General features: G+C 38.8%; 3 protein-coding genes across 6 annotated transcripts; 1 reads left to right on the forward strand and 2 right to left on the reverse strand.

Annotated features, from left to right (window-relative positions):
• Positions 1–5512: 5512 nt before the first annotated feature.
• On the reverse strand, positions 5513–22279 carry LOC140763293 (uncharacterized). 4 transcript variants are annotated; one of them, XM_073101419.1, is made up of 11 exons: positions 21770–22279; positions 15354–15733; positions 15170–15259; positions 14768–15007; positions 14114–14335; positions 13694–14036; positions 13435–13610; positions 13283–13350; positions 13150–13199; positions 6744–6799; positions 5513–6037 (listed from the first exon to the last, which is right to left on the reverse strand). In XM_073101419.1, the coding sequence occupies exons 1-11, from the start codon at positions 22158–22160 to the stop codon at positions 5978–5980; spliced, it is 2076 nt and encodes a 691-aa protein (XP_072957520.1). In that variant the 5' UTR covers positions 22161–22279; the 3' UTR covers positions 5513–5977. The 4 variants fall into 4 exon arrangements, with proteins under 4 accessions (XP_072957520.1, XP_072957521.1, XP_072957517.1 ...); XM_073101416.1 differs by having other exon boundaries at positions 5514–6037; positions 15354–15745; XM_073101417.1 differs by having other exon boundaries at positions 5516–6037; positions 13700–14036; positions 15354–15745.
• Positions 22280–58215: 35936 nt separating this feature from the next.
• Positions 58216–59174, reverse strand: LOC140762190 (uncharacterized mitochondrial protein AtMg00860-like). Its single transcript, XM_073099823.1, has 2 exons — positions 58679–59174; positions 58216–58376 (listed from the first exon to the last, which is right to left on the reverse strand). The coding sequence occupies exons 1-2, from the start codon at positions 59172–59174 to the stop codon at positions 58216–58218; spliced, it is 657 nt and encodes a 218-aa protein (XP_072955924.1).
• A 5830-nt stretch (positions 59175–65004) lies between these two features.
• On the forward strand, positions 65005–71230 carry LOC140763000 (uncharacterized). Its single transcript, XM_073101014.1, has 4 exons — positions 65005–65559; positions 65868–65985; positions 66795–66826; positions 71040–71230. The coding sequence occupies exons 1-4, from the start codon at positions 65471–65473 to the stop codon at positions 71107–71109; spliced, it is 309 nt and encodes a 102-aa protein (XP_072957115.1). The 5' UTR covers positions 65005–65470; the 3' UTR covers positions 71110–71230.
• The last annotated feature ends 859 nt before the right edge of the window (positions 71231–72089 follow it).

Consider the following 72089-nt stretch of genomic DNA (forward strand, 5'->3'; position numbering starts at 1 on the left):
GTACCGAAGTATGTGTGCATCGAGATCTTGGCCTGCATATCCTCCTCTATTATCTCTTCAAGCTCCTCTCCAACTATCTCCTCTAGGATGTCCCCCTCCGCCTCTTCGTCATAGCCATCGATCAACATGACGTTGCCCATAGCCTTGGCGTATCGATATCCTAGAGTGTAGCGCTCATCACACAAAAAATACAAGCCCTTGGCTCATTTTTCATCCACCGTCGCTTGGGACAAGGACCAACCCTTGGGTTGCAAGCCTCCTCTAAATCCAGTTGTCGGTCTTGGGGTACCCCACTATCTAAAAGATGGCACCGGTGGTTTCATCATGGAACTGGAACCGCCAGTTGTGGACGCCGTCCGTGGCATATGCCAGCTATTCTTCGATGTCCAATTCATCCTCATAACTCTTTTCAAGGAAATGTACTTCTGTTCCATCCTTATAGCAATCTCAAAAGCCTCCATCGAAGTTCACAGTTGCATTGAATAGACATCGGCTTTTATCTCCTTATGTAGCCCTGTCAAAAATGTGCCCTTCAATGCTTCATGTGGCCACCTTGGAAAACAACGGCTGTTGAGACGCTCAAAGTCTTCTTGGTATGCTGCCACAGTAGTCTTTTGTGTTAATTTGGAGAGTGTAGCCTCATAATCTTTATATCCCACAGTTCCAAATCGTCAAGCTAATGCAAATGTGAATGCCGTCCAATTATCGAGCAGTTGGTGCGCATACATAGATTGGTACCAATGTAAAGCCGTAATTTCTAATTGAAAGCTTGCAATAGGTACCTTAGCCACTTCTGGCGTGCCATGACATGAAAAGTACTGTTTGGCATGAAAAATCCAATCAATAGGATTACCTCCGTTAAACTTTGGGAATTCCAACCGAGTAGATCGTTCGCGAAGGCCATAATCTTGCTCATTGTCCAATAGAGAATCCATCCTCATTGCTAGTAGATGAAGGATGTGGATCTCCAGTCCACGATGTCTCCTTTCCTCTTCCTTGCGAGCAATCACATGTTCATCCTCATATGGCCACGTTGCTCCCGGTTTGCCCTTGCCTTGATGAGGTTCATTCCTTCCTCCATCTACGCCATGGTTCACTCTTGGTGGGGCCGAATAAGGTATCCTCGGTCTAGGTGGGTTGGACAGTAATGCATCTATCTGCCCTAGAAAAACTCTCATCGTCGGCAGAGTTTGATTGGCCGCCGGTGTAGTTACGATGGGTTCTTTCCGTGTCAGCCCTCCATGCGATATCATACGAATCTCCTCACGTAGGGACTGCACAAGGGCTTCTTGCATTTGTTGTTAGTGGTTCGTCATTCTTTGTTGTTGCTCCATCATTTGCTGAATTACCGTTGCCACATTAGGATCGAGCGGCATGAAAAGAAGCGCACTGATACACTTAGTTAGGATTTTATCTAATTAGATAAATCCAGCTCTGCGCAGTTTCGGAAAAATATTTGTAGAATATTCGGCACATATCCAAATAATATCAAACCAGTTAGATAAGATCGACAACCTCTAGATCTACAACTTTTATATTCATGTCTTCTCCATATTCGAAATATATCTATGACAAAACGAAAGCTTAATCCAAAAGGTATTCGGAGAAGATAAGGAATACTGGTTTAGTTGGTTTGTTAGGGTTTCATATTGTTTTAGGACTTATTGGCTAGCCTCTATAAATATGTGGATGGCACCCAACTTTACATTGCTATTGAATTCTTGATTTCTTGCCTCCTATCTTCTCTCTAGACTCCTCCCTCCTCCCTCCTCCCTCCTCCCTCTTCACCATCCTTCCACCTCTACCGTTGGCAAGGTTTCTCCTCGCTTCTAATCTCCCTCGACTGTTGAGCCACCCCTCTTCTTTAGGATTTCGACCACTTCGTTTCCTTCGTCTACTTTTCTTAATCACTTCCACAATCCACTCTCATCTCCATACCCATCTATAACCCTAACATCCACTCCACCCGTCACCACTACCATCACCCACATTATTCCGTATTTTGTCTCTGCTACAGTTCGAATCTGCGAAGGGTATAAATACGAAAGTTATAGATTAGGAAGATACAGATCCATTGGTTATTTGGATTGAAGGGAGATTTTGATGGTGATGGAAGGGGAGGAGAAGATGATATATGGATGGGGATATTTGTGATGAGAGATGGGAATAGGATGAAATAGAAAAAGAAGTTGCTCCTAGAAGAAGTAGGGCCACGATAGGGGAGGAGGAAGATCTAACCAATAAAGGTTAGGGGACGATGAGAAGTTAGGGCAAGAAGAAGAAGGAGAGAAAGAGAGAGATAGGAGAAAAAAAATATATGATTTCATAACATAAATCAACTAGAGTGTACTCCACAATACTTAGAGGCTATCCCTTGGACTCAAATAATAGAAATAAAACCCTAAAAATAAAGTGTTCTCATCGCGATGCATTCGTACATGCACGAGGCCGTTCAAATGTGAATTTTCCATTCTCTGTATTTGCGAATGCGTGCAGGCATTCGAACGGGCTCGAGGCCATTCGTTTAAATGCTCTAGACAAAAAACTTTATTTTCTTTCAAAATAAATTTATTTCTTTCGATACAACTTGATTCAGCTCTAGTTGAATGATAAGCTTTCGGAATCAATGCCAACTACATGTTGACTGCACCCAATTCCATCGCAGCCTCCGCTTCAAGATCCATTCTCCAATATTACTGATCTAATCAGTAATATATATATATATATATATGAAAGTAGTCGACTCGTATTTAACTTTAAAAATAAATTAGACTTGTAAAAGAAATTAAAGCCAGATTTAAATTAATCAAAAACTCAATAAACTTTGCAATCTCCAAATCTGGGAGTAGATCCTCTGACAAATGACAGATCATGCATATTATGCATACGGAAAGAGAGAGAGAGACAGAGTACGTAAGGACTTCTGAACAGTTAGAATAACTGCAAGACAGCAAGATTAGATTATTTTTAGCAATTAAAATAATACAAACAATTAATTCAATACGGCATGATTAGACTTCTATCATCTCTCTCCTCTTTCTCTGTGCTCCATTTCCATCTCTCCCAATGCTCCTAAGGAAAATCATTTTTTCTAAGCATATTTCTCTAAATATTATATCTAGATAAATAAATAAGCTATTTAGTTGATTATATGTCATAACGCTATATTTGTTAAATATATACTTAGTTAGTTATATTTCATAATGATGTATTTACTAAACAAGTAGCTGTATTTGGTTAGATGTATTTAGTGATTCTTGAGTAGTTCATCTGGTAATGCTCCAGAATTTTAGCTAAATCCATGTCTGACTATGAAGCAAATATAGGAACAAGTGAATGAAGTGACAGTAGTACTGTGAATAAATTTGTAAATGTTCCTCAATAAAATAGAATTTTCTCAAGTTTCATGCCTCAATGTTATGATTGTTGACATATACTGACCTGTTACAATTATATGGCAGAATTGTAACGTTCAACTAAGCCATCTCAAAAATGAATTTATCTCCATATGGATATGAGAATACAATTCTATGAACTAAGCCATCTCAATAGTGAATTTTATATTCTTCTTTGCATTTGTTCAGCAATCGTTAGGTTGATTCAGTTGATATCTTTCAAAATCCTCATTTTGCAATGAACATTCAACTGAATAGGAGGGGGCCACAGTCTAATCAAGGTGAACAAGAAGAAGAGGTTGAACAAGGAAAAAGATGGGTTTCCAATTGATCAAAGATTCTTAGATAGGTGTGAACTACAAGTAGGTGGCTGGCTACCTGTGGCCTAGCTTTACTAGCTTGGGAGAAAGAAGAGGAGATTAGAAGAAGAGGGCAGATGAGAAAAGAGGAGGAGGGAGATGGGTTTGTGTTGGGCTTGGGATGGAAATGGCTAAGTTTTGGTGTTAGAAGATACAACTAAAGATTTAGCTAGATGCAATGTTTTGACATTCATTTTGATTGAGTGGGTGTCAAAATATTACATCTAAGTTTAATTAGATATTTTAAGAAGTTTTTTGGGTTTGGTGCACCAAACCATATGATCGATCTCATGTGAAGCTTTGCTGCCACGATGCGCCTATGGTTTTGACTCGAGGGAGGGCAAAGGAATTTTCCATATAAAATTCTAGAATTTAGGCATAGCTCTTGAAGATGAAGTATCTGTCCACTGGCCATTGGTTAGAACTTCACAGGCCAACTTAACCGAGAACTAGCCAGATCTCAAAGGCGTCCATACAAGATTGTCCTTCCCACCGAAAGACTCTGAGGTGAAAAAAGTAGAGTTCATCTAGACACCACTACTAAGTCCTTCACCACTTTAAATTAGGAGGCAGTTGCACCTCTTCTTCTAATAATAGCTTGTGTGTTCGTGTCATTGGGGCCGTGAGCAGCTTCTTTTAAAACTACTTTGCTTTGATCAAGGCACCCCAAGGCGTAGCTGGGTTGTTAATTAGTCTCCTAGCCAGAGCTTTATGATGAGTCTTGTTCACCAGAGCTAGATCACGGACTCTCAAACCTCCTCCTGTCTGATGACTTACACATGCTGCTTTCCCATCCTATGAGATGAAAGGTGTCTGTGATCTACATCCACGCCCCACCAGAAATTCCTTAAAGCCGCATTGAGCTTTATAATGAGAGAGAGAGAGAGAGAGAGAGAGAGAGAGAGAGAGAGAGAGAGAGAGAGAGAGTTCGGAATGAGTGAAGTGCCCATGAAATAGGTGGATATGGAAGACGACCAATTTGATCAGCACAAGACTAAGCTTGACATATATGAGTGGGCCCATTTTTCTAGCCTGCTAGCTTCAGACTAAGCTTGTCCCAAATGAACATGAAAGCTTCCGTTTTAGACCTTGAGGTGAGGATAGGTGATAAGATGATCCAAGGTACTTTTCTCTGGTCTCCAGCCCTCGGACATGCAACACATCCATTATCCCCTGCTTTCGAGCCTCACTAGCTCTCTTGCTAAACAAAGATGGCCAATTTCTCCGGGTGATAAACCTATCTGGATATTATATAGTTTGGATTAATGAATGCTAGAGATGTCGAAAGCCTCAGTCTCCGTCCCCCTTCCCAGCCAATTTTGTAAAAATTTATTTGGGTTAAATATGTTTTTACCAATTTTAACTTAGGCTTAAAATCACTCTGCCTCGTTATACTGAAAAAAAAATCTCAAACTAATCTTCGTACTTATGACTAAAATAAAACTATTAATTTTTCTATCAAATTTAACTGTACACCATGATTAGTCGGTTAGTAACATTATTTCAAAATCTTACATATCTTTCTAACAAACATGATAAATATATTTTCATCATTTTGACATCGTTTGGTTAAATTTCACAAAAAAAACTATCCGTCCGATGTTAATCATAAGTATAAAAAAGTGTAACCCAATTTATTTATATAAGTAATCCAACCTCCAAACTTAATAAAATCAATGTTTAGCGCCGTGTTTTAAAGCTCAAAGCACTAATAAAATCAGTAATTTAGTTTTAAACTAAACTGTCAAGCAGTAACATAAGGATTTAAATGTGACATTTATTTGTAGTATAAAATGTTAACTATTTCAGTCCAACAAAGTAATATCTAACATGTCCATAAAAAAAAAAAAAAACACGTTTGCATATTAAATTCGGGGATGTACCTTTTTGGTAAATGTCTCAGAGAAGACCTACTTGGGTCAAAAACTCGTTATCTCTCACAGTTCCAACTCGAGGAATGACTTTTAATTTCGTCACCTTGTAAATAAGGAAGCTTTGTACGGTTTAAGTAGATGGATCCTCTTCACTCTCATAAAAATGAATCAGTTTTCAGTAACCAAAGCAAAGGGACCTAGTACCATATGCGAACTAATTTTCTTTTTCATCCCCAACTAGCCCACCTACACAAGCATGATACAATAACAACACCTTACAGAGATAAGAAAATAGTCCAAGAAGAGAGAATCGTCAGGAAGTTCAAGATGCAGGTCAGTAAAATGATATTTAAGGTGCATATCTGCCATTGCCAGAATATGATCCACCCCTTTGATAGGCATAACCAGCCTGCAAGAACATCAAATATATCATTGATTATGCATATGAAAAAAAAATATTCCTCGAAGAGGGAAATAAATAAGACTCAATTTACCCAGTTAAGAAATCAATAAGGGGTTCGCGCAGAAAATAAAATTGGAAAAGAAAGGCCAACATGAACTTGCAGAAGTACCCCTAAGGAGGGGATTCTCATCTGTTTTATGGAGAGATGAGTGGTTCCGAGATTCAGTCTGTCAATGCCCTTAAAACCAGGATTCTAACTAGTGTTCCAAGACTGAAAGAAGGGAGACCGTCCATATCAACAGCTATAAATTAACATATATTAACTAAAATGTCAATTACTCACTAAAATCAAGCTTTTTTCTCACCAAGTGCATGTTACGAAGTTTTGCCTAGCTTGTAATCCATCTGAGCATCTTCCTCTTTCCAGATAGTTTACTTTAGAATCTTTACATTAGAAGTGGATTTATTATGAGCAGACTATGGAGCTTGCACAACCAAAATATACTTCAATAATGGAAAAGATGTTTGTTCTATTATATTAATCAGATATTCTAATTGTTCTCATATGTCTCAATAGCAGTGCAACTAAACCTTATATACCTAGGGTTGATAAAAGTATCCAATGCAATATGATCATCCAACTCGCACTATTTCAAAAATGGTAAAAAGATAGATAACCAAAAGATATCATATGAATTAGGTCAGTACAAACCTCATAGCTGGCATGGCTTCTGTACCCAGGATAAGAATTTCGAACCTGTGATGAAGCTGTCACAACACAAAATTTAATTAAGGGAAAAACTTTGAATGATCATAATTTACTCAAAGAGAAGCTATTACAAAAGAACACACAATTTGTCTTTGAAATATGTTTACTAACTAAAATCAGGTAGAGAACTAGAGAATTTACATAAAAAGATCTTTACAACCAAATAGTTGGCAATCTGACCAAGTTAATTTTGAGGATGCTGCTTTACAAGTATATCAATGCACAGATACATGTTAACTTTCCAAAGATACCTTTTAGCATAGATTGATATAGTAATCACTGCTTGCCATGCCCTTAGCACAACACGAGTTATGACGAGTGCATGTGATGCCTTCTAGAGGTGACACTCCTTTCTCTCCCTGCCTATCTGCTAAGGAAGACAATCGCTGAGGCCCGTTGCCCCCCAGAGGCAATAACCTGCAGTAGGTGATCATCACAGGCAATAAAATGTTCTGCCCCAGTTGGTTGGAGCGCCATTATTGTTTATAATGGTCCCTGAGTTCAAATCCTATTTTAATACTACCTACTTTTTTCTGTAGTCTCACATTTACCCCACATCAGAAAGATATTTATTAAAGTAGGTCTGTATTTACACCATTGCTAAGCACTTCTCTTGTCTTACAGTGGTTGGATATAGGCAGATACCACATTTAGACATATGTACTAGCACAAACGCAGGAGGGTAGCTCACCCGGTGACACCTTGGCTAGGCGATAAGTAATAAGAGAGCAATTTTTAATGTTGATGGCATTTTAGTCTTCTTATATTGGGTATTTTAGTCTATTTCTCTTATGTTCTTTTCACCTATCTAAAGGCTTGAGATGTTCTTATTGCAAGGGAATGAATAATTTGATATTTTAAGGTTGTTTATTCTTTCTCATTGGTAAACTCCAATACGCTATGCGTGCATTCCACATATTTTTGTTACCTCATTCTTCACTTGATTCTCTCGTTCTACATCATTTCTGGTATCAAAGCCGAAGTTCTTTCACTTGACCACTCATGCCACAAATGCTAGATTGTCTCAAACTCAGACCAATATTTGTCCAATGATTTTGCTGAACCATCATTGCATGTCAAGCACAACTAGTTCTGAGTTGCACGAAGAGATCATCATAGTCGAACAAGGAGAAGAACCAGTCGTCATCACAGAGCCACAAAGCGAGACTCGACGATCACCAAAATTGAGTTGTTCATGCATCGTTCAATAGCTAACCACAGACAAATCGATCATCTTCCTCGCCATTCACTATAAATTGTTAAAAAAAATTTTTTGTCATTTCTTTGAAATATCCACACCTTTCTTTCTTTGCCCAGTTCTTTCCTTTTTTTCCTTGCATTTATTCCACTACCTAATGAAAGTGGAATTAAATTCTTTTACTAAAATATTCAGTTTCCTTAGTCCCCCACTTCTTTTCTATATGCCCAAATCCACCAAAATCTATCAACTTTTGAATTTGGCATTTCCCCCCAAATCCACAAAAATCCCCACTAAAACTCATGTCCACCATCCACCTAAACCAAACATGGATTTTTTTTCCTTTCTATTGTCTACAACAGCCATTCCATTTTCTTCCACGCATCCCACCAATCTTTGCATGGAATTTCCATTTCCTTTCTTTCATTTTCTCCACATGTCCCACCATAAACCAAATTTGGATTTTTCTTTTTCCATTTTCTGCTGCAGCACCAAAATCCACTCAAGCAACCCCACCTCACCTAACCACCAACTCATGCCATATCACCTACAGAACTGTAGCTATAGTATCTATCCGCTCCACCTTGACGGCACATCTCACCCATCTCAATGCCGCCATCTATCTAACGCCATCCAGTTCAAAGCATTCATGTGCTCCAATATCCATTGTCGCTGATTCATCTCCACAGGTTGACCCACATCATCGCTGTTCACCACCGACTGCCACTACGCACCGTTACTTACAGTCCTTGCCTAGTAAATCTGCCACCATAGCATCCCATCATCCCACTGGCTACTACCTTCATCACACCGCATTGGTTACACTCTCCACAACGTACTCTTTTATGGATTCGTCAGACCGGCTAACATCATTTTTTGTGTTATCTAATTGTCTTTAATAGTATCTGTCTTGTTTCTCATGTGGAATTGTTCACCTCGTGCCTAATAGCTAGAACCTTGAATGCTACTACTGTTGCCAAATTTGATTCACTGCTTTTATATTCCTGTTAAGGACTAACTTACTATTAACGGTGTATCTTGCTAAGTTAGAGAGAAATCTCAACAAATCTGGGTCATCATTTTGACCATGGGGGCATGTACTACGTGGTTGCAATTTAGCATCTGAATTTTGGAATTTTTTTCCAGAATAGTAATTCTTTGAAATTGTGATTCGTTGTCTATATTTTGACAAATCACCGTATCTCCTGCATTAATTATTTGCGTTTCGCTGCACTGTAACTAGTGAAGTCACATTTGCATGAATCTACATAGTGATCAGTTAGTCTCCAACATTAGATCACATCAACAGCATGCTCGATATGATGGATGGAGCCACAATTTTCTCCAAAATCAAATTGAAGAGTGGCTACCACGAGCAAATAAATAAATGCTTTCAAAACTAAATATGGCTTGTATGAATTGTTGTTTGATGCCTTTGAAATTTCCAATGCATCAAGCATATTTATATAAGTCATGACAAAAATGGCAAAAATGGCTCTGACCATTCATGGGCAAATTCCAAGTCTACTTTGATAACAAAAAAAAATTGTAGCCAGTCGAAGGAGTAACATTTGGATAATTTGAGATAGGTTAGTCTCACCCTTCGCAATGCCAACCTCTATGCTAATCTAAAAAATGTTCATTTCATTTTGATCAAGTCATTTTTGTAGGGTTCATCATTTCATTAGAAGAAATCTGTGTCTATCCCTAAAAGATCAAAAGGATTGTCGATTGGACCGAGTTGCAAAATATCCATAATGTTTGCAGTTTTCATAGGCTCTCAAGATTAATCTATGGATTCAGTGCAATTAACTTTCCGATTGCTGGCCTCAAGAAAATTGATTTCAATGGACATTGCAAATAAAACTTTCAAGAAAGTCAATTGAAGAATAATGGAAGCTCCTGTAATGTGTCTTCTTGACTTCTCTAAAACCTTTGAGATGGAATGTGATGCCTCTAAAATTGAAATAATTGGCGTCTTTAGCCAAGAACACTAACTCGTTGCCTATTTTAGAGATAAACTAAATGAGTCAACAAAAGTATTCCACATATGACAAAGAACTCTATGCAGTTATTTATCTAGACTTATCATGCATCATTATTTATTTCCACATGAGTTCGTGCTATATGCATGAGTTCATGCAATACTCTAACCATAAAGCCCTCTAATGCCTCAATTCTTAGCAAAAAGCTCAAAGTCAAGCATGGTCGCTTGATTGAATACTGACAAGAATATAATTTTTTACTCAAAATATATTGCCAAAGTCGCAAACAAAGCAGTCGATGCACTTGGTTGTCGAATAGTTAACCTTCTTTCCATTATAATTTTAAAAGTCACTAGATTTGACAAACTAAAGGAAGATAATGCCCTGACTTTGAAGAATCCTACTTCACTTTATCAAATGACCAAAATATATCTTTGGGTTATTCCCTCATGAAGGGTATTTAGTTAAAGCCAACAAACTCTATACCTCGTACATCTATATGTGACTTTTTAGTTTGGAAATTCACACCGGTGGTCTTTCAGGTCATTTCAGATGAGATAAGATTATCGAGTAGGTTGAATGCAAATTTTAGCGGTCAAGCCTCAAATGTGATGTAGCCAAGTTTATTGGTATGTGTTGAACGTGCTAATTAGTCAAGCATCGCAAGAACAAAACTAATCTATACACTCTGTTATCTGTACTAGATCATCCGTAGTAAGACATGAATATGGATTTTATACTTGGCTTACCACCTACCTTTGAAAAGTACAACTCTATATTTGTGATTGAGATCGTTTTTCTAAAAATAGGCTTATTTATTTCTTGTACTAAAACTTTTGATTGCTAAACTATATTTTGACCATCTAGTCAAGTTGTATGGCTTGCCTAAGACTATCATGTTGGATCAGGATGTTGGATTTATGAGTTACTTTTGAAAATTATTATAGCACATGATAGATACAAAACTAAAATTTTCAATAGTATATCACCCTCAAACTGATGGCCACTCAAAGGTTGTCAATCGAAAATCTTGGGAATTTTTTACGGTGTGTCGTTGTGATCATAATAGGAATTGGGATTCCATTCTTCCTATAGCTTAATTTCTATATAACTCGATCAACAGGTCTATAGACATGAGGCCATCTGAGGTTGTCCTCAGTTTAAAGGTCATAAACCTTTAGATATTTTCCCTATTTCGCCTTATTCTAGAGTCTCTAAGGCCACAGAGAATTTGTATATCATGTTTATTCACTACATCAAGAGATCCACAAGTAAATCAAAACTAGTAATCTTTCAATATAAACTATAAACTACAAGCCGATTTACATAGGCAGCTAAGAAATTTTATATTGAAGATTATGTCATGGTTCGTGTTAGACCCATATGAATCTAAAATTGCAAGGAAGTTGCAAGCTCATAGTGTTGGATTTTTTTCAAATATTGAAACATGCAGGACCTAATGCTTATGTCATCAATATTTTCTCTGATTAAGGCATTAGTTCTACTTTTAATATTGAGGAATTAGTTGCTTATAAATCTCCCTTGACTATCCTAATTCTACCTATTTTTATCCCTCTAGATATGTCTACTTTTGATTTTACCACTTCCCATTTTCCATCCAAATAAAAGGAAAAGATAGGCTATTTTGGATAAACAATTAACATCTAATACCGAAAGAGGAGTTCACCATTTCCTAGTTCAATAGAGAGATAGTCCGAATTCTAACAGAACGTAGATTACACGAGATAAGCTACAACAAATCAATTCGGACATTTTGAAGTTCTATCAAAGCCCCTTTTGTCCCACTTGACTGAGTCAAATTTCTCCCACCCTGGGAAAGCTAGTGTATACACCACCTTTAGACATGTGTACTCGTGCTAGATGCAGGAAAATAGACCACCCAATGACACTCTAGCTAGATGACTGGACATGAGATAGGAATATTTGTATATTAGTTTATTTCTCTTTTATTCTTTTTGCCCATATAAAGGCTTGAGATGTTCTTATTGTATATTAATAAATAATATGATATTTTGAGGTTGTTTATTCTTTCTCAATGTGGATTTTGTGGGTTTTTGTTACTTCATCCTTTACTCAATACTCTCATTCTACAGCAGGATGTTTCCTGTTTGGTATCTTACTGGAAACATATGACACCTTCTTTTGGATTTCGAAAGGTTAGCTAACCGAGCTAGGATTTGACAAGGTGAGTTGATTGAGGCATTGAGCTGACTGAATCTAAGCTTGAGCACCCCTAAGTCAGCTCAAATTTGAGCTTGAGTCAAGTTTGAGCTTGGCTTTTAGAAGTTCTGAGCCAAACGAGCTGACCTCAGCTCCCTCAAGCTTGGCTCATTTAACCCCCAATTCAGAGTCCCTAGTTTCAGGTGTTTTCAACATATTGTATCTTAATCAACAGAAAAAAAGGGAGAGTTCCAAAATTACTTAGAAGTGAATCAACGGGACATCCTTCAAATGTCAGAAAAAACCAGATAATATCAAGTAATTTAACACTAGAAGAAGCATAATACTCAAACGAAAGGTAAAATGCCTGCCCTAATAATAGTTCCACTAGAATAACGGTGACACAAACTATGGGGTAAGAAAAATAAAGGCAAAATAATTAATAACCAAAACCAGAATTTACAGTAGAGAAACAGTTTGAAATGTAATAGAATGAAAAAAAAAAAAAAAAATATATATATATATATAGAGAGAGAGAGAGAGAGAGAGAGAGTTGGACTACATCCTCCAGAAAAAAAGTTTTAACACTTCCAAAATATTGCTTGCAAGCTGAGATTGTACAAAGCTAATCACAAGATGGAATAAAGTGCTCTCATTTTTTCTCATGTAGGGATAAGCTTACACAAATCGCTAGATGAACTCAATGTTTACTAAAGTGTTAAATACTTTTTCAGAGGTTTAAAGTGAAATTTGAAATCTAAATCATGTATTTATGTATGTATGCATTCAAAATTTATGCATTGTTTGATTGTGCCAATGCAACATGTTAATATTCACCATAAGAATTTATGAGAAAAAGTTAAACTATTGGTTTCAAGATCAAAAGGATGTTTATGAGAGGATCAAAATTCTTGTCACAAACTTAAAGAAAATCTAATATTATCATAAAAGAACAGCCTAATAAATTTTATGGTTAGGATGCTACCTCCAGCATATGTAGAAACCCTCCTTTGGTGGTTATCATAAAGATCAGCTCTAATAATACAAGATAAGGGGACCAAATTAACAATTGTCATAGTGCAAAAGATAAATCCATATGTAGTTAACAGAAGGCATACCTTCTTTGATCATACCCATAGGTATTTTGGATATGTTTACCCACAGGAAGGTATCCTGCATGAGGTTCCTGGACGTATTACCAAACAATTTGTATGTTATTAACAGAAATATGAAGAAAAGTCAGAAAACAGGGTGGGGTTTAGAAAATTACCAGATCAGACTGACGAATATTAGATCCAGAAGGCCCAGAATATGCATAAGCTTGATAAGTACATGCATAACTAGGTGTATATGCAGTTTGCTGTACTGAATGCCTGGCAGCTGGCTGTCCTGTGTAAATAATCCTTTGGCTGCCCAAGCCATTAGAAGGTCTTGAACGAATGTCACCTGCATGTTTACCAAACATCAACATATATTTTGATACCAAATCTTTCATCACAGCAATGCAGCAACTGATTTTTTTATCTCACACTTACGATTCCTTCGTGCCTTCTTTGGTGGCCTTTCATTGATGACAGTGTCCGCACCTCTCAGACCATGTTTTTTACCTTTAACAGATTCTGCCTTTTGGGGAGCACCTTTTCCCTTAGTTCTTTTACTTTCTAATACAGATGGCTTACTTTCATTAGTTTTTAGCAATTTAGGTTCACTGCTCTCTTTAACAACAACCTCCTTTGACTTGGGATTTTTCCTCCTCGATGAACTAGCTTGTCCAGTGGCTTCTTCAACACTGTTAACTTTAAAGCCACCTCTAGTACCCTGCTTAGCAAGCCGCCTCTTCTTGCTTATGGGCCTAGCAAGACTAGCGCTAACCTTAAACCAGAAATGACCCTCAATTATTTCAGTATAAAGATATCAATAAAGAAATAAACAGAATAAAGGTGCATTACCTTTATCTCCCCTTCCCCTATCTGATCAGAATTTATTCCTTCAATACAAGCCAATGCATTTTCGCGAGAAGAAAATTCAATAAAAGCGAAATCTTTCCTTTTAGTCTTATTCAATTTCCGTATTATCTCTACTCTATCAATGTTCCCATATTCTTTGCAGAGTTCTTTCAGTTTCTCCTCATCCCATGAAGAAGGAATGCATTCAACATACACGGTTTTGACCTGAAAACAAACCAAAGTTTCTTTACTTGTCAAGGATAAATTCCCGGCTTTCCAATTTACTTAAAAGGTTTGATCTCTTATGCTCAAAGTGAATCTGCAGTTTAGAATGCAGTGTAGCACTTGGAGTTTTGCAAATTTGCATGTCATAATATTTAAGAGAATAAGGAATCTCCTAATAGGCATGGCTTATTGTGCATTTAGTGAAAAGATAACAGGTTACAAATTACATACATTTGGCAACATAACTTTTGGATACAGGCACACAGCCCATCATTATTAGTAAGATCCAATTCCATCAATCTACTGTATAGTAGAGTACGTAGCATTGATAGGCACCCACATTTGTCAAAGATGCAGGGCAACAGATAAAAAAAAATCAACATGGTCCACTGATTAGAAACAGAACTAATTAGAAGAAAAGGGCATATCTACCTGCAACAGAAGCTCCTCGCTTGGATTAATTGGAGTTTGTGCAAAAGCAACTTTAGCACTTCTATCACAGCCAAATAAAGCATCTGGTTTTCTTAAGCGCTGAAATGCCAACATGGCATCAGAATGTGAAGCGAACTCAAGAAAAGCAAAGCCTTTGGTTTTCATTTCTTTATTTGGATCAAGAGGCAAGACTATGTGCAAAACTTCTTCAACTCCAAAGCTTTTTAGAGTCTCAACCACCTGGAGGCACCACATTTTGGACAATGAGACCATATCGGTCCTCTAGATGAATTTCAACAACCAATAGGCAGTCATAAAAGTACAGGGATACTTTTTAAGTTTTGCTACTATGCATAACAAGCTGAAAACAAGTTTGAAGCACATATGAATATGATATCATACCTGATCTTTTGTCCAAGTCTTACAGATATTCCCAAGGTAAAGGGTGGCATTAACTTGACTAGCTGATACCCCAACCCGCTTGCCTTTCACCTGACCAAAATAATGCACATACAAGGAGTTGGTCATTATGTAAGATGAAATAAAAAAAACCTTTTTCTGAAGGATGTAAGGGTTTAATTTCAACCTCGATGCCATCCCTTAGCTCAGTGAGAGCCTTCTTTGCAGAGTCAATAGTAGCATAACGAATAAATGCAAAACCCTTGTTCTTTTTTGTTGATAGATTTTTAACTATTCGAACAGATTGAATCTCACCAAAGTTACCAAAAGTTTTACTTAAATCTTCCTCATTAGCATCTTTAGCCAACCCACCAACAAATATCTCAAATTCCTTCCTTTCACTCTCACTCGTAGGGAGATGCATATCTAGAGAGGGGTCAATTTCCTTCTTACTTGCATCATCGGTGTCATTTCTACTGTCACTACCATCATTTAATCCATCAATATCTTGATCTTCATTAGCAACAGTTCCAATGGTATCTTCCGCATCACTTTCTGGTGTCCTCTCTTCAGTCACTCCTATGCCATATGAATGTCAATACATATGTACATTTGACTTTTATTTTCAGTATATAAACAACTTGCTAAAAGAATGAGAAAATAAGAAGACTGCACAGGGCAGTAAATAAATTTTCTATCATGGAATATGGGAAAAGATATTTATCTTCCAAAGCTAGTCAGCCTCCAGTTCAAGAATCAAAGGGAAAGTTCAACCCAAGGAGATCATGTCAGGTCACCTAGTTGGACACAGCATAGACTCTGAATACTAAGCAATCTTTATACTTTTAGATCTATCCAATGAGAAAACAGAAAACATACCATAGAAATAGAAGAAGTAGCTTGCCCTTTCAATGGGAATTTAGATGTTTCATTTTTTATTTTCGGGTCTATATTTTGGGTAAAAATTAGATTTATTTGATCAAAACTCCTAAAATCTAAGAGATTTGGTTGTTATTTTGTATTAGGACAAATTTCGTTAGGATATGGTTGATTTTCAAGTCAAAAGAGTCCTAGTTTGATAAACAATAATAGATTAGATTGAGAAAGATCTAATTAGTTTATATAATGATTTAATGATGTCTCTACACCTTCTTTATAGGGTTGAGGGAAATTCTGAAAAAAAAAAGAGAAATTGTCATGGACATTTGAATCAAATATTATTCTTTGATTCCACTTGTATCTCATCCTCCTCGTTCTCTCCTTCTCTTTCTCTCTTCTCTTTTGTGGTGGATTCCCCATTCTCTTATTTTTCTTGCCCACAAGTTAGGTGGTTTGCCTTTCTTCCCCACAGCCAGGTGGATTATCTTTCCTTCCCCTATCTATTTAACAATCCAGTAATGCAAGGGTACTTGGAGATAGAAAAAAGGGCTTCATGGATACCCAATGCTTTCGCTCTTTGGACAATAAACAACATACCTTCTTATCTTTCCCTATATTGGCATGTTTCTCATCCTGCATCACATCAATTTGGTAGTAGAGGAAGTTCAAAATCCATCAAATACAATGATTAAGGAAATCCAATTATCAAATATGAAGATGGAGTTACCTGAAGGAAGGTCACTTCTGAAACATTACTCATGAAGAATAGATCATGAGATGAGATTTGCACAGTGGATAATGAGAACTTTTTTTGGTTTATTTCTAGAGTACCTTATTTGACCAAAACTTCTAAAATGTAGCATATTTGGTTGTTGGTTTATTTTACGACAAGTCTTGTTAGGATTTGGCCGATTTTCAAGTTAAAAAAAGTCCTGGTATGACTACAAATTAGACTAGGAAAATTCTGATTAGTTTAGATAATATTAAATGTTATAATCTTCACCTCTTTATATAGAGCCAAGGGTGAAATTCCGTGAAATTCCAAAAATAAGAGAAATTATCATGGAAATATGAATATTATTCTTGTGAAGAATTTCACATGTATCTCTTCTCCCACTCCCATCATTTCCATCCACCCCCCACCCCCTAACAAGTCAGGTGTTTGTCTTCCTTTCCCCATAGCCAAATGCGTTATCTTCCCCTCTCTTATCTATCTAATCATGCTAGCATAGAGAAAGTACTTCAACGAAGAAAGGATTCATGGATACCATATTTTTCTCTCGTTGTGCATCAATCTACATATCTCCTTGTCTTTCCCTATATTGCAACAGTTCTCATCCCGTGTCACATCACCTTTTCCTTACATATGATTTTGGATCAACGACTCAATTGGTACATAGAGCTATCAAATAGGAGATTGGATGTCTACAACATGTATAATAGGCTCCTTTGGATAGTATTCTTTTCTGTTTAATTGATGTCATTTCTTAGTTCCCAAAGAGTCTTAGATGTAAATCTGTAAATCCCATAGTTGGAAGCTGAAATAAAATAGAAAATAAAATAGAACATAAGATATAGATTGATATCTTGGATGATGAAAGCTCATAAATTACAATAGAACAGAGTCTAACTTGATCATGCAGCTAGATTGCAAATCAAACAAAATTTTAAACTTTACTTCTCAAATTTCATATAAAAAGATATTTAAAACAACAATTTATCTTATAAGAGCAACATCAATTCACAACAAAAGAAGATAAAAATCATACTTAATTGTAAGATCATGGTCATATTCATATTTAATAAAAATTCATAAAATATTGATTCCCGTTTACCTACAATTTCTTTATCTTATTGTTCTAGCATAAAAATATACTTGTTAACCATATTCAGAGTTATCACTTCTTCTAAAGGATGAGAAAAACTTCGGTTAACCTAAATATGGTAAAAAGAAATAATAGGAATGCAGTAACCCTAAATATCACCAATTTTAGTTCATATGGGAATGTTGAGATCAACCTAATGACCGCAAGAAAATATCAACAATAACCTAATGAAGTATGATATAATTAGATTTGATCTCTACGATCTAGTGGTCGAACAATTTGCAGAGATTAATCGTTATTGGACAAAAAGAACTGATTAAAGAAAAATTTTGTCAAGGTGGAAACTTTGAATAGAGGAGAAAATCAATGGTACTTAAATCAAGAACTTTGGACCATGAAAGACATCAAAATTTCTATGTTGCAAGTTGCAACCAAAATGATAAATCAAAGTCTAAAAATCAATACCATGATCAGTTTGTTTAACTATCTTCTAAAATGTTTATATACCTTATCCACTTTGGCCTAAGATGTTGAACTTGTTACCAGTCTCTACAGGTGAAACAATCTCATCAAATGAGTAAGCTTAATTGCAGTTGTAACTCAATCTCAAAGGAGAGGTATATAATGTCATCACCTAGCAACTCACCAAATATAAATAAATTAAAAAATATATATATATATATATATTTGAATTCCCTTGGAATGCTTGTTGATACATAACTTGTGATTTTGGAATGAATTAATAAAGTTGCATATATGTGTGGCAATTTGTAGTTGATAATGATTGTCTGATGTTTAGTTTGTTTGTTTTTTTAGCTATTTCCCTTGCTTTTGTTTCTAGTACCATTAGCAATATTTTTTATCTTAATAGTCAAATTTCACTGAATGGTAGATCAAATCTTGATTACATGAGCTGGATGGATATGGATCTTGTATTAAGGGACACAAACCAGCTACTCCTATAGATCAACTACTAAGGAGGGGAGGGCTTATTATGAAAAATAGGACTGATCTAACTAATAGATTCTTCTGTTGATGAAACATGTGTTGGAAAGAACATTTGAGGATCTATCCCTGAGTGTTAAACAACCAAATTACTTGTAAAAAATTGAAGAGCAGTTTATATGTTCCTATAAAGCATTTGCCAGCTATCTAATGAGTAAATTGCCAACCATGAAGTATAAAGGTCTTGCTTTTATCTATGAAACACATCATAAAAATACGAGATATAGTTGCTCAGTTACACACACTCGAAGTAACCATGTCTAACCCATATCAGTGCACTTTATCCCTAATTCATTACCGTCTCAATATGAACCTTTCACAATCTCTTATAACACGCATAAGGAAAATTAGTCAGTTAACAAACTGTGGCCATGTGTGTATAAGAGAAAGGGAGGTTGAGAATTGAGATAGAAAAAGACAGAGACTGCTAATTTAACTTCACATCAAGAAAAGCACTATAAGTGGGATAAGCTTACAACCTTCAAGAAGAACTAAAATTCAGCTGCTTGCTAACTAAACCATTTTCTAATTTCATTATTGATTAGGCTTATCAGTTTGTTTTGAGTCAATACAGGTTTTATTACTGTTCTACTTAAATTTGTTTAGTCAATTGGTTAGTATATATGCAATAAGAGAACTAATGATGTGCAGATCATACTATCCGAAATTAGAGGATAGATCAGCCCTTAGATTTGGACATTGGATTAGATTTGGGTTAGGAAGGATTTCTAGGCCTATTAGACTATCTAAATATCTAATCATCTACTTTCTCTTTATAGTATCCACTACTTGTTGGAACATTTTTTGGATACCTAAAGATTGGTGTACTACATAATAGGGTTCTCATTCACTAGGGATTCAAACCTAAACATAATAGGACTCTAACCAAACTAAATATGTCCTTTTTGAAGAAATTACTAGTGCCAAAAATTAAGCAGAAAATCAGATCCAAAAAAAAAAGAAATTCAATGTCCTATTTCAAATCTAATAAAATCCTTACCTAAATTAGTATTGTAGACAACCGAAGCTAAAGCAAACCGGTTAAGGCCCACTTGAGTTCTGTTAGCCCCAATATCTACACCTTAAGCTCAGGTCAAATACAAAAGTGATGTTTTACTTTAGGAAGCTATGCAAAACTTCTTAGGAAAGTTAGAGAAGAGTATTTAAAGGTTATTGCTCCCTAACAAGCTTCCAATGTGTGACTAACTATATAGCGCAGAAATTTAAAAGTTAGGCATCAATATTGCAGTGTGGTGGTTCAAACCAACATCACCCCTATAGAAAGAGCAGGCCCTGACCCCCGTGTTGGCATGCAGGTTATCATGTATAGCTACATATTTCACATATTTATCTAACTTACAAGACAAGCCCAACTCAAATTCAGCTTGTTTGTTAAAGAAGCTCAGATGCGGATCTATAGCTCAACTCATTAAGCAAGTGAAGGTACTTGATCCAAGCCAAAAATGAGTCAAGCTTGTGCTACTTGGAGGGTGATAAGCTTATTTGATAGCATTACCTAAGCACGAGTCATACTCATCTAGCTTGTCCCTCATCAAGAAAATAAGAATGGGTGCCCTTCTCTACCTCTCTCTGGTAAATGTCCTATCACCCATCTCTTCTTTTTCTTCCTCCTTTGAGCTTAGGGGCTTGTTCTTCCTTTTCCTTATATGTCACTCATGTTCCTCACTCATATAGCTTGGTATGTCTATCGTCATTCTCCCGCTTTGAGCCTTCAAACTGTTGCCTCCTCTTCTTTCTGTTTCATATTTTTCACTTCGTATTTTTTTAACACAAATATCCATATATCTATTGTTATCCTGCTGAATATTAGAGGCATATTCTCCACAAAGACTCATTGGAAGCCTAAAACTAATTTTAGGCTTAGGTTTCTTTCTTCATCAAAGTTGAAAACTAGTCTAATCTCAAGGCCGATGAATTTTTGGTTTAATAAAAATTAAACAATAAATAAGTATTTCATTATATTTCAGATTACATTAGTTTGGCTGATGAATAAAGTGAGCAGCTTAAATTTCTTCGAAAAAACTTTCTTTTGAAGTAATGATGCCATGTTTAGAAAATAATTAGAGGAAACTAGTTCACCAAAAGAAAAAATTCAATTGCTAAAACCTAGAACTCAGTTGCAGCTTGAAAGCGAGATTTGTGTATAGAAATTAAATTGATATGCTTCAATTTGTTCGACCATCAAGCAGAAAAACTTGACGGTTTGAGTTAATGATCATCTCGAAGGTCTCAAAATCTTGGAAAGTTTGCTTTTATTTGCTTACTGAACAACTCCAACATGAAAATTTTATGTATCTTCAAAACTTGTTCTTAAATAATCTTCTTTTCTACGAACAGTTTCACATTTAGAGACAAATTTTGTCCAACAAAGATCTATAATTTCAGGTTTTGAAAGTTAATAAAGACCTGCATAGAAAGTGTTGGGGTTGTTTATTCATCTACAACTAAGTTCCCAAGGGGTTGATGGAGTTAATATGATCTACACATATTTAGTAAATGTATGGTTTATTTTACAAATCTTTCAATTTTTCTTGTTCTGCCCTTGTTATAATTTTCAGCCTCTAGCCTTTCTTTTTCTTTCTGTGATGAAAAAACTTCCAGCAAGTATGATTGTAGTTTTCTTAGCTCCACTTACCAAATCTATTTCATTTTTCCAATAGGAAATAAACGCAGCTGTAATTTATCATCTTAGTTACAAAAGTTCAATCTTTGGAAAGATGCTATCTTAGACACCGCATATTCACTACCTCTTACAAATGGAGATTAAATAATTCTAATAATTATACACTGTTCTAACACCATCTATTCATCACAGCATTTCCACTAGAATTTCAAAATACAAATATAAAACATTTCTCAGTAAATCGCTTACCTTCCTGAGCATTCATCTTGTCCTCCCCACCCTCGTCTTCGACAATTGCCTCGGCCAAGACCTGCGGGACGTCCAGAGCTTCTCCTTCTTCTCCACCCGCAGCTGGCCTTACCTCGACGTCCACCTCAGCTTCTTCTTTCCCTTCCGTGTCCTCTGATAATTCTTGCTTGGCCGCCAAATTTGGGACTTTCACCTCTTCTACGGCAACAGGCGGTGCAGTGACGTCTCCCTCCGCCATAGCTTCCTCTTTCGCCGCCTCCGCTGCCTGGGTTTCGGTCTTATTCTCTGGAAACCCCCGCGGGGAAGACAAATCCGGCGGTTCCGCTGCTGCCGACGACGATGCCGCCGCTCGCTTATTGACCGTTGCCTTCCTTCTGGTACGAGGAGGCATCGCCGATGCTAGGTATTCGAAATGGAACGAGAAGAGAGTGGAACCGCGGCAGCGGAGAATTAAGGAGAAACGGATCGAGATAGTTCTTGCTGGCCAATGGATTCGGACTGATCTAGTGATTTGCAAATGTGTTCGACGCAATTTGGAACTTTTGAAATTTAATTATATTTTAATTTTTTAATTTCTAATAATGAATTCTAACGTGCACCGTGTATATAATTCATGTGGACTTCATTATTACAAAATATATATATATCAACCTTAAGAAATATATGCACATAATTTTATATACTAAATTAAAAGACAAAATATAATTAAATTTCAGATGTTTTGATGTAATCATATATTATATAACTATGCATAGTTCACAAATTAGAAAGTCCACTCACAACTAGAGACATTATAACTTTTTTTTTCTTAGTTTTTTATTAAGGATTTCATCTAATTTCTAGGTCTATTTTTGTGGATTTCTTTTCTTTTTCTCTTGATCTGTTTTTTCTGGTTTTTCATTTTTTTTTCCTCAGGTCTGTTCTTGCGGCAATACATGAAGCTTTGCTAGTGATGAATACTTTCATCGACAAACATTCTTCTCTCCAACCATATCTCAACTTACATATATTATCCCATTGAATTTAAATCCACTTTCGATATTTACTTATATTGTAACTCTATGATTATGTCTCACAGTGATGTGATTCGGGTGGTCTAATGATGGGTTCTCGTACCAAAAATAGGCTACGCAACGATTTTTTCAAGATCTGGATATATTATAAGAATCAGTCCGTAAAACCGTGGAAAAATATTCTCCAGTAGTCAGAAAATTACTAAACCAAGTGAATTAGATTCGTAACTTCTTGATCTATAATTTTTGTATTTATACCCTTCATAGATTCGAACTGAAACTAGGACGAAAACATGAAATAATGTGGGTGATGGTGGTAGTGACGGGTGGACTGGATGTTAGGGTTATGGATAAGTATGGAGATAAAGGTGGATAGTGGATGTGGTTAAGGGATATAGACAAAGTGAACGAAGTGGTCGAGATCCCAAAGAAGAGAGGTGACACGACAGACGAGGGAGATTAGAAGTTAGGAGGGAGAAAGTTTAGAGAGAAGATAAGAGGCAAGAAATCAATAATCCAATAGCATAATGAATTTGGCTACCATCCACATATTTATAGGCTAGCCAACAAGTCCTAAAACAATAAATAACCCTAATTCTAGTGGATTTTCGTCGATCGCGTTCGAACGTGCCCGATCGCATTCGAACACACAAAAGACGTTCTTTGTATGTGCGAACACAATGCAGACGTTCGAGCGCGGGCGTTCGAACTTACTCAACCGTGTTCGAACACACAATATGCGTTCTCTATATTTGCAAACCTGAAGCAGGCGTTCGAACACGACCACTCTTGCATTCGAACGTAACCTACAGGAATTTTATTTTAATGAAAATAAACAACTAATGCAATAAGAAAATATCATAACTAAGTGTATCAGCCTACCATGCTTCCCCCACCTTACCCTTAAAGTGTAAACTCGAGGAAACGCTCCAAAATGTCAGTCTCCAACTCCTAAGTCGCATTATCGGATGGCTTGCCAAGCCACTCAACTAGAATCTCTATCTCCAATCTGGTACCATGTCATTGTCCGTGCTTAGCAAGTACACGAACTGGCTCTACAATCTCTATCTCCTCCAATGGCTCTAGTAAAACTGATCCAACGATCTCATGATCTCCAATACGCTCCCTCAACAATAAAACATGGAAGACAGGATGCACTCTCGATCCCTCCAGTAGTTCTAAACGATATGCAACCGAATCAATACGCTCCAACACCCAAAAAGGACCAAAGTAGCGATGTTCTAACTTTTGGTTATAAATTAGACGCTCAAAATTGCACCCTCACAAACACCTAACTACTGATGTCGAACTCATGCTCCCTATGGCTATGATCATAAACTTGCTTCATACAATTTTGAGCAAGTTTAAAATGAGCACGCAACCTTTTTAATGTGGCGTCTTTATCCATCAACGCTAAGTCCACCTTCGTCCGGTCTACAGATGTCACTAGATCATAAGCACGTAACGTCGGAGCTGTGCGTCCATATACCATCTCAAATGGAGTCATGCCAATACTGCTATGGTAGGCGGTGTTATAAGACCACTCCGCCCACTATAAAAACTCCAACCATCGTCTCAGCATCTCTCCAATAAATCATCTCAAATGCTGCTCAATACCTCGATTAACCACCTCGGTTTAGCCGTCCATCTTTAGATGGTAGGCCGAACTGAAGTTCAATCGAGTCCCCTACAATCTAAAAAACTTAGTCTAAAAGTCGTTCATTAATACACAATCACGATCCGAGACAATCGTACATAGCATGTCATGTAACCGAGCAACATCTCTAATAAAAATTCCAACCACCCACTTGGCTAAAAACGGATGTGACAATGCCGAAAAATGTGCATACTTGCTCAATTTGTCAACCACCACAAAGATAACAGAATAACCACGTACTAGCGGAAGACCCTCTATAAAGTCCATAGAAATGTCTTCCCAAACATAATCCGGTATAGGTAAAGGCTATTGTAATCCGGCCGATTTGAATGTGGTTGCCTTAGCCTTTTAACAGACTTCACAAGTACGGACAAAACTCCTCACATCCCGCCTTAATCCTGACCACGTGCAACTCTGAGATATTCTCCTATAAGTTCTCAAGACATCCTCATGACTAGCCTCTAGAGTTTGGTGGAAGTGCTCCAATAATTTCTACCGCATAATTATTTGCAAGCACCCGAATACATTCGTGGTCCAACAGCGAATTGCCTTAATTCTCCAACTCCACATGATGCTCTAGATCATCCATCATCTCCTGCAATAATCTCAAAATATCTAGGTCAGATGTACATGCATACCCCAGCTCGTTAAGGAAGGGAAAGGTAGGAAAAAAAATAAACTGCAAGCTCGATGGTATCATGTTGGCGTGATAGTGCATCCGCCGTCTATTTTCTGTTCTCTCCTTATATTATATTTCATAATCATATCCCAACAATTTTGTGACCCATCTCTGTTGTGCCAGATTGTGTATACGTTGTCCCATAAAGTATGGAAAGCTCCTTTAATCGGTTCGGATAATAAATCGCCTACCGATCAAATAAGGCCTTATCACCGCATGTAGAATTGCCAACATCTCTCTCTCATAAATCGATAACTGCTAAGATTTTTGTGATAAAGCCTTGCTAAGATAGGCAATGAGACGTCCTCCTTGCATTAGTATGGCTTCTATGTATTACAGACCATATTTGGAATGATCCGTCAGTAGGATGATTATGAAAATTTAGGTGAAGGTAGCCTTATGAGATAGGGTTCTAATGGCTCTAGCTTTACCTAAATCAAAGGTCAGGATGAAAACATAAAAATACAATAGTGAAGATAGGTCAGGGAAGGTGATACGGTAGTTTCCGACGTTGTGGCGACCGTCAGACGGTGGTGGACAGCCAAGGGTGGTGGTGGATGGCCGTGTAGTAGGGTAGCTACTAGAGGTAGGATGTGGCTAAGGTTTGGATGCTTGAAAGGGATCTACGATTAAGATCTACTCATATGAAGATAACGACAATTCAACGATTAATGTAAAAAGATAAGGATAAGAATAATAAATGGCTAAACTCAGATTTCTCTCAATGATTTAATTCCATTCCATAATTATCAATACATGTCCACTCCTATTTATAGGAGTAAAAATCCACAGTCGGTCGGATCCACATGCGGATTATCCGATTTATTTGAAATTCAAACAACAAGATAAAGCTAGTTAACTAACTAAATCAGCCTTCTTTATCTTTCTCGGATTAATCCTTTATTTCGCCATAGATAGATTCCAAATCTGGAGAAGTTATAAATACCAAAGTTGTAGATTTGGAGGTTGACGATCTTATCCAGCTAGTTTGATATTATTCGGAAGTCTATAGAATATTTTTAGAATATTTTTCTAAAACTGTACAGAGTTAGATTTAGCTAATTAAATAAAATCCTAACATTCTAACTAAACCAAATAAGTAAATAAGATAACTAGACTCAATCCATTGAGTCTAATCTCCCCTTGATGTGATCTGATCTGACTCAGTTCGTATCACCCGACCCTCAAGTCAAGCTTACTAAATATAGTCGCCCATACAAGCTCGTCCAGTAATTTCTCGATAATCGGAATGGGATACCAATCCTTGACGGTAATAGCGTTTAGTACCCAATAGTCGACACAAAAATGTCATGTCCTATCCTGTTTTCACACCAATAGCATGGGGAATGAGTATGAGCTATAACTTAGTTGAATGAGGCTTTATTCCAACATCTCGGCTACCATATTTGAGATAACTTCTTTTTGTACATGTGGATATCGATATGGCCTCACGTTCACCGATGCATCCCTAGGTATAATCTCTATGCGATGGTCCACCGCTCTCCTCGGTGGCAACTCCTGTGGCTCCTCAAACAATTCAAAAAAGTTATTTAATAAATTAGACAATTCAATGGTAGTACTTGAACTCATTTGAGGCTCATCTCCTATTAGTCCTAACTGAAGAAGATAGGCCAAATCATACGCATAAGGCAGCCCCACCATAGGCTGCATCACAAGAATTAGCGAAGATCAAACACCATTAAGCTACACATCTTTGTTTCCTTGTTTAAATATCATCCACATGTTTCAGAAATCAAATGTGACGGGTCCCAAACACTGTAACCACTGAGTACCAAGGATAATATCCACTTCTCGCAGCACCAATGGGTACAAGTCCACAATGATGTTGTGTCTTTGCACCTGTATACCGACCCGACGACATAAGCTCTCCGCCTTAAGCATTGTGCCATCTCCAATAGCAACGTCAAATTCTGTGGTCGATTCGGCATCCAAACCCAATCTCCTTACTAACTTCTCGTCTAGAAAGTTATGTGTGCTCCCCGAATCGATAAGGATGTGCACACAATGCTTTCTAACGAGTCTGTCTACTTGTAACGTCCTCAGCGCGGAAGTATCCGAATATGCATGCATCGATATTTCAGCCTCCTCATAGACCTCCTTTGGACACTCTTCATCATCAACAACCTCATCATCCTCCTCAAGACCGTCGATAAGCATCACACTCTCGATCGGTTTAGAACACCGATGACCGGGGGTGAAACGCTCATTATATCTAAAGCAAATGCCCATTTGCTCTTTGCTCCTCCACCTAGAGAGGTGTGAGAGTTCGAACGGGGGGTCTTGTACCTCCTCTAACATCGGAAGAAGGCCTCAAAGATGGTCGTGGTCGGTCTAGTACTCATAGCCACTATTTTTGAACCCGCAAAATTTTCAGCCGGCGTTCTAGATGCAAACCGCCCATTTCGGTTACCCCAATTGGTTTTCGCTGCCATCTTTAGAACCTTATGCTTTTGTTCCATCCTCACGGCCTTCTCAAAGGCCTCCTCAAGAGTGGTAGGATATACAGCACGAATATCCGCTTGTATCTCCTCTCGCAGCACTAAAATGAATGTGCTCATCAATGTCGATTTGGGCTAAGGTAGCTCACAATGACTACTAACTTTTTCAAACTCAGCTTGGTACTCCAATACAGTCATCCTCTGAACCATCTTGCTTAATGTGGTAGCAAAATCTTTATATATCATTGTCCCAAATTTGCGTGTAATCTTTCTACAAAAGTTAGCCCATCCGGTAAATCCTCTACCACGAATAATCGATCGATACTAATGCAATACCGTTCCTTAGAGGTGAAAGCTTGCCATCTGGACTTTGCCTCTTCCGCTGTCCCTTGACAATCAAAGTATTGTTCAACTTAAAAAACTCAATCCGTTGGATCACTGTCTTAGAATTTTGGAAAGTCTAAGCGTGCGGTTTTCCCCCGAATAGCATTGTCGGGTTTGCAAAAGATTCTTGGTTCAGGTCTAAACATTTGTGCATGTTGATTACCTTCTCTAAATCCTCGAGCATGTCCATCATCATCTCCAAAGGAATTAATCTCATCCTCAAAGTGCCAATCCTCCTAATCGATGAAGCGCACTAGTGCCGCACGCCTTTCGATTTTCATCATCGCCGGTCTTAGGTTTTGTAATGAAGGTGGGGGATGATGTGTAGGCATAGATAAGAGGGGATCATTGACACTCACATGACGCACCTGGACCTGTGGGGATATTGGTTCGATGAGGTCCCAGCACTGGTCCTTCTTGAAGCTTCGATTATCGTCGAGGAGATGACGAACCCAATCGGTTCATGACATATTCCTTGAAATCATTGTGATCCTTTTGAACTGCGTCAACTCTATGCAGCAATATTTGGAACATGCCCCTAAGTTCATCTGCCAAGCCATATTCACACCCATGGATGTTGGTTGACTCGGTCCTACCGTGGTCGCTCCAAAGGAATCGGCCTCACGGTTAGGGTTATTGCGGATTGAGTCCTTCCTTGTCGGTGTGCTCTCCATTGGTCTCCCTATTGATGCCATCTTTCTTGTTTCAACCATTAATGAAGGTCTGAGGTTAACCTGGCTCTGATACCAAATTGATGAGTTCTTGTACCAAAGATAGACTATGCAACGATTCCTTCAAGATCCATATGTATTACAAATCAGTCCATACAATAGTGAAAAAATATTTGTCAAATATTGTTCGGTAGTCAAAAAATTATGAAACTAAGTAGATTAGATTCATAACTTTCTAATCTACAATTTTTGTATTTACACCCTTCGCAGATTCAAACTGAAACTAGGACGAAAATACAAAATAATATGGGTGATGGTGGTGGTGACGGGTGGTGTGGATGTTAGGGTTATGGATGGGTATGGAGATGAAGATGGATGGTGGATGTGGTTAAGGGATATAAATGAAGAGAACAAAGTGGTCAAGATCCCAAAGAAGAGGAGTGAGTTGATAGACAAGGGAGATTAGAAGTTAAGAAAAATCTTGCCAACGGTAGAGGTGGAAGGATGGTGAAGAGGGAGGAGTGAGAGAGTCTAGAAAGAAGATAGGAGGCAAGAAATCAATAATCCAATAGCATAATAAATTTGGCTGCCATCCACATATTTATAGAGGCTAGCTAACAAGTCCTAGAACAATAAGTAACCTTAATTGTTAAGGATTCCCGCCGATCGTGTTCGAAGGCACAAAAGATGTTCTCTGTATGTGCGAACGTGATGTAGGCGTTCGAACTCGCCCGATTGTGTTCGAACATACAATATGCGTTCTCTGTATTTATGAACTTGATACAAGTGTTCGCAAGGGTGTTTGAACGCGACCCCTCCTGCATTCGAACGCGACCTAAAGAAATTTTATTTTAGTGAAAATAAATAATTAATGCAATAAGAAAAGATCCTAAGTAAGTATATCATCTAATCAAATTTTCTCACATGAGACATTGGGTTTGCTAGGTCAAATTCAATTATCTAAATTTAGTTATTATTCTTTAAAGACTTCTGGTTTTGGGCTTAAGCGATTGAATCCCTGGCCAAACCTAAGAGCAACCCTCGTTAAGGCGTTTGGACACCTAGCTAACGACATTCGAATGCCCGAGCTTCACGATGTCGTCGAGGTGTTCGAATGCTCGACCAATGACATTCAAAAGCCCAAACCTTCGTCAAGACATTCTATCATCGTCTGATTAGGGTTATTTCAATTGTTTGTTTGGGGTTCGGGCTTAATTAATTTTAAATTATTATGGCTAGCCTCTAAATATATATGTGAAGAGCAGCCTAGTCTAGGGATTAGTGATAAATATTATATATATATATCTCTTCTTCTACCTCTCATCTCTCTCAATCTTGATCTCCTTCGGTTCTCCCCTTATTTTTTCAAGCCAAGGTCATCACCCTTCTCCCTCCTTCAACTATCCTATCACCCTAGTCCCTTTGAGCCGGCCCTCTCCTCCTTCGTCTTCCCCTCTAATATCCAACCTACTCATATCATCATCACTATCGCCAACACCTTTACCAAATTGCCCACCACCATTACCACATACACCTCCTAGGATTAGTTCATATATATCCCACAAATGATTAAATAAACAACTTTTGAAAAAGAATACGAAAAATTTGAGAAACAAATTGATTCAGATAAGGAAGCAAAATCTAAGATCAAGTAACTTTTTAATCTCGCATGTATGAGAAATCATACATTGAAGAATTTATTAAAGAATTTTTACATAATTACCATTTAAAACTTTTAAATATCATAATTGCCATTATATTCTTTAAAATATTATAATTACAACTAAAATATTTTGGCTTCAGAATTGCCATTATGGTTAGTTTTTAATAGAATTGTTTTAGTCGATTATCATTAAAGTTAATTAAAGTTAAGAAACATAGATAAATAACTAAAATACCCTTTTTTTTATTTTAGAATGTAAAATATTTATCAGTAAATTTTATCTAATATAAAATAAGATAAACTTCATTGTATTATGGTATTTGGTAAAATATTGGATTAGTTTTTAAACTATTTAATTATTTATCCAAAGACAAAATAGTCTTTATTTTTAGATCTAAGTTTTGTTTCAATCATGTTTAGATTTAATTACGGGAATAACATTTTTTAAAAGAGCATAATAATTTCACTAGCAATTATGATATTTCAAGGAATGTAGTAGAAATTATAATATTTAAAAGTTTTCAATGACAATTAAGTAAAAATCTCTTTATTAAAATAGCTCTGACCTATGCTCAAGTTAATCCTGAAAGGAAATCATCAATAAAATATGTTTTGGACAAATTGAATATTTTGACTATCAATAAGGCATGCTATGGGCCAATTGAACATTTTGGTCTTATTATTATATATTTTTAGGGCATTTTAGTCTTTACATCTTAAAATGACCTTATTTGACTATTTTTATTCATAGTCTAGTAATAAAAAAAATTCTTACATAAATTTATTCAAGGTAATTAGTATAATTTTATCCACGTTTTACAACTAAATAATAAAATATGAATAAAATTATATAGGTATTTTATTTGTATTTAGAGTAAAGTTATCTCGAAACAAACTATATACACGAAACAAATGAGCCCATTAGATATAAAAAAAGAAAAGAAAAGTGTTTGCTTGCTAAATCTAAGATAAATTTGATATAGTAATCTTTTTTTTCTCATTTCATGTTCGCATTGAAAATCACCCAATTTCACTATTTTTTAACCGATTTGTTATTCTCTTACTTTTAAAATAGTTCTGACAACTAGAGATATGAGAAATGAAATGGCTATATTATCTTGATTCATGAGGCATTAATCAATAAAATTATATAGAATAGGAGAATAAGTGCCTATCTAAAAGTACATGCCTTTTTAATCCCATTTGACATGTAACAATAAATGATTTGTTTGTCAATCAAGTTGGTTCAGTCAATTCAAAGTCAAATTAAGTGAATTAGTTAGCTTTATATTGTTATTTTGAATTTCAAATAAATTAGATAATCTGCATGTGGATCCGATGCACTAGTATTTTTATTCTATAAATAGGAGTGAACATGTATTGATAATAATTATTGAATGAATCTAAGTTTAACTAAATATTTTTTTTTTCATATTTATCTTTTCATATAGCCATTTGATCATTCTTATCTGTCTAGGAGTGGATCGTTATCGTCGAAACCTTACAATCTTTCAAACTTTAGCCAGCATCTTCCTCCACGAGCCACCCTACTTAACTGCCATCTACCACCATCCTTGGCTGTCTGCCATACTTTGACGACCACCGCAACGTCAGATATTACCAATCTATCTTTTTCTGACATATGTCTACTATTTTATTTTTATCTTTTCATCTTGACCTCTAATTTATGTGAAACTAAAACCATTAGATCCATAACTCTAGAGGCTACTACATAAATTTTTATAATTTGATTACAGATTTGGTTAGTAACATTGGTATCAAAGCTGACGTTCCTTGACAGGTGGTTACCATGAGATCAAGAAGATGAAAGAGGAAAGAGCAACCTTGGAGGACCAGGAACTCATCTCTATTACTACATGTGTTTCCCCGATGCTGCTACCACCGCCAACGATGAGCCACTCACGTGGGTGAAGACATTAATAGAGTCAACTAAGGAGCCAGTGTCGTTGGAACTAGCCCTTTGTGGTGAGACAAATCCAAGTCATGAGGGAGGGAACCAACCATGCAAAATCGTGGCCTCGAACTGTCCTACATCCGTGATGGAGGTCCCTCCACCATCGCAGACAGTCTTAGTCACCTCATTTGCACTGGAGAAGCCCCTAATGATCGTCTTAACATCATTTTCCCCACCCATGATGGAAGCTAGGTTCGAAAACCCTAGCTTTCCACTGGCAACAATCTAGGTGCTCTCAGTCCAAGTTGTCACATCCACTCCCTTCCTCAAACCATCTACACCCAAGCCATGGCCTAAACTGTATGCACTAAGACCTAGGCTTGAACAACCCATGGCTAGGATTTGGCTTGAGCCACTTGCAGTTAGGGTAGATTATGACTCAAACAAATGGGTTATAGAGCAGAACCCATCGTGAGGTGATACACTTAGTTAGAATCTTTTCTTATTGTATTAAGTGTTTATTTTCATTAAAATAAAATCATGTAGGTCGCATTCGAATGCAGGAGGGGTCGCGTTTGAACGCCTACATCAGGTTTGCAAATATAGAGAACACGTATTGTGCGTTCAAACGCAGTCGGGCAAGTTTGAATGCCCGCATTCGAACGCCTGTATCACAATCTCACATCCAGAGATGGAGCTTTTTGAGTGCGTTAGAACGCAATCGGGTACGTTCAAATACGATCGATGGGAATCTTTTAGAATTAGGGTTTTATATTATTTTATGACTTGTTGGCTAGCCTCTATAAATATGTGGATGGCAGCCAACTTCATTATGTAATTGTATTATTAATTTCTTGCCTCCTATTTTCTCTCTAGACTTCTCCCTCCTCCCTTTTCACCATTCTTCCACATCTACAGTTGGCAAGGTTTCTTTATAAGTTCTAATCCCCCTCGACTATCGAGCCACCCCTCTTTTTTGGTATCTCGACCACTTCGTTCCCTTTGTCTACTTCTCTTAATTACATCCACTATCCACCCTCATCTCCATACCCATCCATAACCCTAACATCTACTCCACTCGTCACTATCACCTTCACCATCACCCATGTTATTCCATATTTTCGTCCTAGTTGTAGTTTGAATCTGTGAAGGGAATAAATACAAAAGTTGTAAATTGGAAAGTTACAGATCTAACCTAATTACTTTCGTAATTTTACGAGTACTAGAGAATATTTGGCAAATATTTTCTTACAGTTGCGCGGACTACTTCCTACAATAAGTTTAGATCATAAGGAATTGCTCCATAGCCAATCTTTTGGTACAAGAAACCATCAATTGGTATCAGAGTGCATCAAATTAGTATCAGAGCTTATCGATTCATCAATTTGGTATTAGAGCCAAACGAAACTCAAACCTTCATTAATGATTGAAACAGGAAGATAACATCAACAAGGAGACCTATGGAGAGCACACCGATAAGGAAAGACTCAATCCATGATGACCTTAACCGTGAGGCCGAATCCTTTGGAGCGACCATGGCAGGACTGAGTTAACTAACGTCCATGGGTTTGAATATGGATGAACTTAGGGGCATATTCCAAATATTGTTGCATAGAGTTGACAACATGCAAAAGGATCACAACGAGTTCAAGGAATATGTCGTGAATCGATTAGATTCGTCATCTCCTCGACTACGATCGGAATTTCAAAAAGGACTAGCGGTGAGACCTTATCGAACCGATACCCCACAAGTCCAAGTGCATCATATGAGTGTCAATGATCCCCTCTTACCTATGCCTAAACATTATCCCCCACCTCCGTTATAAAATCCAAAACCGGCGGTGGTGGAACCCGAGAAGCGTGCGGCACTGGTGTGCTTCGTCAATGAGGAGGATTGGCACTATGAGGATGAGGTTGATCCCTATAGAGATGGTGATGGACGTGCTCAAGAATTTAGAGAAGGTGATCAACATGCACAAAGGTTTAGACCTGAACCAAGGATCTTTCGCAAACCTGACAACACTATTCGGGGGAGAACCGCACGCTTGGACTTTCCAAAATTCTAAGGCGGTGATCCAACAGATTGAGTATTTCAAGTTGAATAATATTTTGATTGTCAAGGTACAGCGAAAGATGCAAAAGTCCAGATGGCAAGCTTTCACCTCCAAGGAACAACATTGCATTGGTATAGATCGATTATTCGTGGTGGTGGATTTACTAGATGGGTGAATTTTTGTAGGAGGATTACACATAGATTTGGGACAGCGGCATATGAAGATTTTGCTGCCACATTAAGCAAAATAGTTTAAAGGACGACCGTATCAGAGTACCAAGCTGAGTTTGAAAGAGTTAGTAGTCGTTGTGAGCCACCTTAGCCCAAACAAACATTGATAAGCACATTTATTTCGGGGCTGCAAGAGGAGATACAAGCGGATGTTCGTGCTCTAAGTCCTACTACTCTTGAGGAGGCCTTTGAGAAGGCTGTGAGGATAGAACAAAAGCATAGGGCTCTAAGGATAGCATCGAAAACCAATTGGGGCAACCGAGATGGGCGGTTTGCACCTAGACTGCCAACTGAAAATTCTGCGGTTTTAAAAACAGCGGCTACGAGTACGAGACCACGATCACCTTTGAGACCTTCTTCCGATGTTAAAGGAGGCACAAGACCCCCGTTCGAACTCTCACACCTGCCCAGGTAAAGGAGAGAAGAGCGAAGGGCCTTTGCTTTCGATGTGATGAGCATTTCACCCTCGGTCATCTATGTTCTAAATCGATTGGGAGTATGATGCTTATCGACGGTCTTGAGGAGGATGATGAGGTTATTGATGATGGAGAGTGTCTAGAGGAGGTCGTTGAGGAGGGCGTGGAGGAAGATATCCAAGCTGAAATATCAATGCATGCATATTCGGGTACTTCCACATTGAGGATGTTACGAGTAGATGAACTCGTTAGAAAGCATTGTGTGCACATCCTCATTGATTCGGAGAGTACACATAACTTTCTAGACGAGAGGTTAGTGAAGAGATTAGGTTGGATACCGAATCGACCACGGGATTTGACGTTGCTATTAGAGACGGCACAAAGCTCAGAGTAGAGAGCTTATGTCACCGGGTCGATGTATGGGTGCAAGGACATGACATCATTGTGGACTTGTATCCGTTGACGCTGCGAGGAGTGGACATTGTCCTTAGTGCTTAGCGGTTACAGAGTTTAGGACCCGTCACATTTGATTTTTGGAGCATGTGGATGAAAAATAAACAAAGAAACAAAGATGTGCGGCCTGATGATATTCGGTCTTCGTCGATTTCTGCGATGCAGCCTATGGTGGGGCTACCTTGTGCGTATGATTTGGCCTATCTTCTTTAGTTAGAACCAATAGGAGATGAGCCTCAAATGAGTTCAAGTACTACTATTGAATTGTGATAGGTTACGGTACCAAATTAATGAGCTCTGATACTAAATTGATAAGCTCTGATACCAATTGATGAGATATGGAACCAAAAATAGGCTACGCTAAGATTCCTTCAAGATTTGAATGTATTACAGGAATCAATCCGCGCAATCATGGAAAAATATTTTTCAGATATTCTCTGGTAGTCAGAAAATTACGAAACTAATTGAGTTGGATTCATAACTTCAACTTTTGTGGTGGTGACGGGTGAAGTGGATATTAGGGTTATGGATGGGTATGGAGATGAGGGTGGATTGTGGAAGTGATTAAGGGAAGTAGATGAAGGGAACAAAGTGGTCGAGATCTCAAAGAAGAGGGGTGGCTCGACAGACGAGGGAGATTAGAAGCGAGGAGAAACCTTGCCAACGGTAGAGGTGGAAGGATGGTGAAGAGGGAGGAGGGAGAAGTCTAGAGACAAGATAGGAGGTAAGAAATTAATAATCCAATAGCATTATAAAGTTAGCTGCCTTCCACATATTTATAGAGGCTAACCAACAAGTTCTAAAACAATATGAAACCCTAATTCTAGAGGATTCCTGTCAATCGAGCACTCGATCGCGTTCGAACGCACTCAAAAAGCTCCATCTCTGGATGTGCGAACGCGATACAGGCGTTCAAATGCAGGCGTTCGAACTTGTCCGACCGCATTCGAATGCACAATATGAGTTCTTTGTATTTGCGAACTTGATGCAGGCGTTCATAAGGGCGTTCGAATGTGACACCTCTTACGTTCGAACGCGACTTATAGGAATTTCATTTTAATAAAAATAAACACCTAATGTAATAAGAAACGATCCTAATTAAGTATATCAAATTGTCTAATTTATTAGATAACTTTTTTGGACTGTTTGAGGAGCCATAGGAGTTGCCACCGAGGAGAACGGTGGACCATCGCATAGAGATTGTACCTGGAGCTACACCGACGAACGTGAGGCCATATCGATATCCACATGTGCAAGAAGAAGTTATCTCAAAGATGGTAGTTGAGATGTTGCAGCAAGACCTCATACAACCAAGTCATAGCTCATATTCATCCCCTGTGCTATTGGTGCGAAAAAATGACGCGACATGACGTTTTTGTGTTGACTATCGAGCACTAAACACTATTACCATCAAGGACTAGTATCCCATTCTGATTATCAAGGAGTTGCTAGACGAGCTTGCAAGAGCGACTATATTTAGTAAGCTTGACTTGAAGGCTAGGTATCATCAAATTATAGTTCACCCGACGGATATGCACAAAACTGCATTTTAGACTCCGAACGGGCATTACGAGTTCCGGGTGATGCCTTTTGGTCTCACCAATGTTCCAGCTACCTTTCAAGGCCTCATAAATGATATATTTTGGCCACTATTGCGAATGTATGTCTTGATAATTTTTGACGATATTTTAGTGTATAGTAGGACTAAATTGGAGTATTGGCAGCATTTGGAGGACATGCTGAATTTGTTGAAGCAAAACCAATTGAAGATCAAGAAGTCCAAGTGTCTATTGGAAGTACCAAAAGTGGAGTATTTAGGCCACATCATTTCAACGGATGGTGTAGCGGCAGATCCACAAAAGGTTGCATGCATGACCGCTGACTATGCGATTCCCGTAGATCGCATTCGAACGTGTCCGATCACGTTCGAACGCTCTGAAAAGCTCCTTCTCTGTCTGTGCGAACGTGATGTAGGTGTTGGAACACGGGCGTTCGAATACGCCCGATTGCGTTCGAACGTACAATATGCGTTCTCTGTATTTGTGAACCTAATGCAGGCGTTCGCAAGGGCATTCGAACGTGACCCCTCCTGTGTTCGAACGCGACCAACAAGAATTTTATTTTAATGAAAATAAATAACTAATAAAATAAGAAAAGATCCTAACTAAGTGTATCAGCCCACTATGCTTCCCTTACCTTGCCCTCAAGGTGTAAAGTCAGAGAAATGCTCCAAAATGTCAGTCTCCAACTCCCAAGTCGCCTCATCGGATGGCTTGCTAAGCCACTCAACTAGAATCTTCATCTCTAATCTGGTACCATGTCGTCGTCAGCGCCTAGCAAGTACACGAATTGGCTCTACAATCTCTATCTCCTCTAATAGCTCCGGTAGAACTGATCCAACGATCTCATGATCTCCAATGCGCTCTCTCAGCAATGAAACATGAAAGATATGATGCACTATCGACCCCTCCGGCAGCTCCAAATGATATGCAACCGGATCAATTCGCTCCAACACTCGAAACAGACTAAAGTAGCGATGTTGTAACTTTTGGTTACACATCGGACGTAAGGTCACCTGTCGATACGGTTACACCCTCATAAACACTTAACTATCGATGTCGAACTCTTGCTCCCTATGGCTACGATCATAAACTTGCTTCATATAGTTTTGAGCAAGTTTAACATGAGCACGCAACCTTCTCAATGTGGCGTCTCTATCCATCAACGCTAAGTCCACCTCCGTTCGGTCTGCAGATGCATCTGGATCATAAGCATGTAATGTCGGAGCCGTGCGTTCATACACCACCTCAAATGGAGTCATGCCAATGCTGCTATGGTAGGCGGTGTTATAAGACCACTCTGCCCACTATAAGAACTCCAACCATCGACTCTGCATCTCTCTAACAAAGCATCTCAAATACTGCTTAATGCCTCGATTAACCACCTCGGTTTGGTCGTCCGTTTGTGGATGGTAGGCTGAACTGAAGTTCAATCGAGTCCCCTACAATTTGAAAAACTCATTCCAAAAATCGCTCATTAATACACGATCACGATCCAAGACAATCGTGTGTGGCATGTCATGTAACTAAGCAGTATCTCTAACAAAAATTTCAGCCACCAACTTGGCTGAAAACGAATGTGACAATGTCGAAAAATGCACATACTTGCTCAATCCGTCAACCACCACAAAGATAACTGATTAACCACGTACCAGCGGAAGACTCTCTATGAAGTCCATAGAAATGTCTTTCCAAACATGGTCCGATATAGGTAAAGGCTGTAATAATCCGGCCGGTTTGAATGTGGTTGCCTTAGCCCTTTGACAGACTTCACAAGCACGGACAAAACTCCTCACATCCCGCCTCAATCCTAGCCACGTGCAACTCTGAGATATCCTCCTATAAGTCCTCAAGACACACTCATGACCAGCCTCTAGAGTTTGGTGGAAGTGCTCCAATAATTTCTGTCACAATCCATCATTTGCGGGCACTCGAATGTATCCGCAGTCCAGCGGCTCGATTCTCCAACTCTAGATGGCGCTCCGGATCATCCATTAGCTCCTACAATAATATCAAAATATCTGGGTCAAATGTACATGCATACCTTAGCTCGTCAAGGAAGAGAAAGGTAGGAGAAGAATAGGCTGCAAGTTCGGCGATATCGGGTTGGTGCGATAGTGCATCCGCCGCTTTATTTTCCATTCTCTTCTTGTATTAGATTTCATAATCATATCCCAGCAATTTTGTGACCCATCTTTGCTATGCTAGAGTGTGTATACGTTGTCCCATAAAGTATGGAAGGCTACTTTGATCGGTTTGGATAATAAATCATCTACCAATCAAATAAGGTATCCACTTTGTCATCGCATGTAGAATTGCCAATATCTTTCTCTCATAAGTCGATAATTGCTAAAATTTTTGTGATAAAACCTTACTAAGAAAGGCTATAAGACATCCTCATTGCATTAGTACTGCTCCTATGCCAACACCCGATGCATCACATTCCACAATGAACTCTTTGTTAAAGTCCGGTAGCGCTAGATCGGGCTCCGTCATCATTGCTATTTTTAGTTTTTCAAAGGCTATATTGGCTTCATCCATCCATCTAAAAGAGTCTTTCTTCAACAAAGAAGTGAGAGGAACAACAATCTTGCCATATTCGACGATGAAGGGTAGATAATATCTGGTCAGCCCCAAAAATTCTCTCAATCCGGTTATAGTAGTAAGAATAGGCCAAGGGGTCATTCATGCAACCTTTTGAGGATCCGCCGCTACACCATCCGCTAAAATGATGTGGCCTAAATACTCCACTTGTGGTACTCCCCATAGGCACTTGGACTTCTTGATCTTCCATTGGTTTTGCCTCAACAAATTCAGCACATCCTCCAAATGCCGCCAATGCTCTAATTCAGTCTTGCTATACACCAAAATATCATCAAAAAATACCAAGACATACCTTCATAAGAGAGGCTAAAATATATCATTTATGAGGCCTTGAAAGGTAGCTGGAGCATTGGTGAGACGAAAAGGCATCACCCAAAAGTCGTAATGCACGTCTAGAGTTCGAAATGCAATTTTGTGCACATCCGTCGGGTGAACTCTAATTTGATAATACCCAGCCCTCAAGTCAAGCTTAATATAGTTGCCCCTGCAAGCTCATCCAGCAACTCCTCGATAACCAGAATAGGGTACCGGTCCTTGACGGTAATAGCGTTTAATGCTTAATAATCGAAACAAAAACATCATGTCCCATCCTTTTTTCGTACCAATAGCACGGGGGATGAGTATGAGCTATGACTTGGTTGTATGAGGCCTTGCTCCAACATCTTCGCTACCATCTTTGAGATAACTTCTTTTTGCACATGTGGATACCAATATAGCTTCACGTTCGCTGATGCAGCCCCGGGTACAATCTCTATGTGATGGTCCGCTGCTCTCCTCGGTGGCAACTCTTGTAGCTCCTCAAATAGTTCAGAAAAGTTATCTAATAAATTAGACAATTCAATGGTAGTACCTGAACTCGTTTGAGGCTCATCTTCTACTGGTCCTAATTGAAGAAGATAGGCCAAATCATACGCACAAGGCAGCCCCATCATAGGCTGCATCGCAGGAATCAACAAAGACCGAACACTATCAAGTCGCACATCTTTCTTTTCTTGTTTAAATTTCATCCACATGCTCCGGAAATCAAATGTGATGAGTCCCAAACTCTGTAACCACTGAGTACCAAGGACAATGTCCACTCCTCGCAGCGCCAACGGATAAAAGTCCACAATGATATTGTGTCTTTGCACTTGTACACCGACCCGGCGACACAAGCTTTCTGCCTTAAGCTTCATGCCGTCTCCAATAGCAACGTCAAATCCCGTGGTCGGTTCGGCATCCAAACCCAATCTTCTCACTAACCTCTCGTATAGAAAGTTGTGTGTACTCCCCGAATCGATGAGGATGTGCATACAATGCTTTCTAACGAGTCCGTCTACTCATAATGTCCTCGATGCGGAAGTACCCGAATATGCATGCATCGATATTTCAGCTTGGATATCTTCCTCCATGCCCTCCTCAATGACCTCCTCAACGACCTCCTCATGGACCTCCTCTAGACACTCTCCATCATCAATAACCTCATCATCCTCCTCAAGACCGTCGATAAGCATCACACTCCCAATCGGTTTAGAACACAGATGACCGGGGGTGAAACGCTCATCACATTGAAAGAAAAGGCCATTCGCTCTTCTCTCCTCTACCTGGGCAGGTATGAGAGTTCGAAAAGGGGTCTTGTGCCTCCTTTAATATCGGAAGAAGGTCTCAGAGGTGGTCATGGTCTAGTACTCGCAACCGCCATTTTTAAAATCGCAGAATTTTCAGCCGGCGTTCTAGGTGCAAACTGCCTATCTCGGTTGCCCCAGTTGGTTTTTGATGCCATCCTTAGAGCCCTATGCTTTTGTTCCATCCTCACGGCCTTCTCAAAGGCCTTCTCAAGAATAGTAGGACTTAGAGCACGAACATCCGTTTGTATCTCCTCTCGTAACCCCGAAATAAATGTGCTTATCAATGTACGTTTGGGCCAAGGTGGCTCACAACGGCTATAACTCTTTTAAACTTAGCTTGGTACTCCGATATGGTCATCCTGTAAACCATTTTGCTTAATGTGGCAGCAAAATCTTCATATGCCACTGTCCCAAATCTACGTGTAATCCTCCTACAAAAATCAACCCATCTAGTAAATCCACCACCACGAATAACCGATCTATACCAATATAATGTCGTTCCTTGGAGGTAAAAGTTTGCCATCTAGACTTTTACATCTTCCGCTGTACCTTGACAATTAAAATATTATTCAACTTGAAACACTCAATCCGTTGGATCACCGCCTTAGAATTTTGGAAAGTCTAAGCATGCGGTTCTCCCCCAAATAGTGTTATCGGGTTCGCGAAAGATCCTTGGTTCAGGTCTAAACCTTTATGTATGTTAATCACTTTCTCTAAATCCTCGAGCACATCCATCACCATCTCTATAGGGATCAACCTCATCCTCATAGTGCCAATCCTCCTCATCAACGAAGCGCACCAGTGCCGCATGTTTCTCGGGTTCCACCACCGCCTGTTTTGGATTTTGTAACGGAGGTAGGGGATGATATTTAGACATGGGTAAGAGGGGATCATTGACACTCATATGACGCATCTGGATCTGTGGGGTATCGGTTCGATGAGGTCTCACCGTTGATCCTTCTTGAAACTCTGATCGTCGTCAAGGAGATAACGAACCCAATCGATTCACGATATATTCCTTGAATTTATTTTGATCCTTTTGCATGTTGTCAACTCTATGAAACAATGTTTGGAACATGTCACTAAGTTCATCCATATTCGAACCCATAGACGTTGGTTGACTCGGTTCTACCGTGGTTGCTCCAAAGGAATCAGCCTCACAGTTAGGGTCATCATGGATTGAGTCTTCCCTTGTCAATATGCTCTCCATAGGTCTCATTGTTGATATCATCTTCCTTGTTTGAACCATTAATGGAGGTCTGATATTAACCTGGCTCTAATACCAATGATAAGCTCTAAAACTAATTGATAAGCTTTAATACCACTTGATAAGCTTTGATACCACTTGATAAGCTTTGATACCACTTGATAAGATCTGGAACCAAAGATAGGCTACGCTACGATTCCTTCAAGATCTAAATGTATTATAGGAATTAGTCCGCATAATCGTAGAAAAATATTTGTCAAATATTCTCCAGTAGTCATAAAATTGCGAAACTAAATGGGTTAGATTCGTAACTTCCTGATCTATAACTTTAGTATTTAACTCTTCATAAATTCAAACTATAGTAGGGACAAAAATATGAAATAACGTGGGTGATGGTGGTGGTGACGGGTGGAGTGGATGTTAGGGTTATGGATGGGTATGGAGATGAAGGTGAATGGTGGATGTGATTAAGGGAATTAAATGAAGGGAACTAAGTGGTCAAGATCTCAAAGAAGAGAGGTGGCTCGACACTCGAGGGAGATTAGAAGCGAGGAGAAACCTTGCCAACGGTAGATGTGGAAAGATGGTGAAGAGGGAGGAGGGAGAGAGAGTCTAGAGAGATGATAGGAGGCAAGAAATCAATAATCAATAGCGTAATGAAGTTGGTTGCTATCCATATATTTATAGAGGCTAGCTAACAAGTTCTAGAACAATACGAAACCCTAATTCTAGAGGATTCCAATCCATCACGTTTGAATGCGCCCGATCGCGTTTGAATGCACTCAAAAGCTTGATCTCTGTCTATGCGAACGCGATGCAGGCGTTTGAACGCACAATATACGTTCTCTGTATTTTTGAACTTGATGTAAGCATTTGCAAGGGCGTTCGAACGCGACCCCTCTTGCGTTCGAACACGACCAATAGGAATTTTATTTTAATGAAAATAAATACCTAATGTAATAAGAAAAGATCCTAACTAAGTGTATCACAAATCTTCTATATGTGTCGAATTGTTCCCACCAACATTCGAGCCGTGTTCAAGAGCACAAGACTTGTGGAAGAGGCCATGGCTCGACCAAGTGTAACACAATGTAACTCGCGAATTGGTGCGCGACCAATTAGTGCAAGGCTAAGATTTAACTCACCAATAATCCAATGTAGGCTTGAGTCTGGTCTAAGTCTCACACAAGGGCTAATCGGTTTAGGCTTTGGACATCGCTTATGGGTTGAGAAGGTTGCCCTTTAGATCGGTAGGGAACTGATATGCTAAGGAACGATTCCTTCAAATCTAAATTTATTATAGGAAGCAGTCCGCGCAACCAAAGAAAAATATTCTCCTATAGTCAAAAAATTATAAAACTAAGTGAAATCGATCCGTAACTCCCTGATCTACGTTTTTCATATTTATGCTCTTTGCATATTCGAATTGAAACTGGAATGAAAACATGATATAGTGTGGATGATGGTGGTGGTGACAAGTGGAGTGGATATTCGGGTTATGGATGATAATGAAAATGAGGGTGGATGGGTGTTGATATTTAAGAGATAAAGACAAAGGGGAAGAAGTGGTCGAGATCCCAAGAAAGAGGAATGACTTGATAGACGAGGGAGATTAGAAGTTAGGAGAGATCTTGCCAACGGTAGAGGTGGTAGGTTGGTGAAGAGGGAAAAGGGAGATTATGGTAGAGAGAAAATAGAGAGGCAAGAAACTAATAATCCAATAGCATAATGATTTTGACTGCCATCCACACCTTTATAGAGGCTAGCCAACAAGCCAAAATAACAATTATTAACCCTAATTCTAGTGGACTCCCTCCAATCGTGTTCGAATGTGCCCGATCACATTCGAACGTAGAAAAGACGTTCTTTGTCAATGCAAACGTGATGTAGGTGTATGAACACGCCCGACCACATTCCAACGCGCATTTCACGTTATTTATTTTTGCGAACCTAATGTAGGCGTTCTTAAAGGCATTCGAAAGCAACCCCTTCCGTGTTCGAATGCGACCTATAGGAATTATTTTAATAAAAATAAATAACTAATATAATAAGAAAAGACTCTAACTAAGTGTATTAGGAACTTGATAGGCAGCCACAACTATAGGATCAAGCTGTCGAGGTATTAGTTCCTCGATATCTTTCAAAGCTTCAATGCCCTCAATCAGCAGCTCGGGTGGCGATTGGTGATAGTTGACGACCACTTTGGGATTCCTAGCTGTTGGTGTGGGCAGCAAGGTCTCCTTTGATGGTGATGTATACTTTGATGGTCCTTCGTTATGTTGTATAGGTGCCCTCAGTATAGATTCAGCCCCTGTTGCCATGGCTTGATCTGGTTCAATGGCTGCACTTGCTCTCATTAGTGTGCCACCTTGATCACCTTCCCCATAGTTGGTATGATTAGGTGCACGCCCTAGACAACTTTGGTTCATGTCCACAAGGGTCACCTTGATCTCCAACAACATTTGTGCCATGAGCTTTAGGATTTGCGAGAGATCGAGAGGGCCTTCCGTTCGACCTCATGAGCTCTATGGAGATGATGATCTTGACGAAGCCGTGTGGTCCATCTCCATGCCTTGCTCCACTGCTTGTGAATATTCTCCAACTTGCCATAACGCCATGGATCTCATGGTGGTCCAAGGAAAGACTGCTCTAATACCACTTGATAGGTTCAAGAATAATCAGAGTGCAAAATCTAAATATCAGCCCAAATTCTTCTTAGGGCAGAACTTTCAAGGTGATTTGCGGGAGATCTAACTATCCTATAGATATATAACTAGGATGTATTATTCCTCTTGAAGTAAGGAATCCAATGTAACTGAGATCATGTCGATCGGTAGATAAAAAAATATAGGAAAAATACTGACCGTGGGTCAGATGGTGGCATAGGAACGTGGGTAATAGAATAGGGAAATATTGATTGGGTTTTGTGGAAGATGGTGGTTATGGTAGTGGGGTAGAGCATTAAGCTAGACGAAGGGGGAGAGAGTGGATTGATCCTTGAGAGGCAAGAAGGCACGGTCAGATTGAGGTAGGAAGAAGACAATGTCCAAGATTGGATGTTGTTGGAGGAAAGAGAGAGAGAGTTGGGAAGGATAACTTCAATATTTTATCAATAATCCTCAATTAGGTTGCCTTCCATATATTTAGAGGCTAACCTATCAGCAAAATAATTAAAAGATAACCCTAAGATAATGTAGTTCACTGATTGCGTTCGAACGCAGTCGAATGCATTCAAACATGAATTTTGCTTTCTCTGTTGTTGCAAACATGTGCAGGCGTTTGAATAGCATGTTCGAACACACTAAACATGTTCTCTATTTTTGCATATGTATGTATGCGCTCGATAGTCACATTCAAAAGCAGGAAGTTGCGTTCGAACGCGACTGCCAGAAATTCTATTCTTCCAAAACAAAAGTTATTTCTAAAATAAAAAATAAACAAAAGTTATAACTAGCTGAATCGTAATAGCCCACCACATTTCCTCCACCTTGCCCTCTACTTTAAGAGGAACAATCTGTCCTAGTTATAGATCTATTGGATGATTAGATCCCCCGTAGATATTCTCAAAAGTTCCACTCTAAGAAGAATTTGGGCTAATCTTCAGATTTTGCACTCTGATTATTCCTAAACCTATCAATGGCCTTAGCTTTGGTGGCTCAAAATAGATGAAAGGTGCATTAAATGGATGTCAAATTAACATTCCTAAATGGTGTTCTTGAAGATGATGTCTATATTAATCAACCTCCAAGCTATGTGAAGAAAGGTGAAGAGCATAAAGTATGCAAATTGAAGAAAGCCGTGTAAGGCTTAAAGCAAGCACAAAGGGCATGGTACAATCGCATCAATGGATATTTCCTTAAAAATGAATTTAAAAGGTGTTTGTTTGAGCATATTCTTTACATCAAAGAAGATACTCATAGTGAATTCTTAATTATATGCATTTATGTTAAGCAATAGTCCAAAAAATCTTGAAGCTTTCGAAAGAAGCATGATCCATGAATTTGAGATGACAGACATGGAACTTCTACATTTCTTTTTTGGAATTGAAGTTAAACAAAGTGGAAACAAAGTTTCGATCTCACAAAAGAAGCACGCAATAGATCTTTTGAAGAGATTCAAAATGAAAAGTGCTTCACCTATAAGCACACCTATGGAGGTTGGCTTGAAATTAAGTTGATACGATCACCTTCCAAGTTGGGGTATGTGCTCAAGATAGAACTGGAACTAGAACTTTGGAGGGTGATGCCTACCAATTTAACCATTCAAATTGAAAAACCCCTAGACACACGTATGTATCTAATCTCTAGGCAATGATATTTCTCGTTCGCTTAAGTAAAAGTCGGAAGAAATATTAAAAACGAAAGTAGAGATGAACGCCAAGATTTTAACGTGGAAAAACCCAAAACAGGAAAAAAACGACTGATCCAAACTCGGATCAAAATCAATCACTATGATAGTAGCAGTTACAAGACTGACTCACAAAACAACCCATCGATCCAAACGACTTTGTTCCTCTCAGTCTTGATCGCTAGAACCCACGATTCACTGCTTCTTGTGATTGAAGTCCAATCTCAGTAGCCCTCGAGATTGATTTTTCGTCTAGATAGCCCTTAAGACGAAAGATTAAGATTTGTAGATGCGAAGGGCCTTGTTTGTTGAAGAACCGATGTAGCCTCCAAAAAGTCTCCTTGAATAATCTTCTTCAACTACCCTAGGTTAGGGCAACACTATCCTTATATATGATCTCCAAGATAGAGCCAAATCCAAGTCATATTCGTACTCACAAAAATCCAATAAATTGCAAACTTCATAGGTGCGTTCGAATGCGGCCCGAGTGCGTTCGAACGGCCTGACTTAATCTCAGGTGCATTCGAACGGGCCCAAGTGCGTTCGAACGCGACAACTTGAATTCTTCAGGTTGCGTTCGAACGCGTTTGTGAACGCGACTCTCTATCTGTGTGAACGCAGTGCCCGCATTTGAACGCGTTTGTGAACGCGGTGAGAACGCAACGGCTTTTCTCCAATGATCTTGCAATTCTTCACACCAGTGATATTCTAGACTTGTGTAAAGCTCATATACATGAAAAAATACACTTAGAATATTTTATACAAAATTGCCAACAAATAAAAAACCTAACAATCTCCCCCTTTGGCAATTTGTGACAAAACACCTAGGTTACAAGATATTAGAATGACTTCAAACTGAGCAATCAACAAGTCTAGAATATTTTGCACATCAATCCCTGCAAGGAAACATATACCAATCCAAGATCAAGTGAAAATAACTTGAAATAAAAAAAATCAAAACACAAGTTATCACAAGAGCAAAAATTTAAACAGACAAAGATTAAACACGCGTTATCACAATTACTTCAAGTTAAGTTCAAATGCCAACGACACTAAGACAAAGCAAAGTTCAACCATCAAGTAAACTCCACTAAACTCCCCCTATGCCCATACTCCCCCTACACACCTAGACACCTAAACACTAAGACACTCTCCCCCTTTTTGGCACAAATGCCAAAGATTAGGAACTCGGAGGAAACCGACGATGAAGAATCGTCAACACGGAATCAAGTACAGTTCCCTGATGGACTTGCTCAGTACGTAAATCATTCACTACTGAATAGAGATCCTGCACTTGAGTACTAAGTTGATCGAACCGGTCCGAGTACTGTGGTAACTCCCCCTTAGTGGGAGATGAGTCATCGGCAGAGCTATCATAAGAACTGTCGAGGTGCGATGACCTACCAGCGGCGGAAGAGGATGGTTTGAGAGGAGACGACTGGTCGTGAGCTTGACTTCGCTTCAGAGTATTCCGATCCAATGGTTTCTGTGAAGTTAGAGAAGGTTCCGAAGCATCCACTCGCACACCACTCTGAATGCACAAATTTGTAAGAAAAATGCCAAATGGTAATCCCTCACGAGGTGCTTCTTTCTGTGCAGTTGAGAGAATCGAATCATAGATCACTGCAGCTAAGTCAATAGAGGCTCCCGATAACATGGCATGAAGAAAAAATGCACGATCCAGACTAATACTGGAATGTCGAGTCTTGGGGGTAACATTGTACAGACAAAAGAGGTGAAGCATGCGAGCCACAAATGTCAACCTTGCATGCGGCATCATGTTACCTTTCCAACGTTCCCCTTTGATCAGGACTGTACCGGCATATTCATTGACATCAGGAAATGGAGCAGACGTCGGATACTGGAACTCACCATCAGGTAGACTCAGTTCAGCATGAATAACATCGGAATCCAGGTATATAGATACACCACGAACAATAGAACGTATACAGTGATCGAAAATCGTGGCATTTCTAAAAAATTCTCGAACAACTTCCACATAAGCAGTCCCGCTCATCCGACACACTGATAACCACCCTCGTTCAGTAAAGATCTGTTCAATCCCCAATTCAGAAAAATCAGATATAACCACGGGTCTTTCACAGATAATAGGACGGGTGCCAAAATTATGTTTGTAGTGACCCGCAACTGTTGTTGAAGAAAACTTGGGAGCCGAGGATGGCGACGAAGGCGGCCTTGGTTTCTTGGTCACTGTCGTTTTTTTAGGCATTCTTGAAAAGAAAACACGTTGCAATATTCAATACATGTCCAAAGCAACCAAAAAATAGCAAGAATTCTAAAAAAAATGGTAGAAACCATGAAGCCCCAAAAGGAAAAACATCTTTTACTTGAAAAATGCTAAGATATCACGTTCAATCTCACAAGAACCATCAAGAGTTTAACATTAACATGATCAAAAGTTGAGAACGCACAAAATCACTCAAGATCAAGCATGTTTATTGAATAAAAAACTAGAAAAATAATGGATGATCATACCTTGCAAATGTGAGGAGAAACTCAAAATTTTGGTTGAAAGACACTAGATCCGGAGGAGATCTACCCCCAAAAAGGATTTGAAGTGAAAAATTCGATGAAAAACACCAAGATCTTGAAGATTTGAGAAGGAGAAAATGAAGGGTTTTTAGGGTTTGGAAAATAGAAGATGAAATCCTTGGGTTCGGACGCAATATTTAAAGAAACCACGAGTGCGTTCGAACGCACCAGTCCGCGTGTTCGAATGCGCCGCGTTCGAACTCAAGAATTCTCGTTCGAACGCCCTTTTTATTATTATTATTATTATTATTTTTTAAACTAAAAACAAGTTAAAAATCTTTTTGGAGATGCACTTCTAGAATTCCAAAATATATTCAAGACATAGAATATGACAATCAAATGAAATAAGTAATACAAGATCAATCAAATCATGAAAAGCATATTATAATCAATTCGAATGCATCACTCAAAATTACATTAATCTTGATTGATCATAACGATATGCATATGCAAGATGAGTATAGAAAACATGAACCAATCTTCTTAAACAAACTTTACTATATAAACAATGATGCAACACAGTAGTCAAACTAACTTAGTATAGAAATTTTGCACTTTTCGACTTATTCTTCATAACACAACAGGAATTTTTCCTGTATATTTTTTTTTTTACTGAAACATATATATGCAATGATGGCTTTCACACATGAGTAGGTAGCCCTTTTCTTGTAGTACAAATCAAACGATGTGCAAGAAGAAATTCACATATATCATTTTTTTTTAAATTTGCAAATAATGTACTGAGTCAAATTGAACTCGAAACAAGACGGCTTTCACACTAACTCATTGTAGCCCTTTTCATTGATCTTTTATAAAAATATATTTGATAACTACGCATGAGGTCAAACTGTGCAAATCAAAGTTAATAGAGAGCTATTTAAAAAAAAATATTCATGATATCATGCTCACACAAGAATACACATACGTTATGAGGCATTAAAAATTTATTATTATAGAAGTCGAGGAAGTGACAAAATCAAAAATTGAAACAATATACTACAAGATGACAAAATTGACTATAATAACTCATAATCAAAAGAAAAATCATATTTTTATGTCAAGAGTATATTATTGAATCTAGGAGTGCATCAATTTTTTTTTATTTTTTTTATATGACAAAAACTCTCGACAAAATTGAAACTAAAACCAAAGAAAATTTCAGAGTAAAAGAGAACCTAAAAAAAATGAAAGAAACTCGTAAACTAAAAAGAACACAAATCCCAATAAAATCAGTCCAAAGCACAAATCCCTAAAGAAGTACGAAGATACTCAAATCTCTGTAAATCCAAAGGTTTTGTAAACAAGTCACCCAACTTTTTCTCCGTCTCAACATGTTCTAGTGCTATTGTTTTGTCTTCAACTAACTCGCGTATAAAATGATGTCGGATATCAATATGTTTTGTACGCGAGTGTTGAACAGGATTTTTCGATATATTAATAGCACTCATGTTGTCACAATAAAGCACCATAGTATCTTGTTCAATGCCATAATCCTTGACCATCTGTTTCATCGAACAACAACTCCCTGCTGCAATCTACTCAGCCTCCGTAGTAGATAAAGATATCGAGTTTTGTTTCTTACTGTGCCAAGCAACCAGATTGTTTCCAACATAAAAACATCCACCTGAAGTACTTTTTCTATCATCACATGAACCTGCCCAATCAGAATCCGTGTATGTCGATATGATAGCACCCAAGTCATAAGTAAACCAGATACCTAAATCAACTGTGTCACTGACATATTTTATGATACGTTTCACAGCAAACAAATGTGACTCCTTAGGTTCAGACTGAAATCTAGCACACACACCGACACTAAATGCAATGTCAGGTCTACTAGCCGTTAAGTACAAAAGGCTACCGATCATGCTTCTATACACTGTCTGATCAACACTTTTTTCTGACATGTCCTTACCTAGTTTGGTAGTTGTACTCATAGGAGTTCTAGCATGTTTTGCATTTTCTAAACCAAATTTAGTCACAAGATCCTTAGCATACTTGGTTTGAGCGATAAAAATCCCTCTCTCCAATTGAGTAATTTGAAGCCTTAAAAAGAACTTCAACTCACCCATCATACTCATCTCAAAATGACTGTGCATGAGATCAGCAAACTCCTTAGCTAATAATTGTCTCGTCGCCCCAAAGACAATGTCATCCACATATATTTGTGCCACAACTAAACTCTTGTTTTCACGTCTAATGAATAATGTCTTGTCCACTCCCCCTCGAGTGAACCACGCATCCACTAAAAAAGTGGTCAACTTCTCATACCAAGCTCTTGGAGCTTGTTTTAGCCCGTAAAGAGCCTTTTTCAATTTAAAAACATGAGAAGGAAATTTTTGATCTTCGAAACCCTTAGGTTGTTCCACATAAACATCTTCATTCAGGATACCATTCAAGAAAGCACCTTTAACATCCATTTGAAACAATTTAAATTTTAAATGTCTAATCTAGCAATAGGAGCAAATGTCTCATCAAAATCTATACCCTCAACCTGAGTGTATCCCTGTGCTACTAGTCTGGCTTTATTTCGAACTATATTGCCATGTTCATCACTTTTATTCTTGTAAATCCATTTTGTTCCAATGACGTTCACATTCTTAGGTCTAGGAACTAAATACCAAACATCATTCCTAGAAAATTGCTCTAATTCCTCATGCATAGCATTAACCCAAGAATCGTCTAACAATGCTTCATTCACATTTTTAGGTTCAAAAGAAGATGTATAACAAGTAAATGATACCTCACTTTGGATTTGTCGTCTTGTCTTAATTGGTTCATTCACGTCTCCGATCACTTGTGACAGTGGATGATTTGATTTCACTCTAGCAGATGGTTCCGGTACGTTGCAGTCATTTTTGTTCATTTCAACTTTGTCCTCGTCCTGATTCTCAATTTCCAGATCAAGCTCCTTTTCTATTTCTTCGTAATATGTATCTGCAGAAACAGAAATAGAAGTAGCTTTAGTTAAGTCAGTCGAGGATTCATCTATCATAACATTAGCAGATTCTATAACAGTAGAAGTGTCAAGATTAAATACTCTATAGGCTCTACTATTATTCGAGTACCCCAAGAAGATGCCTTCGCTACTTCTAGTGTCAAATTTTGTCAAATATTCTCGATCACGCAAGATATAACATTTACTACCAAAAACTCGAAAATATTTAACACTAGGTTTCTTACCTTTCCAGATTGCATAAGCAGTCATATTTGTACCTAGTCTTAGATAAACACGATTTATTACATGTACCGCTGTATTGACCGCCTCTGCCCAAAACCTTTGAGTAACCTTTTTAGCGTGAAGCATAACCCTAGCCATTTCCTACACAACTCGGTTTTTTCTTTCAACAATCCCATTCTGTTGTGGAGTTATAGGAGCTGAAAACTCATGTTGAATACCAAGAGAATCGCAAAATATAGAAAAATTTTCATTTTCAAATTCTCTACCATGATCGGAACGAATCCTAACTAGGGTTGTAGATTTTTCATTCTGCAATTTTAAGCATAGTGATTTAAAAACATCAAAGGTTTCAGACTTCTCACGTAGAAAGGCAACCCAGATATATCTGGAGTAATCATCGACCATTAAGAATATATAGCGTTTACCTCCAAGACTTTCCGTTTTTGTTGGACCCATCAAGTCCATGTGAACTAATTGTAGCACACGGTCAGTGGTAGCTGTATTTACCTTCTTGTGTGAGATACGAATTTGTTTTCCAATTTGACACGAACCGCACACTCTTTTTGACATTTCTTTTATCTTAGGTATTCCTCTTACCACTTCATGTTTGGACAGAGTAAATAATTCCTTGTGATTCACATGTCCAAGACGTTGATACCAAAGATCTGCAATGTCGAAAGATGCACTGTTACATTTCAGTTTATGTGAAGTTCCAACGATATAGCAATTATCAGATGTTCTAGATCCATAACATATAATATTACCATCATGATCTAGAACAGTACAATCATTTTTGGAGAATTTTACCTTATAATCTTCATCACAAAATTGACTGATGCTCAGTAGATTTGCTTTCAAGCCCTTAACATAAAGAACATTTTCGAGACTAGGAATCCCTAGAGTACTTACCTTTCCTTTACCTATTACCTTTGATGAATTACCATCTCCGAATGTCACAACTCCCCCTTCATGTTTTTCAAGATTAGAAAATAACGACTTGTCACCCGACATATGTCTTGAACAGCCACTGTCTAAATACCATAAATCAGAATTTAAAGCTTTCAAGGCTGTATGCACAACATAACATTTCAAATCACTTTTCTTGACCCATATGGTTTTTGTTTTCATCCCATAAATGAAAGCAGTTCTAGGTTTTTGTAAAAAATTACAATGAGGTCGAATATGCCCTAGAATGCCGCAATGATAGCATGTCGAAACAAACCCTTTTCTACTCACCTTTTGTCGAGGAGTGTGACTAAAGTTTACCTTTGGTGCCGTCAAAGATTCACCAGTTTGTAGATTCAACTTCAATTTTGAAGGATTCATCCAGGATTGCTTTGAAAATGCGATTGATGGCTTCAGGTATTCTTCCTTTTGTAAACCTGCAGAAACAAAAACAGTTTTATTATTATTTAAATTACCAGTATATCCAACACCATACCTGTCTTTTCCAGAGATCTGAGCTTTTAGAATCTCGTCCAGTTTGTTCTTCCCTTTTAGAAATGTAACTTCCTTATGCAATCGCTTTAGTTCAATTTCATTAGCCTTCATTTTATTTTTCGCATTGTCAAGTTGTTCAGAAAGGTCTTTGACATGTTCAAGCTCCAATTTGTACTTCTTCTCAAATTGAATTCTTTCTGGTTCAATTTCCTTGAGTCGTTGAAGTAGTCTAAGATTGCTTTTCTTGAGTTTAAACGACTCCAGGTACAAGTCATTATATGCCTTTTGAATTTCAGATTCATCTTCCTTAGCTGGTAGCATATCAAGATCATCTGTACTATCAGTATCATCAATAGAGTCAGTATTAAGCAGAGAAGAGGCAAAGGCTACAAAGTTTTCTTCGTCTTTTTCAGAATCATCATTAGATTCATCTGAATCATCCTAAGTAACTTTCATAGCTTTTCCCTTTCTCTTAAGATGATTAGGGCATTCTTGTGCGATGTGTCCAAAACCAGAACATTCAAAACATTGAACTTTATTCTCAGAATTCTTATTTTTCTATTTGACATTGTTGTTGCTACCACCTGTATTTGAAGTCACAGTATTCTTCTTTTTCACAAAAGCTTTGCTTTTTTCAAACTTTTCAGTATTCAACTTGTTTGGCTTTTGAAAGAATTTATTGAACTTTTTGACAAACATAGCCAACATCTCAACATCTAAATCACCTTCATCTTCAGACTCCTCTAAATTTTGTTCAACAGTGGATAGAGCTATCCCTTTGGACTTCCTCGGTTTTGAAAGACTGGACTCAAATGTTTGTAGATTTCCTACCAATTGTTCAACTTTTATAGAGTCGATGTCCTTACTTTCCTCAATAGCTGTAACTTTCGCCTGAAACCTTTCTGGAAGAGACCTAAGGATCTTACGGACAATTCTATTTTCAGGAATTTTCTCTCCTAGGTTGAAACTGGAGTTGACTATATCACTCAACTTTGCATAGAACTCATCAAATGTTTCATTCTCCTCCATACGTAAGGTTTCAAAATTAGTAGTCAACCTCTGAAGTTTCGAAAGTTTTACAGCCATAGTACCTTCATGAGTTGTTTCTAAGATCATCCAGGCTTCTTTTGCTATTTCACAAGTAGATATTCTTCTAAATTCTTCCGAGGAAACACAACTAAAAATTGTATTTATTGCTTTGCTATTCCAGCCAACTTTTTCATAATCTGTTTTATCCCATGACTCAATCGGTTTCTCAACTAACTCATCATTCACCATGTACATTGGTGGACTCCAACCGTTCATAATGGCCATCCATACTCTCTCATCTATAGACTTTAAATAAGCTCTCATCCTAGCTTTCTAATATCCATAATTTGATCCATCTAAAATAGGAGGTCTAATAGATGAGGGTCCATCTCTATGAAAATCCATGCCTATTTGATCTCTCTCAAAGGGTGAGAGAACCTACTCTGATACCAATTGAAAAACTCCTAGACACACGTATGTATCTAACCTCTAGGCAATGATATTTCTCGTTCGCTTAAATAAAAGTCGGAAGAAATATTAAAAACGAAAGTAGAGATGAACGCCAAGATTTTAACGTGGAAAAACCCAAAACGGAAAAAAAATCACGGATCCAAACTCGGATCAAAATCAATCACTATGATAGTAGCAGTTACAAGACTGACTCACAAAACAACCCATCGATCCAAACGACTTTGTTCCTCTCAGTCTTGATCGCTAGAACCCACAATTCACTACTTCTTATGATTGAAGTCCAATCTCAGTAGCCCTCGAGATTGATCTTTCGTCTAGATAGCCCTTAAAACGAAAGATTAAGATTTGTAGATGCGAAGGGCCTTGTTTGTTGAAGAACCGATGTAGCCTCCAAAAAGTCTCCTTGAATAATCTTCTTCAACTACCCTAGGTTAGGGCAACACTATCTTTATATATGATCTCCAAGATAGAGCCAAATCCAAGTCATATTCGTACTCACGAAAATCCAATAAATTGCAAACTTCATAGGTGCGTTCGAACGCGGCCCGAGTGCGTTCGAATGGCCTGACTTAATCTCAGGTGTATTCGAACGGGCCCAAGTGCGTTCGAACGCGACAGCTTGAATTCTTCAGGTTGCGTTCGAACGCGTTTGTGAACGCTGCTCTCGGTCTGTGTGAACGCAGTACCCGCGTTCGAACGTGTTTGTGAACGTGGCTCTCTGTCTGTGTGAACGCAGTGCCCGCGTTCGAACGCGTTTGTGAACACGGTGAGAACGCAACGGCTTTTCTCCAATGATCTTGCAATTCTTCACACCAGTGATATTCTAGACTTGTGTAAAGCTCATATACATGAAAAAATACACTTAGAATATTTTATACAAAATTGCCAATAAATAAAAAACCTAACACAAATGATTTGAAAACTTTGGTAAGTTGTTCTTTGGAAGTTAGAAATCTAATACAACTAGAATCAGCACGATCGGAAGTGTAGATCAAAAGTTATACTGGAAATACAAACCGAAAGTCAATAGGTAGCGATAAGGACGTGGAAGGTGATTAATAGAGATATGGCTAGGTTAGGATTTAGGATGGTGGATGATGGAAGAGATTTGGGGGATAAAGCATAAATCTAGACGAGGGGAATAGGTGGATTGATCCTTGAGAGGTAAGGGGGCACAGTTCGATTGAGGGAGGAAGAAGACAAAGACCAATAATGGCTACCATGGGAGAAAGAAGATAGAGAAGGAGAAAGAGAGAGAGAATGGAGAGATAGGAAGAAAAATGTGAATATTCTTTGATAGCTTCGATGAGGCTGCCTTACACATATTTAGATACTAACCTAACAATTGAAACAAGCATAAAATAATCCTAATACAATACATCCTCATCGTGGGCGTTCAAACGGCCTCGCAAGGCGTTTGAACAACCTAAATAGCACTTATGTATTTGCGAACGGCTTCCACGCATTCGAAATGGGCTATGAATGGCCAAAACAGTGCTTCTTTATTTGTGAACGACTTCTAGGCATTCGAACGGGCTTTCCTAGCATTCGGATGCCTAGGCCAAAGAGCTTTATTCTTTAGGAATAAAAATTGTTCGTTTCGAGGCGGGTTGGTCAGGTCCAATTCGTATCATTTTACCACACTTCTACTACCTTATCCTCAAGGTGCAAAGTTGGTAAGCAATCAAGTTTGTCAAACTCAAGCTCCTGAGTGAACTCATCTATAGGTCAACCCAATCACTCGATCAAAATCTCGGTCTTCAATCTAGTTTTGTGACATCTCTTACGTCGTCCCAACACTTTGACTGGTTCAATTGCATTGTTCTCCTCAATCAGCTCAGGTATGTTGTTTGATTTGGTATAATCTGAGCCTTGAGCCTTGAGCATGAACATGTGGAACACGGGGTGGATATGAGTGTCTTCCGGCAAAGCTAATCGATAGGCTACTCGATTGATTTTTTGTTCAACTTGGAAGGGCCCAAAGTATTTGTAGCTTAGCTTCAGGGTCATAATTGGCCTCAATGAGGACTGTCGATATGGTTGAGCTCAGATAAACACTCATTGACCCACCTCAAACTTGCACTCTCATCGACCCCTGTCATGGGTCTGCTTTATACAGTTTTGGGCTGCGGCAAGGTGAGTCTTGAGCCTCCTTAATGTCTTGTCCTAGTCCACCATCGCAAACAGGTCATAGGCTCGTAGCATGGGTGGGCTACGTCCATAGACCACCTCAATCGGACTCATGTTAGTGCTGAAGTGGTGAGCTGTCTTGTAAGATCATTTGCCCCATGGAAGAAACTTGATTGAATCTTTGGGTCTATCAGCTACAAAGCAACGCAAGTACTGCTCGAGCCCAGTTCACTACTTTGGTTTGGCCATCGGTTTGAGATGGTATGCTGAACTCAAATCGAGCCTCGTTCCCTATAGCCAAAAGAACTTAGGCCAGAATGCACTCACAAAGATGTGGTCTCAATCCAATATGATGGACCATGACATGCCATGCAATTGAGCCACCTTCTTGGCTAAAAACGGATGGCCTAATAGGAAGAAGTGCGTGCATTTGTTGAGCCGATCCACTACCACAAGGATGACCAAACAAGCCTTTGACCTCTAGCAAGCCTTCCATAAAGTCCATCGACACATCCTCCCATATTTGCTCCAGTATGGGTAGTGGATGCATTGATTTGCTTGGCTTGAGCAACTCCATGTTGGCTTGTTAGAACACTTAGGCATTCCGAGACGTACTTCTTGATGTCGGCCCTCATGGATGCCCATGTGCAGCTCTGGAACATCCACTTGAAGGTATGTAACTCTCCTTCATGACTAGCACTAGGGGTATTGTGGAAGTGTTTGATCACTTGTCATCAAACTCGTCATTCGTCGGTACAATGATTTGCCTGCGTGCAAGGAGCAGTCCATCATGGGCCTCATACTTCGGATAGTTTGGCAGATCATCCTCTACCTCTTTCATGATCTTACTCACCTCTAGATCATCCATGCTTGCTCTTCTTAGACCTAAAAAGAAGGGAAAAGTCAGTGAAGAAAAAGTCACCAACTCCTGATTCGATTGCCGCAACAAAGCATTCGCTACTTAATTCTTAATCCCTCTATTGTACACTAACTCTTTGTGACCCATTTTTGCTGCACCCGCATGTGCACCCACTGCCCCATGAAGTACAGTAAACTTCTCTAGTCCATGTGGATGATGAATTGTTGGTCGACCAAATAAGGCCTTCATTTGGTGCCAGCATACAAGATTGTGAGCATCTTCCACTCGTAGGTAGATAGTTGTTGTGATCTTTCAGATAAGGTCTTACTCAAGTATGGCACAGGTCTCCCTTCTTGCATTAACACAGCGCTAATTTCAGTCCTCGACGCATCACACTTCAAACTGAAGGTCTTGTTGAAATTCAACAATGCCAAAACTAGGGCTATGGTCATAGTGCTTTTTAGTTCTTCAACAGCCATTGTGGCCTTTTTGCTCCGAATGAAGCCTCCCTTGCATAGTAGGGAGGTTAGAGGGGCAACAATCTTTCCATATTTGGCGATGGACAGCCAGTAATATTCGGTGAGCCTAAGGAAGCCTTGAACCTCCCATGGGTTAGAAGGAATCGACCACTCCACCATGTTTTTGATCTTCTCCAACTCGGCTTCCACTCCCGCCACTGAAATGATGTACCCCAAGTATTCCACCTTTGGTTCGCCCCACAAACACTTGCTCATATTTATCTTGGGATGGTTGTGCTTCAAGATGTCGAGCACCTCCCTTACATGAGTGTTCTTCCCGCTCCTTATTGTACAGTAAGATGTCATGGAAGAAGACAAGCATGTAATATCACAAGAGTGGATGAAAGAGATTGTTATTGGGATGGTGGTAAGGCCAAATGACATCACTCAAAACTCAGTGCCTATAATGAGTCCGGAACGCTATCTTGTGCACATTTTCGGGGTCCATGCGGATTTGATGGTAGCCTGCCCTCAAGTCGAGCTTACTGAAATATGTTGACACCATGAGTTCATTCAAGAGTTCCTTGATCACTGATATGAGATATTGATCTTTGAGGTAATCGACTTCTATGCCCGATAATTGATGCAGAAATGCCAACAACCATCCTTCTTGTGCACCAAAAGAACCGGTGACGAGTAGGCACTCCTACTCGATTGGATGATGCCTTGAGCAAGCATCACTACTACCATCTTGTTGATATCTTCCTTTTGGCTAGTTCTACACCAAAGATGATACGGATTTGGTGGTGGTGCCTGCGGATGGGTGGTAGCCCTCGCGATTCCTCGAATAAGTCATTGTTTTCCCACAGCAAACTCTCTATGTTAGCATTTATACTTGTAGGTGGTGATGTATCTTGTTCAATTGGCGCCATTTGCATCAAGAAGGCTTGGTCTCCGCTGCATGGGAGGCTGATCAAAGATTGTAGTGCGGCTTCGGCTTGCACTTGCGGTTGGTCGCCTATTAACTGCACTCATTTGCCATTTCTTCTAAAGGACCATTAGAGACATATGAAGTCAAAGGTAACAAGCCCCAAGCTCATGAGCCATTGGATCCCCAAAACAATGTTGGCACCCTTCAAGGCTAGCGGGTGTAAGTTGATAGTGAAATCTATCCTTGAATCTTCAACTTGACACCACTGCACATGGTGCTGGCTTGTAGGGTGTTACCGTCTCCAATGGTTACGTTGAAACCCTCCGTGGATTTTGACTCCAACTCAATCTTTTGCAGCAATCTTTTGTTAGTAAAATTGTGAGTCAAACTAGTGTTGATTAGGATTAGAACCACCGTTTGCTTCACCATACCACTCACATGCAAAGTCTTGGGAGTGGCGGTCCTGGAGTACGCATGGAGTGAGAACTTGACCATCATCTGCACCATGCTCTCATCCTCAACCTCCTCAAAGTCCTCCTCGGCCTCAGCCACCACTTCTGTAATAACCCAAGGTTAAAAAAAAAAATTTCTTCACTACATGGCACGATAGCTTCGTGCCATGCAGTGGCAGCTAGGAAGGGCGCCACGCGCCCCAAGCACGGCCAGCTGGCGTAGTGGGCCCCCGCTGCCGCCGCAGCCTCCCTCCCCACTGCCTCTCTCCCTGTTCTTCCTCTTTCTCTCCTTTTCTCTTTCGAGCTCTCTCTGAACTTTTTCTCTTTCTCTCTCTCAAACACTCTTTCTCTCTCTCTCTCTACCCGCTACCACCGACACTCCGTCGGCCTGCCGCTGCCGCTGCCACCTCCACTAACGTCGGTGAGCCTCCCTACTTCTCTTCCTCTTTCTCTCTCTCTCTCTCTCTTGGTTGGCTTTCTCTCGTGACCATCGGAGGATTGAGCCGTCGAGGAGAGGCCGGCCGCTGAGTGGCCACCAGCGGCCGCACCCCTCCCCCACGGCCCAACCCTCTCCTTCCTTCTGCGTTCTTCTTCTTCTTCTTCTCCTCCTCCTCCTCCTCCTCCTCCTCCTCCTCCTTCTTCCCTTCTTTCTTCTTAGATTGCCTAGGGCAAGGCACTGGGCTCGGCCCAACGCCCTTGCAGTGCATGGCGCTGGGCTGAGCCCAGCACTATGTGTAGTTTATATATATATATATATATACATATATGCACATTTCTCTTTCTAATTATATTTGAGTATGTTATTAGTTATTCAATTAGTTTAGTTAATTTAATGTATTTAATTTGTATAAATTAAATATAATTATATCATAGTTATAAATAATTCTAATTATATCATCTTTAGCAAAACACCTACAATATAAATTACTATTTTAAATCCTAGGTAGGTAATAGTAATTATTAGGGTTATGTACGTATATTCTTACGTAATTATTTGCAGTAACTTAATTCTTATTTTTTTAATTATCAAGGAGAATAATAGGCAGATAATTATGTTTTAAATACACTATTAAATAATATAATTATGATTAATAAATAACGAAACAAATATAGAAATGAAGAGTACATAATTACAACAAGAAACTATCTTTTTGTCGGGTTAATTTTAATTAATAAAAAGACTGACATATTTGTTATAAATAATTTCAGATCCCGACCCCTCTGTTCAAGACCCCGCGGACTTAGCTATCGAGGCTTAATCGTTATCGTAGCAGCGTGAACGAGTGGTGGTTTAGTATTTGCAGTGGAGTGAGTAGTCTTATCCTCTAGACGCCTTTCTCAAATTAGGATATATTATATATTATGTACATACATCTTTTGGCTTCTAGCATGATTATATGACTTTATATAGAGATGATTTCAGTCAAGTATATTTTATCATGTATTTAATTAGGCTGATCTGGGATATGAGTACATTGGTGATATATAGAGATGATTGGAAATAATTATGCTGTCATGATTTTATGTCGGGATGATCTCTATCATGAGTATGCATGTGTTAGACTAGCAGGAGTATGCATGTGTTAGATACATGGTTGGAGTCGGCATTGCATCATTTCTCTCTTAGCTTCTTCACCACCTAAATTCTTGAGTTGCATGATTTGTTACAGTACTAGATATATGCATATGATCTATTATATATAGGAAACCATGACAATAGTTGTGTATGTGATGTGATGTGATGGCTGAAACGGTATTTGGTCCGGACTGGTACTGGACATACTCTTAGCATATGGCAGAGTATGGTGATGGCTGATAGTTATACTCTTAGCATATGACAGGGTACAACTATCATTGATATACCCTTAGTGTATGGCAGGGTATGATTACTTTCTTCTGAAATACTCTTAACGTATGGTAGAGTATGATTTATCTATAGAGATACTCTTAACGTATGACAGGATATGCTCTAAGCTTGTGACATGATGTGTATCGAGTTTGGGGCTGGGTACCGTAGTCCAGCATGGTGGATGATATTCAGAGTTGAGACGGATGATTGTGATAGTGAGAAATATGTGGATTATATCTGCCTCTGACATATATAATTATTTAGTGGTTGGCATGCATCATGCATCATCATTGATGTGACTAGTATCATTGGATCATAATTGTTATACATGATATGGTGTTATATTCGGTGATGTTATATAGTAATTTCATCATATTATATATTTTCGGTTGAGGATATAATATGGTCATTCATGAGAATTGATTTCATTCATATATAAGTCATTGATGATACATATATATATATATATTCATACATGGCATCATACTACTTTCTGATAAAATTATCCAGTACATGATTTACTCTCTGTTTGGCTTCACTGATTCGGAGTAAAGTCTATTCATTGAGCCTTTAGCTCATGACTCTCTTGTTTTCTCTTTTACGAAAACCTAGGTGAATGAGAGGAGCATGATACTCCCTTAGAGGTCTTGCCGGTGAGTGATGAGTAGAGTGTGGTTAGTGTTTTCTGTTAGATGAGTTATCTTATTTGATGTACTAGTAGACATCCTCCAAAGTGTATCTGTATCTTTGTCTTATATTTTAGCAAGTACATTGTACTTGTATAATTATGTATATACTATCGTTGTGTATATGTAGTTGTGAAAAGCTCTTGATGATGTGTTGTGGCCTATGTAGGGCCCATGTAGGATTATTTATATGCTGTTGATAGTTAAACATGAGTTATCCTTAGTTTAGATATTGTGGATAAAATTACGATGTTACTACAGGTTTATTTGATTGTCAGTATCTAACCAAATGGTCAGGTGCTATGCACGTGCCATGTGGGCTCGTGCCGTGCACGTGTTTAGAGTTGGGTGTTACAACTTCAACAGCACTAGTGTCCTCCCCTTCGTCCAAACCATCAATGAGCATCACTGATCCAGTTGGTTTCGTGCAACCATGCCCTAGAGTGAATTTTTCCTCACAACGAAAACACAGCCCTTTCGCCCTTTGTTTTTCTATTTCTGTTGGGGTCAAGGCTTGACCAGGGAGTCATGGAGGAAGCTTCACATCATTGGAATGTCTCAATGGTGCCTAAGGAACTATGGCTGCAGTTGCAACCTTTGGCCAGTCCGTGATACTCCCTACCGTCAGGTTTGGTCTAGGTGGAGCACGCCCATCACGATATGTCCAACTTGGTTTGGATTTAATCTTCATGGCTTGGTGTTTCTCCTCCATCAACACTGCATCCTCGAATGCCTCCTTCAATGTGCGAGGTTGGAGGGCATATGCATGTCGGCTTGAATCTCGCTCACAATCCGAAGATGAGGGTGCTCCGAAGTTGTTGGTTAGTCCACCGAGGTTGGTATCGACTACTCACCCTCTCGAACTTCTCTTAGAATGCCCCAATGGCCATCTTTTGAATGGTCTTCTAGAGAAGAGCATCAAAGTCCTCATATCCCGACCTACCAAAGCGTCTTATGAGTTCAATGCAGAAATCTTCCCAATGTTCGAGTTCGCCTTGGGCGTTGGTCGACCAGAACCAATGCAAGGCTGACTCCTCCAAGTGGAAGGTTGCTAATAACACTTTCTATTCTTCCAAAGTTCCTTGGTAAAGGTAGAGCTACTCCACATGGTAAATCCAATTTATTGGATCCCGATCCTTGAATTATGGATTGCCCAAGTGTAAGATCCTTGCTCAAACCCCATTATCTTGATCTGGATTGTGTCCACCACCATGTCGTAAGGGAGGAGGGTGCATCAAGAGTTGTCGATAGTCCCTCTGATGGTGGTCACCTCTAGCCCGCAATGGAACTTCATCTTCATTATGTTAGGGGTCAAACCGCCAGGGGGTTCTTTGTTAAGACAACCTCTCCGCTGCAGTTCAACCAAGGCTGGTCCAAGTAGGACTAGTCCTGCTAGTCTAGGGCCTGCTGGTGGTGTGATGATGGGCTCCATGTGATGGGGCAGGGGAGCTGGTGTTGTGGTGAATGTTGGAGTTTGCATGGTTGCGGATGGCGTCAAGCCTCCACTCGGAGAGCTCCGCTGCTTGTTCACTAGCCTCTCTTGATGCCCTAGTCTCCCTCAGCATGTCCATAAGCATCTAATTGGTCATGGAGATCAACTCAACAAGGTTGCTGAGATGTGCTTGGATTGAAGGGGACTGAGCGTTGAGGTTTTCCTCCATGATTGCCTTAGCCGCTATAGCTATTGAGGTCTTCGCCATTATTGGGTTTACCTCCTTTGTTGAACGCCTCGTTGACATAGCTTTTGTTGTCATCATGAAGGTGGAAGCCCACTAAGGACAAATTTGCTCTGATACCAGAAACTGATACGATCATCTTTGAAGTTGGGGTTTGTGCACTACAAGGAAATTAACCTATATTGACATTTAATATTTCGGTAGTCGAACAAATACCATTAATAGTTAGTTTCACTGACATTTATTATTGACTGCTGGCATAAGTATTGTTTAAACAGTATTTTCTTAAATGCCACTAATTAGGTCTAAAATGCTGCAGAATGTAAGTTATACCATCTTTGATAAATGTCAAAAAATACCATATATGCCCTTTATACTTTTCAGCATTTCATAAATGCTTGTAAAAATATAAATAAGTGATATTTTTAAAAATACCACTGGTTCAAAGTGAAATCATTTACCGGCATTAACAAATGCCAGAATACCCCAAATAATTGCCGACATTTAGAAAATGCCAGTAAATACTTAAAATAACATATGTATATTCATGTGGAGTCAATATTAGTCACACATGTACCTAGCTTTGGATCCACATCTGGGTCCGGATCAGAAAATAAAACCCCCCCCAAAAAAACCCCTAAAATTTCAATCCTTTGATCTTTCGTTCCTCTCCTCCTCTCCATTATCGCCAATCGGTGCCACCACAGCTCGTGGCCTTGACCAAGCTCACATCACTGCAGTTCTTTTAGCCACCTGCTCCTCGCGTGGCCAAGGCAAGGTGGGTCACCCTAAACCGGGAGATCGCTTCCAGCGTCCTCGCATCGAACCTCGCCGTCGAGATCACCACTGTCTCCCCTGCCGCCACTGATTTCAGGTAGAAGAGCAGAAGATGAAGCCATAAACTTGGAAGTGCGGCACCACGATAAGTAGCACGGTCGTCGGCCTCGTCGTTGGCTCTGAGGCTATGGGCACCACCTGGCTATCAGGTTGCGGTGGGAGAGCGCCACGCCCTTCACCAACTCGGTGGTTCCCGACGAGTAGATTATCGTCGCCGTATCCGACTGATGGATGTCTTCATCTTCGGGGATGTGGACGCTGGAGTTTGCGGTGAGGAGGGAATATTGCAATGCATATCGTTTTTGCTTGGACTTAATCAGGTCAGTAGTTCAAGCGAAGTTTTGATTGGACTAGTTTATGGTTCATTTCTACAGTAATTAGTAGTTCAAGAGAAGTTTTAATCGAATTAAGTTCTGGTTCATTTTCTATGCTAAAATGCATTTAGTCAGTTCTTGAAGCCTTCTCTAATAACCAATCTGATTTTGTCTTGTTATGTTGCAACCCTAGTGTAACAGCTTCCACCAAAACAACCTACCTATAACTCACCCAAATTGGACTCTATGCACTACCGAATAATTAGATATGCAGAAATATATTTTTATCAGTGATTCAATTTTATATGTGCCAGGGATACTCTTTTGAGAATTGCAAAACACTATAAAGCTGGTGAATCTCTTCCTGAAGAAGTATATCTGAAACTTCTTGCTGCAAAAACTTTTCGTTATGGTTCTTTAAGTCTTCGTCAGGTCAGTATTATCTTGTACTTCTTTAGCTTATTTGTATAATTATTTTGTTAGAATACCTTTCTTATTGCTATTACAAAATTTGGAGTTAATCTTGCAATGTAGTAGCATTTTTTGTTTCTTTCCTTTTATTTCTATTTGCATTTATGTACAGTGCCTTGGTGGTTGGATGCAATAAAGTAGTATAATGTTAAGTGATAAATCTTCACATTTAGAAAAAAAAGATATTCCCAAATTGTTGGAAATGTCCGAATCATTTTAGAGAACTTAAAGAGAAGAAATTATTAAAAATAGAGGATTTATAATGTTTGTATTTGTATATTTTATCTTCTTTTGTTATTCCAACTATTGTTTACATAAGCATAGACTTCTATGACACTAAAATCTCTGTTTCTCGATGGGCTTGAATGCTGGAATCCCATGATTTCTGTATTTTTGTCAATGTTTTGCTAAGTCTTTGTCTTACAAGACAAACTACTAATAGTGGCTTATTTCAATCATGTTTCATATGATCAATAAAGAACATCAATGCACTTTCTTCTGCAAATATGATTTGCTAGTGTAGATTTAGAGCTGCACACAAAGTATGTCCCTGTTGGAACTTTATCCATATCTGATATTGATAGAAATGTTGGGGAAAAGACACAAGTTATTCTTCCTCTGCCAGAGGGCAGATTTCTTTGCAGTTTTAGTCAAATTTTTGCAGCTTTTTTCATACCTTATGTTTGAAATATGGTAGATTCACATTGTATTTCTTATCTATTCAGCTCGTATAGCAGTAACATGGTTTCATTTCTATGATCTACTTATAGGTGGGTATGCTGCCAGATACTACAGCTACAAGGTACATCATTCTAATTCATTATTATAGCATGAAGATTTAGTGTAAGATTTAAGAACCCTTTCTAATGAACTACTTTCCTGAGGAATTCCCCAGATAATTTGTATAATGACAGAAATCAAAATGCCATAAATGCTAGTTACGTACATTGAAATTTATCTTGTGCACATTATTGTATCATTTAGCTCAGATATAATATGCTATTGTTGTCTCATCATATGAAGAATAATTATCTAACACATTTAAATTTTATCTTCTGATTGAGTTCAATCTCAAAACTAAGAGAATTTGTGAAAGTTTGAGCAAATTCCTTCATGGATTGCCAACTTTACACTAACCTCTTTAAACATTGTGCTAGTTTTGATATGGATCGTGCGTCCGTTCCCGATGAAGCTCAAATGTAGGTAAGCAGTCCGCGTAGTCGGAGAAGAATATACTCAAAATATTCTTTCGTGGTCAAAAAAATTACGAAACCAGAGGGATTGTTCCATATTTTTCTGATCTATGTTTTTGATATTCACGCCCTTGACAGATTCTGACTGCACCTAGGGTGCAAATAAACAATATTGTCGTGGAGGTAGAGATAGCGGGTATTGGTGATGATGATGATGATGATGATGAAGGTGGTGGTAATGGTGATGGATTTGGTGTCAGGAAGTGCTGAAGGGATAAGGATGAGGGGGGCGAAGTTGGTCGAGATCCTAAGGAGGGAAGACTTGATAGTCAAAGGGGATTAGGGGTAACCGGCGTCGAGATGACATACGTCTAGGGCTTGAGCTAGGAGGGAGAAGAGCTTAAGTAGAGGGAGAAGGAAAGAAAACTCAATATTCATTCCTTTCCCTAATTAGGCTGTCATCCACATATTAAGAGGCTAACCTAACAAGCCAAACTAACAAATAATAAACCTAGAAATAATGCATTTTCGTCGATCGTGTTCATAGGGGGTCAAGTATGTTCGAACACACAATTCGTATCCTCTGTATGTGCGAATCTCTATGTGCAAACATATATAGGCGTTCAAACGAGTGCATTCAAACGCAATCTCCCTGCATTCGAACGCAACTTCTAGAATTCTTATTTTCTAAAGAAAACAAATAAACCAAAATAAGAAATAGGGTCCATTGGGTTGTATCCATGCACGAGATGACTTAGTGTGAAGAAATTGCTTTGAATTTTCAAAAGAACCCCTCGACGTACACCATTTGCATAGAGCGTCGTGCCATCTCCGAGAGTTATATCAAATCCAAAGGTAGCTTCTGTAGTCATTCCTATCTTCTTAACCTCACGTTCATCCATGAAGTTATAGGTCCTCCCGGTGTCAAGGAGGATCCTCACTGTTTGATTCTTCACGGTGTCATCGACCCGAAGCGTCCTTGGTGTATTGGTGTCGGTGTAGGTATGCATGGAGATCTTGGTGTGGACCTCTTCGCTATTCTCCAAGGCCTCCTAATCTTCCCTCAAGACATTTAGTTCATCTTCCATCACTTCATCTACTTCCACATCCTCTGCTTTGTCCAACGCTATCACTGTGGCCACCGATCGGGCACATTTGTGCTTAGGAGTGAATCACTCATCACAATAAAAGCACAACCCTTTGTCTCTTCTTTCTTCAACTTGGGTTGGGGTAAGTTTTCTCATGGTGACTTGGGAAGGTTCCTTCACCTCTGGTTGTGGCCGTGAAAGTAATCTTGCACATGTTGCCCTCGGTGGAGCCGTCGGCACATGATGTGTGGCTGTGGTTTACTGTGGCACTCTAAATTCCGTGGTGCTCCAGCCCTCTTTTGCTGCCAATTAAAGCTCTCGAAGCTTCTCTTCTATCAATTGAGTTGTGGCAAAAGACTTAAACAATGTGGTTGGTCAGGCAGCTTTCACTTCGGCTTGAATGTCCCGCCTAGGGCCACTAATGAACGTGCTTTTGAGTTGGGAATCCGATTAACCCTGCACTCGATTGCTAACATGCTCGAACTCTTGATATTCTCTCATCGTAGTCCTTTAGGTTAGCTTGGTGAGAGTAGCTTGGAAATCTTCATAAATGGAGGGTCCAAATTGAACGTAAATAACATCGGCGAATTCCTCCTATGTTTGATAGGGTTGAGCTCGTTTCGTTACCTGGAACCATCGGATGGCGATGCCTTTGAGATGGAAAGATGCTAGTAACACCTTTTGTGCATTAGATGTTCGGTGGTACTTGAAGAATTGCTCCACTCAATAAACCCAATCGAGCGAATCTCCTCCATTGAAGAGTGGGAAGTTGAGGCAAATAGTCCTTGCACGGATACCACGTTCTTCTTCGTGTTGGTTGGGCCTTCTTGCTCTTGGGATTAATCCAGCATCCCTAGGATGATATTGAGGGGTCGCTAGTTCTTTATAATCCGGCCACTAATCATCGTCATCGTTGTGAGGTGGGTCTGGTGCTCAATTGCGATGAAAAGCCGGTAGTGGTACGTTGCACCTTTCGGATGGTTAGGCAACAAGGGCCACCTAGCGTGACCACCCATGAGATCTTCATGATCTTCCTCTAGTCTGGCACGGAATGGTGGAGGCAGTATCCTTTGGCGAAAAGGTGGTTCCATCAGTGACGCAGTTCGAGTTCTCTAGGAAACTCATTTGCCGTCGTACCCCTTGGTGTGCATAAGATGACTTGAGTCATCGCTTCCATCGATGCTTTTATAGCTCGTTGCGTCTCCATTATGTCCATAAGTATCTTGATTAGATCTTAGTTAATTATAGAAGTCATTGGAGAAGTCTTGATCGGTGAGTTTGGGTTTGCCTCCGATAATATTTGTGGCCTCTCCCTCAACAGAGGTGCCTTCATTTGGTCTCGACGCCAGAGATCTGGTTGTCGACATGGTGTTTGAGGAACAGTGGCTCTGATACCATTTGATATGGATTGTGTGTCCGTTCCCGATGAAGCTCTGATGTAGGGAAGCAACCCGCGTAGTCAGAGAAGAATATTCTCAAAATATTCTGCCGTCATCATATAATTACAAAACTAGAGGGTATCGTTCCGTATCTTCCTAATATACGATTTTGATAATTATGCCCTTGGCAGATTCTGACTACACCTAGGGCGAAAATAAATAATATTACGGTGGAGGTGGAGGTGGAGGTGGAGGTGGAGGTGGAGGTGGAGGTGGAGGTGGAGGTGGAGATGGCGGGTGTTGGTGAGAGAAATTGGTCGAGATCCTAAGGAGAAGAGAAGACTCGATAGTCGAAGGGGATTAGGGGTAACTAGCGTCGGGATGACATAAGGCTAGGGCTTGAGTGAGGAGGGAGAAGAGCTAGGGTAAAGGGAGAAGGGAAGAAAACTCCACTATTCATTCCTTTCCTCAATTAGGTTGTCATCTATATATTAAGAGGCTAACATAACAAGCTAAACTAACAAATAATAAACCTAGAAACAATGCATTTTTGCCGATTACGTTCGAACGGGGTTAAGCGCGTTTGAACGCACAATTTGCGTCCTTTGTATATGCAAACGTATACTGGCGTTCGAACGAGTGCGTTTGAATGGGGCCGAGCGTATTTGAATGCATAATTCGTGTCGTCTATATGTGCGAATATATGTAGGCGTTCGAACGAGTACGTTCCAATGCGATCTCCCCGCGTGTGAACGCGATCTCCCCATGTTTTAACGCGACTTTCATATTTTCTGAAGAAAATAAATAAACTAAAACAAGAAATAGGGTTCATAGATTGTATCCATGCATGAGATGACTTAGTGTGGTTCGAATCACATTAATTTTTTGCCGAGACATATTCAAACAAGAGAGCACCCTACCCTAGGACCTATATGACAATTTTTCTTCTAGGAAAGACTTATCCTGCACAATTTAACCTAACTAACCCAAAATGAAGTGATTATAGTGCACTCTAGCATCTACTGTATTTTTTATGGGGTTATGTAATATCTCGTCATTCTGTTGTTTTTCCGAGGGTATATTTCATCATATTATTCATCTATTTTATCATTTGCCTACGGTGTACGTCAAATGCACTTGGATGCTGGAAGTACTTGACACACTTCAGAAATTATTTTAGTTAAGATTTTGTAGTTGGAAATATGGAAATGAGTATATTTAGAAGATTTCTAGTTGCAAGTCGCAATCAAATGCTCCCTTACATTAAGTTATACAGTGTATCTACAACATTCTGATCAGATTAGTGTAGTTTATTTCCTAATTCTAATATAATTTATTTTTTTGGTTTTATGTAGGAGCTCAATGAGGAGTACTAACAATTGCCTAATAATTCTATCCAACAACAACATTGGTCTCTTGGTATAATTTTATGCATTAAGTGAAGTTTTATTGTATAATTTTCTTTATTTAATCTATGAATTTTATTTCATTTTTCATGTCAAACGATGATTAAGGTGAAATATAATAGCAATACCTCAATTTTTAGATGTGTTTGATATTTTATCTTTAATATTAAGGATTTTAAAATGTCTTAAAACTATTTTATTTTGATATAATCATATTTGGATAGGACTAAATGAATGATTCTAAGTATGACATAATATTAATCTTTTTAGATAGTGGTTGATATGTATACTTCATAGACACTTTTGTATTTTTCTTTGGAAAATCAATATAGATATTATTTGTGAACTTTTATTTATAGGGTTGTCTTTATTATATATATAATTTTGTTGCTATGTAGTAGAAAATTAAGCAATATCATAGGATATTTAAATTTAGCACAATTATAGTGCCAGAAAAATATTAAATAAATAATAAAATTAAATCAATCAGTTTTACTAATATTTTTGCAAATGCCACTAAAACTTGTATAGCAAATAAGATCTTCATCGGCAATTTTGTAATTGCCGCTAAAAATTTACTGGCATTTAGGGAAATACCATTAATTATTGGTTGTTTACTGGCATTGGACAAAATGACTAATTGTCTGTAAAACGTTTCACTGACGGTCAGAAATGCCGTTAAAAGTAGCATGGATGCCACTATTTAAAAATTTTAGTGGCATATGTTACATGCCACTATACATATCAAAAATGCCGGTGTTGCCTAACACCGACACAACTTTAAGTGGCATTTCATAAAATGCTGATGTTGATCTATAGTGGCATTTTGACCACTTTAGTGGCATTTCCTTACTATCGGTATAGCCTAAATTTCCTATAATAGTGCTCGGGATAAAATTGGAACCAAAACTTTGGAGGGTGATGCCTACTAATCTAACCGTTCAAACGATCTGAAACTTTGGCAACTTATTCCTTTGGAAGTTAGAAATCCAATGCAAT

Source organism: Typha angustifolia, chromosome 7, assembly GCF_048772165.1.
Source record: "Typha angustifolia cultivar Huaian chromosome 7, ASM4877216v1, whole genome shotgun sequence".
Classification (NCBI taxonomy): Eukaryota; Viridiplantae; Streptophyta; class Magnoliopsida; order Poales; family Typhaceae; genus Typha; species Typha angustifolia.

What these genes read in the sequence shown, in the direction of transcription:
- LOC140763293 (XM_073101416.1), bottom strand. Translation starts at nt 22,160, where the DNA reads ATGCCTCCTCGTACCAGAAGGAAGGCAACGGTCAATAAGCGAGCGGCG. An exon ending in AGCTAAGGGATGGCATCGAG is followed by an intron (nt 15,260 to 15,353) that starts GTTGAAATTAAA and finishes TATTTTGGTCAG; the next exon opens with GTGAAAGGCAAGCGGGTTGG. An exon ending in GGTTTCTACATATGCTGGAG is followed by an intron (nt 6,800 to 13,149) that starts GTAGCATCCTAA and finishes GTGTTGTGACAG; the next exon opens with CTTCATCACAGGTTCGAAAT.
- LOC140762190 (XM_073099823.1), bottom strand. Translation starts at nt 59,174, where the DNA reads ATGACATCTTACTGTACAATAAGGAGCGGGAAGAACACTCATGTAAGG. An exon ending in GAGACCTGTGCCATACTTGA is followed by an intron (nt 58,377 to 58,678) that starts GTAAGACCTTAT and finishes CCTTCTTTTTAG; the next exon opens with GTCTAAGAAGAGCAAGCATG.
- LOC140763000 (XM_073101014.1), top strand. Translation starts at nt 65,471, where the DNA reads ATGTCTTCATCTTCGGGGATGTGGACGCTGGAGTTTGCGGTGAGGAGG. An exon ending in TTTTGCTTGGACTTAATCAG is followed by an intron (nt 65,560 to 65,867) that starts GTCAGTAGTTCA and finishes TATATGTGCCAG; the next exon opens with GGATACTCTTTTGAGAATTG. An exon ending in GTTCTTTAAGTCTTCGTCAG is followed by an intron (nt 65,986 to 66,794) that starts GTCAGTATTATC and finishes ATCTACTTATAG; the next exon opens with GTGGGTATGCTGCCAGATAC.